This window comes from Lontra canadensis, unplaced genomic scaffold, assembly GCF_010015895.1.
Source record: "Lontra canadensis isolate GAN:19392208 unplaced genomic scaffold, GSC_riverotter_1.0 scaffold8, whole genome shotgun sequence".
Taxonomy (NCBI): domain Eukaryota; kingdom Metazoa; phylum Chordata; class Mammalia; order Carnivora; family Mustelidae; genus Lontra; species Lontra canadensis.
Genome location: NW_022631002.1, coordinates 26,992,254 through 27,063,895, shown reverse-complemented (window position 1 = coordinate 27,063,895; position 71,642 = coordinate 26,992,254). Strand labels below are relative to the sequence as shown.

At 42.0% G+C, this 71,642-nt stretch overlaps 3 protein-coding genes across 3 annotated transcripts in view; 2 read left to right on the top strand and 1 right to left on the bottom strand.

The window, feature by feature from the left end:
- OGFOD1 (2-oxoglutarate and iron dependent oxygenase domain containing 1) overlaps nucleotides 1-21,279 on the top strand; it is a 23,615-nt gene extending 2,336 nt beyond the window's left edge. The window contains exons 2-13 of the mRNA XM_032854436.1: nucleotides 6-151; nucleotides 4,425-4,471; nucleotides 7,795-7,895; nucleotides 11,157-11,273; nucleotides 11,806-11,897; nucleotides 12,104-12,232; nucleotides 12,513-12,626; nucleotides 14,673-14,752; nucleotides 15,043-15,356; nucleotides 19,781-19,903; nucleotides 20,374-20,432; nucleotides 20,919-21,279. Of these exons, the coding sequence (XP_032710327.1) occupies nucleotides 6-151; nucleotides 4,425-4,471; nucleotides 7,795-7,895; nucleotides 11,157-11,273; nucleotides 11,806-11,897; nucleotides 12,104-12,232; nucleotides 12,513-12,626; nucleotides 14,673-14,752; nucleotides 15,043-15,356; nucleotides 19,781-19,903; nucleotides 20,374-20,432; nucleotides 20,919-21,080 (1,484 nt within the window). The 3' untranslated portion in view covers nucleotides 21,081-21,279. The remainder of the gene's footprint in view (nucleotides 1-5; nucleotides 152-4,424; nucleotides 4,472-7,794; nucleotides 7,896-11,156; nucleotides 11,274-11,805; nucleotides 11,898-12,103; nucleotides 12,233-12,512; nucleotides 12,627-14,672; nucleotides 14,753-15,042; nucleotides 15,357-19,780; nucleotides 19,904-20,373; nucleotides 20,433-20,918) is intronic.
- Nucleotides 21,280-26,866: 5,587 nt separating this feature from the next.
- BBS2 (Bardet-Biedl syndrome 2) lies at nucleotides 26,867-55,616 on the bottom strand. The gene is made up of 17 exons (XM_032854435.1): nucleotides 55,430-55,616; nucleotides 50,114-50,341; nucleotides 46,969-47,094; nucleotides 46,644-46,706; nucleotides 45,748-45,825; nucleotides 42,524-42,628; nucleotides 42,354-42,440; nucleotides 39,347-39,482; nucleotides 38,961-39,100; nucleotides 37,656-37,800; nucleotides 37,397-37,568; nucleotides 36,841-36,970; nucleotides 35,407-35,538; nucleotides 34,771-34,908; nucleotides 33,976-34,088; nucleotides 28,117-28,265; nucleotides 26,867-27,332 (listed from the first exon to the last, which is right to left on the bottom strand). Exons 1-17 carry the CDS (start codon nucleotides 55,544-55,546, stop codon nucleotides 27,226-27,228), a joined length of 2,166 nt encoding a protein of 721 aa, XP_032710326.1. The 5' UTR covers nucleotides 55,547-55,616; the 3' UTR covers nucleotides 26,867-27,225.
- Nucleotides 55,617-70,977: 15,361 nt separating this feature from the next.
- Nucleotides 70,978-71,642, top strand: part of MT4 (metallothionein 4) — a 20,316-nt gene continuing 19,651 nt past the window's right edge. Inside the window, exon 1 of the mRNA XM_032854634.1 lies at nucleotides 70,978-71,017. The gene's annotated coding sequence lies outside the window, so the exon portion shown is untranslated. The remainder of the gene's footprint in view (nucleotides 71,018-71,642) is intronic.

Sequence of the window (71,642 nt, the reverse complement as noted above, 5' to 3'; positions counted from 1 at the left end):
AACAGAGGCCATTGTCATGGACATGGATCCCTTTCTTCACTGCGTGATCCCAAACTTCATCCAAAGCCAAAACTTCTTGGAAGGGCTTCAGAAGGAACTTTTGAACTTGGACTTCCACGAAAAGTATAACGATTTATATAAGTTCCAGCAGGTATTTATGTCCCTTTCACATTCACTCTTCCACCTCAGAAATGAGTTATCTACAGAATCATTCGTTACCTTTAGACTAGAGGTTTTAGATTGGGTTTGCCTTGGAAGGTTCTTGCCTTGACATTGCTAAAAGCATCCATTCTTTCACATAAGCTTACTGAATATTTTTTTTTTTTTAAGATTTTATTTATTTATTTGACAGAGAGAGATCACAAGTAGATGGAGAGGCAGGCAGAGAGAGAGAGAGAGGGAAACAGGCTCCCTGCTGAGCAGAGAGCCCGATGTGGGACTCGATCCCAGGACCCTGAGATCATGACCTGAGCCGAAGGCAGCGGCTTAACCCACTGAGCCACCCAGGCGCCCCAAGCTTACTGAATATTAACAGTGTGTTAGGTGCTATAATTATTGCATGGGAGCCTCTGACAGAAGGCTATCAGTTCCTGCCAGTTCCTGCCCTGTAAGGCTTCTAATTTAAACTAAGAGAGGTGCTAGTGATGGGGATGGATAGTCAGGAAATACAGTAAGCCAGTAAGTTAAGCACATTATAAACAAAGGGGATTAAGTACATTTTGGGGATTGGTATGCTGAAGAGAGTTGTATGTTGGAAAATAATACCCATTTACATTTTTGAGTTCATGCCTTTAGGTAGCTTTATATACTGTAGTACACTGTGCATCACAGTCTATGGGAAGTGAGATCTGTTCTTTTTTTGGTGGACAGTTTAATTTGGCAGGAAAGACCATATCAAAATCAAGGCCAGTTTTTCTACTCTCAGAATATAGGGCTCAGTCTGGTTGAAGAAATATAGGTCATTGGCTTCCCCAGTTTGAGGGTAATATATTTTTAGTACATGGTATAGATCACGCTTGGAAATCCTTCATAAAATCTCAAGGATATCAGCCCTTAAAAACCACAGAATAAAATAAAAATGAAAAAGATGAGGATTATTTTGTTTTCTTTGCATTTCTTTCTAAAGAGAAACCACTTGGTTTCTCTTTATCTGGGATAAGGGAGTAAATAACATGATTTCCCTCTCGTGCCTTAGTTCTTTTGCACTAGAGCTGATTGTGTCCTCCCATCCATCGATGTTTGGGCTTTAACACATATAATTGAATTAACCAAGTTAAATACACACTTGATATGACTCTTACTAGGTCAGGAAATCTGATGAAAGTTAAACTTTTATCCTAGTAAAGTAATATACATTAAAAGCCACAACTGTCTGCCTTTGTAATTATATCAACTTCAATAAGACTAGGTTATTCTTGTTGATTTAGGGCTGTATATGTCTCTGATTACTAAAATAGAGAAACCAACCTGGTTTTTACTTGATACAGTCTGGTAGATGAAAATACTTCTGATATCAGTGAGTGGCAAAATAATAAAAAGGGGCTTGGGTAATGAGGAGGGGGGTAAAAGATTACTTTAGATCATATGGATAGTTGGTAAAATTCTACTTTGCTGTTGGGACTGAACTTCTTCATCCCAAAACAGTAGATGTAAAACCTATTTTTAGTCTCCTATCCCTTCAAACTTTGCTTATATCTGCTTTTCTTTGCTTGTGTTATGAATTGCCTTAATAATGGGGTCTATGACATCTTACAACCTCGGGGCACCTGGGTGGCTCAGTGGGTTAAAGCCTCTGCCTTCGGCTCAGGTCATGGTCTCAGAGTCCTGGGGTTGAGCCCTACATCGGGCTCTCTGTTCAGTGGGGAGCCTGCTTCCCCCCGCCCTCTGCCTACTTGTAATCTCTCTCTCTCTCTCTGTCAAATAAATAAATAAAATATTTAAAAATAATAATAATAATAATAATAATAATAATGGGGTCTATGACATCTTACAACCTTCCCAAGCAAGTGTGTCAGCAAGAGTTTCCTGATATTCTGGGTATTTTAAAGCAAGTGTTATCAAGTGTGTGCTTTATGCCATGCTAAGTACTCATAACAGTCCTATGAAGGAAGTACCTTACTATTCCTGTTGTACAGATGAGGGGAATGCATTGGTTTTTTCCTTGTCTTCTGGATCATTCCTTGTGACATGTAAAAGAAAGCTCTTCCTAAGAAAAAAATGCTTTTGACCTGACTTTGCCCTTCACCTCATTCCTCTGCTCTTCTTAACAGTAGAATTCCATATAAGTTGTCTGTGCTTTCTCAAATACTACTCCCATTCTCTGTTAAGCCCACTTTACATCAGGCTTTTACCTACTACTCCACCGAAACTACACTTGTCAAGGTCACTCACAACTTCCACATTAGTAAATACAGGATTCATTTCACTTGACCTTCCAGCCTCATTTGAGCTACTATGTTACTCCTTTCTCTGGGAGACATTTTCTTTACTTTCAGTATACCATGTTCTCTCTGTCTTCCTTCTACCTGGTAAGCGCTTGGTTTCCTCTGGTAAGTCTTCCTTTTGTACCTGACTTCTTAATGATGGAGTACTTTAGGGCTTTGCCCTTGGGCCACTTCCAGGCAGATTTCCAGGGACTCCCAAAGCTTTGCCTCTATTCTTGGATATCTGTTAAGTGTCTCACACTTAAGCCCAAAACTAAACTCCTGTTCTTCTCCCCCTAAATCTTCTCCACCTGCAAAGTTATCCATCCAGTGAACGGCAACTCTATCTTTCCAAGTGGCCCAGGCTAAAAACTTTCTGTTCCTCTCTCACCTCATACCTAGTTTGTCAGGAAATTCTGCAGGTTCTCTCCACAAAACATATCTGGAAAAAAACACTTCTTTCCACTTGCACTACCAACAACCAGTCCAAAGCATCTTATCCTCTCATCAGAATTATTCTATTAGTTTATTAGCCAGTCTCACTGCTTCCATTCTTGCCCACTTATACAATCACAGCCATTGTGTTCTTTTCAAATAACAGTGGACCCAAGAGAATTGAAAATATGTGCACATAAAAACAAGTACACCAATGGCCATAGAAGATTATTCATAATATCTAAAAAAGTGGAAAGAACCCAAATGTCTATCACCTGATGAATGGACAGATGAGTGTGGTCTAGCCACACAATGGAATATTACTCAGCCAAGAATAAGAATGGCAGAGCAATGCTTCAGTGTCATGGAGGAGCCTTGGGAATGTATTAAGAGAAACTAGACATGCAAGGCCACGTGTTGTAGGATTCCACTTATATGTAATGTCCCGACTAGGCAAATCCATATAGAGAGTCAGAAAGTAGATTAGTGGTTGCCTGGACCTTAGGGGAGAAGACTATGTACAGCGATTGCCTAATGGCTCTAGGGTTTCCTTTTGGGGGTGGGGATGATAAATGTTCTGGAATCAGATGGTGGTGGTCCACACAACATCATGAGTATATTAAATCCACTGAATTAAGCACTCAGATGGCTAAAACAGTAAATTTTATCTCAATTTTTAAAAACATAAATGGAAATCTATTACTCCCTTGCTTAAAGCCTCCAAAGGTTCTTCATTTCTCTGACAGAAAGCCAAAATACTTAGAAGAGCTCTAAGGCGTCCCATTGCCTCTTGGGCCTCACCTCCTACTGCTGTCCCCCGCACTCTGTATGCTCCAGCCACAATCTCTTTGGATTTCTTCATGCTCAGGACCTTGAATCCTCTTTTTCTTTTTAATTAATTAATTTAATTTTTAGAGAGAGAGTGCTAGGGGGTGGGAGGAGCAGAGGGAGAGGAAGAGAGAATCTCAATTAGCTTCCGTGCTGAGCAGGTAGCCTGACGTGGGGCTTGATCTCACAACCCTGAGATCACAACCCTGACTGAAATCAAGAGTCAGACACTTAACTGACTGAGCCACCCAGGCGCTCCAGGACCTTGAATCCTCTTTGCCTAGATGTTCCCTTGGCATGTTTCCTAACCTTCTTCAGGGCTTGGCTTCACTCAGTGAAATCTAGCCTGGCCCACCATGTTTGTGCCTGTAGACCTTTTCCCAAACTTCAGCACGCCTAGTCCCTCATATCCTGCTGTTTTTCCCTGTGCCTTTGTCACCTTCTTTCTTACCAACCTTCAGCTTTTTATGTTTATTGTCTCCCTCAAAAAGAAAATAAACACTTCTGTCGATGACTATTTAAGTATTTGCATGAATAAGGTCCAGAGGGATTAAGTAACTTGCCCGGGTCACGGAGCTGCCACATGGAGGGGCCATAGTCAAACACAGGCAGCTTGTCGGTGTCCAGGCTCTTTACCACAATCCTCTACTACTACTAAGGATACGCACTGAACTGCTTTCTTGTGTGTTTCTAATATATAAAGGAAATACCTTTTTTTTTCCTTTTTCTATGATCAAGTCTGATGATTTGAAGAAGAGAAGGGAGCCTCACATCTGTGCTTTAAGGTAAAAAACTAATCATATTTCTTGGGTGTGGAAAATGTTACATCATGTAGCATTAGGTCATTATCCCATTTTGTAGAGGAGAAAACAGACTGAGAAATTACATAACTTTTTCAAGGCTTCCTAGATAAAAACCGAGGGAACTAAGCTACAAACTCAAGTCAATCTGATTCCAGCGCCCACCTTCTCAGTGATAAAATGTTCAGCTTTGTCAGCAATCAAGGAAATACTGCTGAAACCGTTTTTCACATGTTAGGTTGGCATATATTCAAAACAAAACCCCCCAGTGCTGACAGAAGTATAGATCCCTTTCTTAGGTGATGGTTTTGGAAAAATGTATCAAAACTCTTCAAATTATGCTTACCTTTTTATGGTGTCATTCCACTTATAAGAATTTACCCTGAGGGCGCCTGCGTGGCTCAGTGGATTAAGCCATTGCCTTCGGCTCGGGTCATGATCTCCGGGTCCTGGGATAGAGCCCCACATCGGCCTCTCTGCTCAGCAGGGAGCCTGCTTCCCTCTCTCTCTCTCTGCCTGCCTCTCTGTCTACCTGTGATTTCTCTCTGTCAAATAAATAAATAAAATCTTAAAAAAAAAAAAAAAAGGAATTTACCCTGAGAAAATAATTAAGGATGTGCTCAAAAAATTCCTCACAAGATTGCATGTCATAATATTTAGAATAGTAAAAAAAAAATTTTAAAGTTTTATTCGTTTTAGAGAAAGAGAGTGCACGCTCTAATGCTAGTTGGGAGAGGGGAAGGGAGAGGGGGAGAAAGAATCTTCCAAGTAGACTCCCTACTGAGTGTGGAGCCTGATGTAGGGCTTGATCTATCCCATGACCCTGAGATCATGACCTGAGCTAAAATCAAGAGGTGGACACAACCCAGTGAGCTACCCGGGTGCCCCCAAAAAGTGTCTCCCAGAGAAATACAAATTAAATGGCCACTCATTGAGATTTATATAGGTAATAATACAAGCATGAGCAGAAAACTCTACAACCATTGAATAGGACATGTGTGAATTTTAATACATGAGAATGGTTAATTTAAACCCGATTTCACCAATTCTAAGATACATTTTCTTTTTTCACATTTTAGCACTGCTGAGATCCAGTGTCTCAAAATTACTGTTGTGTCATATTTTAATTGGCAACATTTTTTTAAGTGATGGCAAAATAATGATTCTTCTTACAGAGAAAGCATATTAGAGTTGATGCAGTACACTTGTCAAGAGAAAAGATGGGAGCACATTGGTGGCTTAGTTGGTTAAGCGCCTGCCTTTGGCTCAGGTCATGATCCCAAGGTGCTGGGACTAAGCCCCACGTCAGGGTCTCTGCTCAGCAGAGAGCCTGCTTCTCCCTCTCCTTCTGTCTGCCACTTCTCCTGCTTGTGCTCTCTCTCTTTCTGTGTGTGTCCAGTAAATAAAACCCTTAAAAAAAAAAAAGACACTAAAACTGCGCACACAAAATGTGAATGATTTTTTTTTTAAGATTTTATTTATTTATTTGACAGGCAGAGACACAACGAGAGAGGGAATACAATGAGGGGGAATGGGAGAGAAGCAGGCTTTCCACTGAGCAGGGAGCCCATTGCAGGGCTCGATCCCAGGCTCAATCCCAGGACCCTGGGATCATGACCTGAGCCAAAGGCGGACACTTAATGACTGAGCCACCCAGATGCCCCAATGTGAATGATTTTTTAAAAAGAGATATATTTGGCTATCTGTGTACAAAAGAAAAGACAGAAGAATGGAATGTTTAAATCTGGCTTGTAGGATTTCAGATTTTTTTTTTTTTAACAGTTTCTTTTTGCTTATAGAGGGCTTCCCCCCGACCCCCCGGTTTTACTACAAGAAGCACGATGTTACTTTGTAATAACTGTTTTTCATTTATACAGAAGTCATTTTTTTTTCTCATTCTCTTTCATCCTCTGGGACATTTTGATATATGATGGAAGCCTGCACGGATTGTTATTTCTTCCCAATTCTGAAGTGTTGCTCGTGTGTGAATTGCATCTCTACTATTTCATATTTATTTTGACCTTTTGTTGTTCCAAAGAGAGATGATTGCACTAGAAGGCATTATCTCCTTAGTTCACAGCATGCCTCTGGTAAGCCTTTCCTGTAGGACTGAGGTTCCCTTCCCACACGAATGGATCCTGTGATCCATAGGATCACAGCCGGCTGGAGTGAGAGACGGGATTCCTTAGAAGAGAAAAGTGATGTTTATACTTCCCAGTTGGGCTCTGTGATTTCTCCTAAATTCAATTAACAAATGAGAATAATGACAGAAAATAATCCTGTCCTCGTGACACTTTCATAGAGTGACTAAAGGAGGAGCTTTTTATGGAATACATTTGAGGAAGCCAATGTTACCAGTAAAAGACGGATTAAAGCCTTCAATAATAGTTGCTTAAAGCATCAAGACTTTGCAGAAATGTTCGCCGCCCACATCTCAAGCCTGGTTCAGCATTTTGCTCTGCTGGCGCAATGGATATAGTCTGCAACTCTGTTTTTGAAGTTACATGGGCATTTCCAATTGGCCCAACCTCGCACAGTATTTTATAGAACTTTTTGGTTTGGTAATGTGTAGAATAGAAAAGAGACTTGGTATCAAAATCTTAGAAGATCAGCCTGGAGACTTGACATTTAATTATGAACAGCACAGTTGCATTTTCAGTTGTGTACATCTGGACTTAGATGGTCCAAAAAATATTGTCTGTGTGTGCAACATACGAACTGACATAAGTCCTTTCAAAATGTTCTCAACTCATCAAGATTCACATAATTTCAAAGTCGATTGGCTGAGTGAGTTATAAATGGGATTAAAGAGATTCCTCTACAGAGAGCCCTGTTAGCTGGTGAATGGAAATGTTTGGCATCTCTCACTGGTACCATGCTAGCATCAGAATTTCTATGAAAGGTTTTCTGATCCTACACAGTTAGCAAGGTACCCTCATTGCAACTTAAAGTTTTTAATCTGCAACAGTGTCACCCAAGTGGTCATTAAACAGTGGTGTAGTATTGAGTGCCACAAAATGTGTCTAAAACTCTCGGAAAGGAACATCAGTGTGCTGAATTATGATGGAGGGCAGAGTACTACCGTGATGGGGCATGCTATCAACTGAAGAGGAAGAAAGTAAAACGGAATAGCAGAGCAAAACTATATTACAAAGTAGATGGCTTTGTAGTTCTTTCTCTTTATTTCAGGTCAAGTCCTAAACTGTGCAAGTTGAAAGTAAAGAAGCTATGACAGCGTCCAGGAAAAAGTAGCTGTGGCCAAGATCCAAACGCTGTGGCTAACAAGTTACCTTTGTTGACATTTCTAGGAAAGTTCTGTTTGAAGATTTCCGGACTTGGCTTGCTGACATTTCCAAGATTGACCTGGAATCAACTATTGACATGTCCTGTGCTAAATATGAATTCTCTGGTAAGAAAGATAAAGGCCTTGATGTCTGGAGGACTTACAGGCTTTAGCTACATAGTATTGGCGAGATAGCATCAGTGTGCCAGAATCCTAGACTTGGACACACACCCCCCATAGCATTAGGACCTTCTTTTTTTTTTTTTTTTAAGATTTTATTTATTTATTTATTTATTTGACAGAGAGAGAGCGAGCGAGAGAGAGAACACAAGCAGGGGGAGTGAGAGAAGGGAGAGGGAGAAGCAGTCCTCCCGCTGAGCAGGGAGCCTGATGTGGGGCTCGATCCCAGGATCCTGGGATCATGACCCAAGCCAAAGGCAGACGCTTAACAACTGAGCCACCCAGGCACCCCGCATTAGGACCTTCTTAATAGATTTGACCTGGCTCGAATACCAAAACGCCTACCTTATAAGGCAGTAGTTCCCTTTGGTGGAAATATGATGAAAGCTGTTGACCACATTTTCAGAAAAATGCTGACAAGGCAGACACCAGCCAACTCGGTATAGAGCATTAGGAAACTCAGAGGCGATATTGTCAATGCCACGCTTGGGCTTCCTAGGGAGCAAATATCCCTCAGTGCCTCTTTCTTTTCTTTTTTTTTTTTTTTCCTTGTTCTTTTGAAGGTAAGAAAGGACTATATTTTTAAGGAAAAGATCTTCAAACAATATAGAAGGATACAGTATAAACCTTGACGGGCCCTGCACCTTCTTCTTGTCCCCCTTTCCCTTCAGAGGTTTCCATTGTCATCTGTTCCCTTTGTGAGCATAGAAATGTCTTTTTGAAAGCGTGTTTGCTTTTTCACCTGAAAGAGAAAGTGTTTTGATTTGTTTTACTAAGTAAACATTTTTTTAAAAATTTTATTTATTTATTTGACAGACAGAGATCACAAGTTGGCAGAGAAGCAGGCAGAGAGAGAGAAGGGGGGAAACAGGCTCCCCGCTAAGCAGAGAGCCCGATGCGGGGCTTGATTCCAGGACCCTGGGATCATGACCCGAGCCGATGGCAGAGGCTTTAACTCACTGAGCCACCCAGGCGCCCCTGTTTTACTAAGCGGAATTTTGATGTGGGTTTACTCTCATACCATATAGAGTCTAATGAGAGAAGTATACATTGGGAACCACTTTTTGAGGCTAAGTGATACACAGGACAAGTCCTGTCCTACATCCTTTTTAAAAAACTTTTTTCTTTCTAATTGAAAATCATTTCAAACTTACAGGAACGTGGCAAGCATTGTACAAATAGTTTTTTCCCATTTTACTTGAGAGTAGGTTGCCGGCCTGCTCCAGGCCCCCCATGTTCTTCAGTGATTCCTACAACAAGGACATTCTCCTAGATGATGGCAATAAACCATCAAAATCAGGAAATTAAGATCGATACATTATTCCCATCTAATCTGCAGGCTCCATTCAAGTTCCACTCTTTGGTCCTTGACTGCAAAAGGATCCTCTCCAGGCTTGCATAACTGTTGTGCCTGATTTGGTCTCCCTCAGTCTAGAACAGTTCTTCAGTCTTGCCTTGACTTTCATGATCTAAATGCTTCCAAAGGTTTACAGAGGACTCATTTTGTAAATCTGCCCTCAATTTGGATCTGTCTGATGCCTCCTCGTGATTAGATTCAAGCCTTGCATTTTGGGTAGAAATGTTACAGAATCATTTATGTGGGGTTTTTTTGCTGCATCTTATCAAGGGGTATATGGTTTCTACGTGTCATAGGCTAGTGATACTAACTTTGATTATTTAATTGAGGTGGTAACTGATGTCAGGTTTTCCTACTATAAACTTGTTCTTTTTCTTTCTGTAAGTGAATCAGAATTTTGTGGGAGATACTTAAGGATTATGTAAATATCCCATTTCTCCTCCTTTGATTCACTTATTTTAGCACCCTCTGGCATTTCTTGCAAAATTATTACTGTGCAGGTTGCCAAATGGTGATTTTTTTAAAATAAATCATTCCCTTTACATTTATTGGTTGTCATTCTGTAAAGGAAACCTTCCTCTCTTCCCATGTATTTATTCATATATTTATTTACATCAGTGTGGATTTATGGGTCACTATGTAATGGGCAATAATCAGTTGCTCTATCAAAGTGAGGCTCATCTTGTCCCTTATTTGATCAAGGGGAGCCCCTTTAAACTGATTTCTGTGTCCTTTTGATGGGTCCCCATCATTCATAATATATCTTACTTCCTAGCAGAACAAGATTTTCCGGGCTCGTCTTATGTGTCCCTTGCTCTAGACCCAGAGCTAGCCATTTTTCCAAAGAACCCTGATGGCTTTTAGAGACGAATGATGCTTAGAAATCAAGATCTGGCCTCTAAGTGTTTCTGTTGTTGGGGGGTGTCACCGCTCCCAGGCCTTTCAGTAGAGAAGAGGTAGCAAATACACAGATGTGCATATGCACACGTGCATTTACGTGTGTCAGTGTCTAGAAATATGTAGGGTCTAAGTAAATATCTACATGCATAGGAAACTCAATTCACATTGATTCCTACAGTTGCAGTTCAACACCATAGGATTATCCCGGATTTCTCCATTTCTGTATTTGTAATTTCCTTCGTCAGCAGTGAAAGCCATGGCTTCTGTCACCTTCAGGTTGTTTCTTTATCAAAACAATCCCTCATGTGTGAACGATCAGAGTTCACCATAACAAACCCTCCTTCTCCTGCCCTGCAGGGATGCCTCCCTTGCTCAGTCCCACCTGACAGCTTTTAGAAGCTTTAGCTCAAGAAATTAACAGAAACTGCTACCAAGAGATCTATATACAATGATGTTCATTTGTTCACTGAAACATTTTGCTTAATAGATGAGAAATGGAAACAACAAGTAGAAAATTAATTAAAGGAGAAAGAAGGTAATTCATAGTCCATATAATAGCATAACTATAGGCCATTAAAACCATGACAGGTGTGTGTAGTGATGAGAACAGACACTGGGCAGGCAATAAAAAGGCCACAAAACAACCACTGTAGGATACCCATTTTTTTTTAAAAAGCAAACATATGTAGGAAAAATACTGGAAGAACGTAAGAAAAATATTGATAGTGATTACCTCCGGGGTCTGTGCCTATGTGTGCTGTTCAGTGCTTTTAGAGTTCTCCATCTTCCCAGTTTTATGTCTCTGATTATAAAACAGGAGAAATAAGTGTCATTTTACAGCTGGAGGAGCTCACATTGCGGGTGGATATCAGATGGACCGATATCAAAATGCAGGATCGGCTGCTCCTTGTTGGCTCGGGGACATTAAAGCACGTGTTGCACTATTGCAGATGCCCTCCTCTGCCACGACGATGAGCTGGAAGGGCGCCGGATCGCCTTCATTCTTTACCTGGTTCCTCCCTGGGACAGGAGCTTGGGGGGCACCCTGGACCTGTACGATGTTGATGGTAAGACAAGCGCATGCGCGTCAGCACCAATAGCTACTTCTGAGCTCTTAACACACAGTGTGTGTCCTCCTCTGAGGAGGGCGAGCAGACACCAGCCCTGACAGCCGCCTTTCTACATTGGAGTCATTACTCCAGAGGTGGAGTCCATTATTAGCATGAGGACTAGTCATTCCCTACTCGTGAGTACTAACCTGGAAAGGGGGAACATGTGGAAAGCTGCCTGGGGCCATCAGTCTGCCAGGGCCAGTCTGTCTGACAGGAAGTCAGGGTTTCCTAATGACTGACACCAGATGTTGACTCTCGAAAACTTTCCAAACTTACCCTAGCCCTCAGCGATAACAGATGGCATAGCACGAACGGTGGTCAGCTAGCAGAACTGAGTGAAACAGACGGAAGGGGGTGGCGTTCTGCAATCTGCAGGGTACATCTAGTTACCCTTAGAAATCTGAGAATTGTTAAAGCGAAACAAGGTGGCCTGAAAGTGGTTGCTGATAAGGAAACCGCATTCGTGTTGTCTTCTCTCCTGGTGCAGAACACTTTCAGCCGAAGCAGATCGTCAAGTCTCTTATCCCTTCATGGAACACACTGGTTTTCTTTGAAGTGTCTCCAGTATCCTTTCACCAGGTAACAGTTATAAACCACAAATACACAGAGTACTAAGGATCATGCTCTTTAGTCCCCTGTTATCGAAATGTGACAGCTTCCTGTTGGACTTCCGTGGTCAGGTTGTGTGCACATCTGGCCTGACGGATCCGGAAGTGAGCACATCCAGGCTGGCAATCTTCACCCTCAGCGGGTATGTTCATGTGCTGCTGGCCTTGTCCTTTCAGGTGTCTGAAGTCCTATCTGAAGAAAAGTCGCGTTTGTCTATAAGTGGCTGGTTCCACGGTCCTTCACTGACCCGGCCTCCCAACTACTTTGAACCTCTCATACCCCGGAGCCCTCACATCCCACAAGATGTAAGGATAAATGCCTGTTGTCGGGATTCTTATCTTAGAAGCTTTACCATATGGTTTGTTTTCCTGGTAATGAAATTGGACTTTGAGTTTCTTTCGCTTTTCTTGGATAAACTTTTGATAGTGTCTTTTTCTCAGGCAGAGTTTTCCATCACTTTTATGTGTAACAAGGAGAAGATTATAAAGTGAGGCTTTGCATATATTTTACTAGCACGAAGTGATGTAAGAACAAAAGCAATAGGAATTGTTAATTCACGTTTTGCATCTGCTGCTTCTTTGTAAGCATGAAATTTTGTATGATTGGATCAACCCTACTTATCTGGACATGGATTACCAAGTTCAAATTCAAGAAGAGTTTGAAGAAAGGTCTGAAATTCTCCTAAAGGAGTTCCTTAAGGTAAGCCAGCATGTTCTGACCAGTGTATCTTGGGGATATCAGTAGCAGGCCCCAACAAAATCTTACTGTTATAACTTGTGCTTTTGTTTTTCTTGCTTCTTGGGTGGGTAAACAGACCTCACTAAAGGAGTTTTTGTTTAGTTCCTGGTTAGAATGTTTATATCATCTTGTTGATAAAATACACAAGTGATGCTAGTAGCTAACATTGATATCAGTTGTGTGCTTAGTGGGTTAAGAGTCTTTTGGGTATTCCCCAGTTTTCTGGAATCTTAATGGTACACACACACACACTTGAGTGTTCCCCAGTTTTCTGGAATCTTAATGGTACACACACACACACACACACACAGAGTTTTCTGGAATCTTAATGGTACACACACACACACACACACTTGGGTGTTCCCCAGTTTTCTGGAATCTTAATGGTACACACACACACACACACACACACACACACACTTGGGTGTTCCCCAGTTTTCTGGAATCTTAATGGTACACATGCACACACACACACACACACACACACGCATGCATGCATGCTTCGACACTGAGAGGGAGTTGTATGTAGCTTTCTTCCTATTCATTTGGTGAATATGGTTTCCTGTCAGTTTACTATTGCTTTTAGTGAAAGATAGATTATTAACTGAGAACACTTAATGAATGTTTGACAGTGATACATTGCACATTTCAGTGGAGAGGGAACTACATCAGGGGTCAGAAGACTTCATGTTCATGTCCTGGCTCTGTGGTTTTACTAACCTGAGCAAATCACTGAATCCCCCAGAGCTTATAGCTCTTCATCAGTTAAACTGGGGTAAGACATGCCTTGTCCATCTTGAAGAGTTGTTGTGAGGGCCAAAAGAGATCATAGACACTGTGGTGCCTCACAGTTGACTCTGGATCCCATGGAAGCACAGCCCCAAGAGCAGTTCCTCCATGAGAAAAGAGGTTGAGACACCCCCACATACTACCCCCATCTCCCTCCCTCTCCAAATTTTTTTTTTTTTTTTGAGACAGAGAGAGCAAGCACAGCAGGGGGAGCAGCAGGCTCCCCAAACAGGGAGCCCAATGCGGGGCTCAATCCCAGGACCCTGGGATCATGACCTGAGCAGAAGGCAGATGCTTAACAACTGACCCATCCAGGTGTCCCTCCCTCTCAGAATTTTAAAGCTGACATTAGCAAATTAAGGAGCTTGAGAAGTATTTATTATAGTAAATAAATTTGTTTGAACCTATTTTATTCAGCTTACCTAAACCAGGCTTTGGGATCCTCTTTTCTGTTTTATAGCTTATAGGACTGCTGTTTTTGGTTGTTTTTTTTTAAGATTTTATTTATTTATTTGACAGACAGAGATCACAAGTAGGCAGAGAGGCAGGCAGAGAGAGAGGGGGAAGCAGGCTCCCCGCCGAGTAGAGAGCCCGATGTGGGGCTCGATCTCAGGACTCCGGGATCATGACCCGAGCCGAAGGCAGAGGCTTAACCCACTGAGCCACCCAGGCTCCCAAAGACTGCTGTTTTAAGAACACTCCTTGGGAATCCACATTAAACAAGCACATAGAATGCCTCTTGTGGAGCAGATTTCAATAGATTAATCAGCTTTTTGCTCTACACGTGGCTTTCTCTATTTAGAAAGCTAATTATATAAAGGTGAGGCCTAACAATTCTAGTGTGACGACATTGACTGTTAAGCAGTTTCATTCTTTTTCCTCCCATCTTACGAATTGAAGAGACTGTATTATGACCTTCATTTTATAAATGCAGGAGTCTGAGAGGTTTAGTGATTTGACATGAGATACATAACCACTAAAGGAAATAGCCCAGATCGACACTCGGGTCCCTTGGCTAAAGCATACTTGGGATTTATCCAGTGGCTTTGTTCTGGCTGCACTGTAGCAGGCCTGGGGGACCATGGGCGAAAGGAATGAACATCCTTTGGACCTTTTAGGAATTCGCCAACATGACCCTACGGAGCGGCCCCACCCGCAAGGCCAGTGTGAGATCATAAAGAGACTCACTAACTGCTTCTTTCTTTGCTCATTTTCCAGCCTGAGAAATTTGCAGAGGTCTGCGAGGCTTTGGAGAAAGGAGATGTGAAATGGAGCAGCCGAGGTCCCCCTAACAAAAGGTAGAACTGAAACATTTGCCTTTGTGTTCAGCACCTGCCTGTTTGTCTGCAAGGTTCACTTCCAATAATGGGACATTTGCCAGCAATAGGACATTGGCCCTGGTGAGGTTTCATTCCCAGGGACATCCAGTAGCAGGCCCTGGTAGAACCTCACTGTTGTAACAACCTGTGCTTTAGCAGGCCGTGCCAGGACTTAGGGAGCAGGGTTCAAAACTAACAAGCAGCTTTTATCCCATGAGTAATTGTACAGGTGTGGCTTTGTTGACCAGCTTGGCCTCACTGCTTTCCAGGTTTTATGAGAAAGCCGAGGAGAGCAAGCTTCCCGACATTCTGAAGGACTGCATGGAATTATTCCGCTCCGAGGCTCTGTTCTTGCTGCTCTCCAACTTCACAGGCCTGAAACTCCACTTCCTGGCCCCTTCAGACGAAGATGAGGTGGAGAACCAAAAAGAGGGAGAAGGAGCCTCTGCCACCGATAACACTGAAGAAGGGACAAGCCATAGCTCCCCTGAGCCAGAGAACCATCGGACGGCCTTCCGCTACAACAGCCGGCAGAGCAAGGAACAGCAAGACACAGACTCAGAGGAAAACGAAGCAAAGCAAGGTAAGCCATTGATCTGAGTTGTCCTTATTTACCAAGAAGCATTCACTCTTCCATCATCGATTCATCCAGCAACTATTACTCGAGCATCTGTGATCTGCTGGGCCTGTTTTGGGAGCTGGAGGACGGAACAAACAAGGTCTCCGCTCTCCCAGAGTTGATGTTCTAGTGGGAGAGGATGGAGATTAAACATGTACGCCAACCACGAGAAAACGTAAGATAATGAAAGGGGTTTGCAGAAAATCTGAATAAGGATGTGTGCTGAGGAATGACCAAGTGGCCTCTTAGGTGACTGGGCAACCGGAGGAACCAGTCTCGGGAGCTGCCATCCAAGCTCAGACCTGAATACCAAAAAGGATCTGTGGGAAGAACATTCTAGGTAGGAGAAGCAGCTCAGACATTTTATTAGGCTAACAGTATACGAACAGTAGACAGAAATAGGACTGGCTTTGCCCCCAAACTACTCTAAGACATAAGAACATCAGAGGGGAAGGTGAACACAGCTTATTTCTGCCAAGGACCAGTAATAGCCTAAACTTGCTTATAAAAACTTGCTTGAATTTGGGCAGATAGGTAGAAGGAAATTATTAAAAGTACAGAAAGTCTAAGGGCACCTGGCTGGCTCAGACGGAAGAACGTGCAACCCTTGATCTCAGGGTCATGAATTTGAGCCCAACATTGGGTGTGGAGATTAGTTAAAAAAAAAAAAAAAAAAAAATAGGCTTAAAAAAAAAAAAGTAGAGGAAGTCTTTACAGACAAGATCAAACAGAGAAAATAGGAAATTTAAGAGGTAAGGCTTCTGTGGGAATTTTGGCACCTGTAGGTAAGCAGCTACCAACTGAGCATATACAGTTTGGCACCTACTAAATCAGATGAGAAAATCTGCCCGATTCCTCTCCTCTCCTCAGTGGTACTCTCCTTGCTTCCACTCTGACTTCTGGAGAAGACCCCTGCCCTGTTGCAGTTAGAAGAGCAAAGACAAGAGAGGTGGATGTCCACAGACACAAAGCCAACAGTGTGACACAAGAACCATGTAACACAAATTCTGTGGCCTCCCAGACTGACTGACCTGTCGCTTTGGTCACCACGGATTTAGAACAACCAGAGCCAGGTGGCTTTTTCTGTGCTAGTCACTACACAGGATAGCCTTTCTTTAAGATAAAGTTAGCTTTCCTTGATAATTGATACTGATATCTATACCTGGGCCCTAAAAGGAATCAGGTGAAGATCAGTGGGGCCTCACGGGCTTTTTTAAAAAGTATCCCTTGGGGCTCCTGGGTGGCTCATTTGGCTAAGCTCCTGCCTTTGGCTCAAGTCATGATCCCAGGGTCTTGGGATCAATCCTTGCATCAGGCTCCCTGCTCAGTGGGCAGCCTGCTTTTCCCTCTGCCCCTGCTTGTGCTCTCTCACTCTCTGTCAAATAAATAAAACCTTTAAAAAAAAAAAAAAAAAGAAAGAAAGAAAGAAAAAGTATCTATTAACCTCTATTCCTTTTTGGTTTCATTTTCATGGGAACCTGGAACTTGGAAAAAATCTGTTCAGGCAGGCTAAGGATGCTTTATTCTAATTACTGGGCCTCCACTGTATGCAAGGCCCCGGGCCAAAGCAGCTGGGAATACAGAGGTAAATGTAAAAAGTAGCTGTTTGTAAAGTTCATCATCTTAAAGAAAAGGGTGGGGACAAAGCCATAAAGGAGCAGACTTTTCCTATTTTATTAAAGTTAAGCTGGCATAAACTCAACTTTAGGATGTTAAATGTAACCCACCTGGTGCCAAAAAAGAACATAGCTGTAGGGTATACATAGAGGACACTGAGAAAGGCATTTAAACATCTCAATACCAAAAATCAATTAAACACAAAAGACTGTAATGCAGGAAATGAGAGATGAAAAAAGCTACAAGGCATTTAGAAAACAAATAGCAAAATGAACGAATCAAGCCCCTCTTTCCTAGTAATTACATTAAACGTAAATGACAGTCAAAAGACAGGGATTTGGCAGAATAGACAGGAACACAGGATTCAACTATCTGCTGCCTACAAGAGACTCACTTGAGATCCAGAGATGCAAATAGATTGAAAATAAAAGGATGGAGAAAGATGTTCCATACAAACAGTAACCAGAAGAGAGCAGGAGTGGCTCTACTAATATCAAACAAAATAGACTTTGTATTTATTTATTTATTTTTATTTTTTAAAGTAAAGCTCCACATCCGACATGGGGCTCGAACTCTTCATGGCCCTGAGATCAAGAGTTGCTTGCTGGGGCGCCTGGGTGCCTCAGTGTGTTAAAGCCTCTGCCTTTGGCTCAGGTCATGATCTCAGGGTCCTGGGATCGAGCCCCACATCAGGCTCTCTGCTCAGCGGGGAGCCTGCTTCCCCCGCCCCCTCTGCCTGCCTCTCTGCCTACTTGTGATCTCTCTCTCTCTGTCAAATAAATAAATAAAATCTTAAAAAAAAAAAAAAAAGAGTTGCATGCTGTCCCACCTGAGCCAGCCAGGCATCCAAACAAAATAGACCTTAACTCAGGAAAGAAGAGACAAAGAAGGATGTACTATATTTTTAAAAGTTCAGTACAGCAGGAAAATACAACAATTTACAAATCTTTATGTACTTGATGACAAACTGAAAATATATGAAGCAAAAACTGACAGAATTGGAGGGAGAAATGGGATAGTTCTCCAGTTGCAGCTGGGAGAAGTCAGCTCCTAAGAGGACTTAACCCAATAAACCAGCTACACGTAACAAGCATAACACAGAGCAATATACCCCCCAGCAGTGGCATATACATTCTCAAGTGAACATGGGACATTTTTTTTTTTTTTATAATTTTATTGAACATGGGACATTTTCTAGGAAAGACCATAAGTTAGGCCACAAATTTAGTCTCAGTAGATTTTAGAAGATAGGTATCAGTAGCGTATGTGACTCTTGATCTCTGGTTTTAAGTTCAAGCCCCACGTTGGGTGTAGCAATTACTTAAAAATAAAATCTTGGGGCACCTGGGTGGTTCAGTGGGTTAAAGCCTCTGCCTTCGCTCGGGTCATGATCCCAGGGTCTTGGGATCGAGCCCTGAGACGGGCTCTCTGCTCAGCAGGGAGCCTGCTTCCCTTTCTCTCTCTGCCTGCCTGTCTGCCTACCTGTGATCTTTGTCAGTCAAATAAATAAATAAAATCTTTAAATTAAAAAAAAATTAATATCATTATAAATAAATAAATAAATAAAAATAAAATCTTTAGGGACGCCTGGGTGGCTCAGTCGAGTGGCTGCCTTCATCTCAGGTCATGATCCCAGGGTCCAGGGATCGAGTCCTGCATCTGGCTTCTTGCTCAGCAGGGAGCCTGCTTCTCTCTCTGCCTCTGCCTGGCACTCTGCCTGCTGGTGCACTCGCTCTCTCTCGCTCTCTCTCTGACAAATAAAATGTAAAATATTAAAAAAAAAATCTTTAGGAAAATAAAAAATAAATAAATAAATAATTAAAGATAGATAGATCATACAAAGTAGCTTCTCTAACCACAACAGGATGCAGTTAAAAAGAAACGATCAAGCTTGATCTCCATGGAAAGACATGGAGGAACCTTAAGTACATATTGCTGAGTGAAAGCAGCTGGTCTGAAAAGGCTACTTCCTGTATGATTCCAACTCTATGACATTCTGGAAAAGGCAGAACTAAGGAGAGAGTAAAATCAGTGGTTGGAAGAGATTAGAAGGGAGGGAGGGATGAATTAGGTGGAGCACAGGGGTTTTTTAGGTCATTAAAACCAATTCTGTATGATACGGTGATGATGGACTCAACGTTACGCAGTGATCAAGACCCATAGAACGTACAGCACAAGGAGTGGACCCTAATGTCAACTATGGACTTTAATCAATAATAATGTATCAGTATTGGTTTGCCAGTTGTAACAAGTGAATCACACCAAGATAAAACATGAATAATAGGAGATGCCAGCAGGTGGTGAGGGGGAATCTATTTAAAATTATAAATTTATTCATGTTATAATTTTTATATTGGCAGCTAAATGTATATTCCATCTAAAATTTCTTGTAAAGAAAGAAATAGAATGTCAAGTCCCCCTGCCTGCCCTCCCCCCCAAACGGTACACAATACATTTCTGATAGTCACTGTCAGTAAGGCTGGTTTGGTGGAGCAGTAGGTCAGAGGGCTTATGGGAATGGTTTCCCTTTAGTACTGGGTCATTCCTACTTATTTTTTCCCTCCCAAACTAGCAGTTGTATCAAAGTTGCTTATTTTCTTAAGCAGGCTCCCCACCCAGCATGGAACCCAACACAGGGCTTGAACTCATGACCCTGAGATCGACACCTGAGCTGAGATCAAGAGTCGGACACTGAACTGACTGAGCCACCCAGGTGCCCCTGTATCAAAGTTATTTTAAGTTTTTTCTGGCCTTCTGTTGTTTCTTCTTAGACTCAAGTGTTCCTACATGCCAGGGGGAACTGAGGCGTTGGAAGACCGGTCACTACACTTTGATCCATGACAACAGCAAGACGGAATTTGCCCTGGACTTACTTCTCTACTGTGGCTGTGAAGGTAAGAGGCGGGAAGGACAGTAGTGAACTGTTCCCTTGAGAGGGGCAGTCCCCCGGTGACACCCTCCAGCCAACCAATTCAGAAGTGAGGTGCCTTGGCCAGGATCACAGATGACAGAAGCTCCCTGTTGGAGGGGATCTTGGGGGTCATGAACTTCAGTCTCCCAACCCAAAGGATTTATATCTGTGACTAAGGCATGGGGGGATGTGGACCAAACCATGATTTCCCTCCAAGTAACCCCCTTATCTACCTCGTCTATGTAATTGTCCTTCCAGGTGCATTTTATATTCAGTTCTTAGTTTTCAGTTCTTAGTGCGGATTGAATGGAAATTCAAGCTCTTAAGTCTTAGAGTTGGTTACTACTGAGCTCTCAGATCCCTGAGCTGTAAGCAGCATGGGATCAACGATGGAAGCAGAGGATGCATTCTTGGAGTCAGCTTTCTGAATGCCGTTTGTTTTCCCTTTGTAAGGCTGGGAGCCAGAATATGGTGGATTTACCTCCTACATTGCCAAAGGTGAAGATGAAGAGGTAAGTTGCTTCTGACAGCAGCCTGCCCTTTTTAGTTCTTGAGGAATCTTTCATTCTACAGAGATCCAATTTTTATGACCTTTAGCCAGTGTCTTTAGCCGGTAAACCCATGATGGTCTGCCTGGCAGTGGTTCTAATTTATAATAGAAAGTACTCAGCAAGGAATAAAGAAGCCAAAGGATAATCAGGAAGCATTTCTCCTACCCTACTGAGAAATTTCATGTAAGCTAAGAGTTACATAGTGCATTCCTATGTAATCTTTCAGTATAGTAAGAAATAAATGCACTGGGTATGATTTGGAATGGGGCTCGTTGGAAAATGCCTTGACAGCCAGAGGAATAGCTCCGCCTAGTAAAGGACCTTTTAAAAGATCCCCTATCGCCAGTCTAAGTACATGATGTGAAAACCATCTGTTCAGTGGTGAATCATTGAGGAAAAGAGTTGAGAAGTTCTGTGTTCTGATGTCATTGTATTTGCTTATTTCAGCTGCTAACAGTGAATCCAGAAAACAACTCTTTGGCACTGGTCTACAGAGACAGAGAGACTCTGAAATTTGTCAAGCATATTAACCACCGAAGCCTCGAACAAAAGAAAGACTTCCCCGATAGAACCGGTTTCTGGGACTTTTCATTTGTCTATTATGAATGACAGGGCTGGGCAGAGCTAGAGGAAAGAGACCCTTCTTCGGGACTGGGAGGCACGCAGGAGCCACAATGTGACCTGTGTGACGGTGTCCTTAAAATCTGTGGGTGGTAGGACTCATCATCACTGTCCTCAATCTAGACCTTGAGCTTGGAGCCAGATACCTCTCTCTTGATTAAAAAAAAGGCTTTGTCTTTTTTTTTTTTTTTAACATTCATTTTTCCTTTTCCACATGACCTTCTTTAGTGATTTTTTACAAGTTTTTGTGTGTGGTAAAATACACACGACACATAGTGTACCATTTTAACCATTTTTAAATGTACATACAGTTCAGTGACATTCACGACGTTCACATGGTTGTGCGCGCGTCACCACCATCCATCTCCAGAACCTTTCCATCTTCCCAGACAAGCTCTCTCCCCATGAAGAGTAGCACCCCCCTCACCTCGCTCCCCCGGCCCCTGACAGCCCCCATTCCACTTTCCGTCTGTCTGTAGAAGTGGAACAATACAGTATTCGTCCTCTTGTGACTGGCTTATTTCACCAAGCATAAAGTCTTCAAGGTTCATCCATGTTTCCAGTGATTTTTTTTTTAACTTTTTTTTTTAATACTCAAGGCTGATTCTGCCCTTCCTAATCACACTGGTTTAGAACATTACAGAAACTTCTAGCCTCTTCTTGCTAGGCTCATACTTCCTCCCACTGCCTATGGCTTTGTTTCACTGACTCTCCTAGGACAGTGTAGACTTAGAGGATGGTGTGCCTGCCTTGGGAAATGCGGGCCTGGCTCAAAGCAAATGCCCCGCACCTACCCAGGAGACCTCTGGTTGGTAAAGGAGAGGGCTACTTGGGCCCTGTGTAGTGGTTCCTGGAGTCGGGGCTCCTGTAGAACTAAGTGATTCTGGCCTCGAGTGTGTCTTTCCTTTTCCTAAAAACTCTAGGATCAGCTATAAAATTTGCTGCCTTTTTTTCTTTAAAAGAACAAATGCTAAAGGCCCCACCAAAATGCCAAGAGGATGTGCACTTTGTTACACTCTTTTCCCCTGGACTGTCGGGATGACATGAGAAGTACCACCTGTACACGTGGGTGTGCCAAATGGGCATCAGGGTCACTGCATCTTTAGCTGAAAGATGCTATTCTCATTCCATTCTTGTCTTCTCATTTCCTCTCTTCTTTTTACATGTATTACTAGCTATTACCGTAGCTTTTGTTAATCAAGAGAAAAAGCATTGAACTTTTATCTTTGTTAATCTCATAACACTGAGTACTGACTCTATTCTAAAGTTGACCTTAAATGAAAGAATGTGTTTCACTTTCTTTTAGGTTGATGATTTCAAAATCTGTTTAATTTCACACCCCAATCAGTAAAAAATGTGTTAGCATTTATACCCATTATATGGATATCTAGAAATTTTTTACATGCACTAATATTCAGTATTATTACAAAACACTACTTTTTTCTGGGTGAGATGAAAAAGAAGCACCTAGAACTAGTTGTAATGGTGTCTCCCCGCGCCCACACAGTTCTGGCCCAGTGTACATGCATAGTATTTGGAGACCACAAAATTTTCACCATGATGTAATAACACTCACGGATTACAACTACTTTGTAATCAGTCACTTAACATTTCAAAGCTTGCCTTTTCTTTTCAGTTGCTACAGACTGAAAAAGGGTCATCCCTACAAGATGACTTTCATTCACTTGCTTTCTGATGTTTTCATGAACGGGAGAGAGAAGGGTGAGGTTCTAGTGAACCCATCAGTGGCGTAACTGGAAGCAGAAGACGGAGGAGAAAGTGCCAGGCAGGTGAAACTATCACATGTGCCAAGCTGGGAAAATAGAGACTCACGGCTCTAGGTGATAAGTACAAGGAGGGTCCACTTTTCCTGTTCTGAAGCACTTAGTCTAAATCTTAGCATACCACACAAGCATTAAAATGTACTTATTAGTTTCTCCTAATCTCAGTGTGTTTATCATCTGTCAACACGGCAGAACCTTCTATACACTATGGAAAAGGATGGTGGTGCCTGAAGGGAGAGCGAGTCCCTGAGAGCCAGACTCTGATGTTTCTGTCCATTACATCATCTACAGCAGCACCTCTTAGAGGACTGGGTAGCTCGCAGGTCACTTTCCTGCACTGAAGACACTCAGTGACTGAGAAGCAGTTTTTCCCTAGTACTTCATCCTTCAGCTGGACTTTTAGGGCTTAAGCCACTGTCACCAACTGTTTAGTGGCAAAAGAGGAATTAAAACATGGGTGTCTTTTACATACTTGTTTCAGATAAGAGCTATGATGTTCACCTGTGTGATATGTGGCATCTTCTCTCTTAATTCTTAACAGTGAACCTCCAAGTCTTATAATTCCTTTTAGTAAAGGAAGATTCCCCCCCCAAAGAGAACAGCTTTGTATTTTTTCAGATTATATAAATAACACAGGTTCATTGTGAAGAATTAAAACATGGAAAAATACAAAGGCAAAGTCATCTGGAATCCCAGCATCCCGTGACAGCCACTGTGGTGCTCCGTAATGAACTGAGACAGAGAATGTGCCTTCCAGCGGCTGCTTCACCACTTCCTACAGCTGCATGAGGTTGACCCCCCCCCAGAACAAATCCCTTTTATAAATGTTCATAATGATGGAATTAAGAACATTTTCATAAAGTTATTTTGAGAGTATATTAGCATTTCTATTAAGAGGAGGAAAAATAAAATGTTTAAGGAAGAACTCTATTAAATAATCTAACTTCTGTCCCCCATTTTAAAGATCTGGAACATGAAGCCTAGGAAAGAGGCTAGCTCTGAACCTGGCTTTTCTACTGCTCATCGACTGGCTCCGACACTCCACTGAATGTGGTGGTTTCTTTCCCGCAGGATACCAAAGGAAAAAAATCCCTGCTTTGGCTACCTCTCCTAGACCAGTATTTCGTCAGCCAGAAGCTTTAGCTGTCGTCTCTCTTCGGTACCAGTGGAGTACTTCCTTATATGACACTGACACTGAGTGAGAAAATGCAAGCCCCGTTAGAAGGGTCCTTGGGACACCAGCTCTCCAGCCCTAATGAACTGAACATTCCTGCAAAAAAAAAAAAAAAACACTATTTCCTTCTCTGATTGATACAAAATCAGTCCACACAGACAGTTCTGAAAACTACTTGGGAGTCGTCCATGTGGCATCATTTTAGGAAAAGCAGATTTCTGTACCATACAAATAAAAAGATGAGTCAGGAGCTACAGCATTTAGTGTGGGCAGGGGCCAGATGGGAAAGAGGCAAAATGCAAAACACCAAACTGCAAACGGGTGTCTTACTGTACTTCAGTTTCAAAGTGAAAGCGGAGATAATTTGGTTCTGTGATCACAGGCCTTGCACTGGCAGATTTGTAACTGCTAATTATAAACTGAAACATAAATAATGTTGGAAGTCGTTCTTGTAAAACACTTCTAGGGTTGCATAATTGTTGTACAGTCCCTAGTTCTTTGATTTCTGAAGCTCCTGATGGGCTGGCTGAGGACAGGCTATTCCATGGGGAGCAGCAGGTGCTTTTCTGTGCCCAGAGCACTGGCTCCGCACCGCTGGGAGGAGAAAGCCGATTGAGATACAGCCTCTGTTCTCAGTAGAGGATGAACATTGATCTAAACACAGAACGTAATAACAATTAAGGAATAGCCACGGAAGGGGAAGATCCCCGGAGGAGAGATCATTTGAGCCAGGCCTAGATGTGTGTGGCTAGGCAGACATGAGGGAAGTAATAGAAACCATACTCTTTCCAAGACACTGAGTACCTGAATCTGGCAGGGGACGGGGAGGCTTTTTTAAAGGGATGCTTTTAAAATGACTCCAAAGCTTTCTACCAGATACCAGGATCCTCAAGATCAGCTTTCCAAGGAGGGCTGTGTTCACTTAAAGCCTCAACAAAATGCAGCAACAGAATAGAGCTGAAGCTGTGACTTCTGAGAAGGCCTCAGATTCTATCAGGATAGAAAAATAGGGCAACCAAACAGAAGCAACGGATAACCAGAGTTTTCTCCTCCTTCAGCTAAACTAAGAGGAAAAGAGGTGGTAGAAGGTTTTATGAACATTTTCGTCTCATCCAGTCTTTCCAACCAAACAGCAGAAAGGGCCACGGCTAATTGGTTTCAAACCCACACACAGTGACTCACCAAGCTGTGAGACCCTGTAGAAAACACTGTGCCTCTCTGAGCTCAGTGACAAATATCAAGAGGATCAAATTAATGTGAAAATCACCTATTTGTAACCTATAAATCAGGACTATTTAAAGATATATTCTGTTGCAGGCCAATCTCTTCAAGACTTAATGTATTTTTAGGTCTAAGAAGGAAGATTTTGGCTTAAGAACAATAGAATGACCTTTGATGAGATTATTCTATTAGGGTCCATAAAACTGAAAAGTGCCATATAATTTAAAATTAGCACCAATTAGCGATTTTAATCTCAACACTTATAGGTTAGACTATGGTTAAAACAGAAAAAGTCCCTTGGGTACCTGGATGGCTCAGCCAGTTAAGCGGCTGCCTTAGGCTCAGATCATGATCCCAGGGTCCTAGAATCCAGTCCCAAGTTGGGCTCCCTGCTCAGTGCTGGGGGGGGCGCTGCCTCTCCCTCTCCTACTCCCCCTGCTTGTGCTCTCATGCTCTCTCTCCATCAAATAAATAAATCTTTTAAATTAATTAATTAATTTTAAAAAGACAAAAAGACTCAAGAGCGGGACTCGAGTTTTGCCAGTAGCTCTGACTCTGGCAAATAATTAATCCCTGTGCCTCAGTTTCCTCACCTTCAAGGCACATAGAGAAGATGCTTTACTACTTCAGGGATTATGGAAAATAATACAGTATATGTGGGTGTCTTTTGAGCTTACAGGTTGACAATGCTAAACATAGGTATTCTAGGGCATAGTCTCAAAAATTAGGATTCCACAAAGCTCACATTTCAAAAACAGAAGAGGTCATCCTAAATACCTAAATGGAAGAAACTTGTAAGATTAATTTACCACAGGAGGACGGCCTGTCTTCCTCACTACTTAGGAATGCTGTTAAGAAGTGAAAACTGGCACTTGTTTTAGGCATTAGGGAATGTTTTAGTCATTAAACTGTCCTAGAATCTACCTGAAGGCAAAATTTTCACTCTTAGGGAAGGAGCGGCTGGCTGTTGGCACAGATAGCAGCTTTCTCTTCCTCGACGGCACACAGCTGGTGATACTTCCTGGCCTCCCTGTGGTGAGGGGTGGCCATGTTAGCTGACAGAACACAAGAAGAAATGATAATGTGCTATTTCCAGACCACAGCTTTGAGAAAAGCTTTCCCTGTTCTACTGGCTTGGACTTAAATCGCAGCAAGGCCTTCTCACATCGGGTTCCTGGTGCCATCAGGTCGTCATCGTATACAATGAACGTGAAAATAGTCACCCAAATCCATCTTCTGAAATTGCTTTCCATAGAGAACTCTGAAAAAGGCTGCCCTAGAGGATGACATGGCTGCATGATCACAGGAAGCTGGGTCCCTGAATAACTACAGAGACATCCTGATGTAAATGAGAAATAAATGGGTAATTAAGAACTTTGAGATCTATTAGTTTCAGTAGCTAAAATTACCTCCAAAAGACCACCTTCAACCGATTCTCGCTTAAATGAAGATGAGTTGTTTACACCCACCCGTCCATGATAAAAAGGCACACAACTCCAATATCCATGCTTGTGTTTTCCTCTACATCATACAAATGGTTTCTGCAATTCTAGGACGGTGGTGTCTTTACAATTAACATAGAGTGCAACTCCTAATTTTTTTTTTGCAACTCCTAAGTTTTAATGAAAATATTTTTATTACAAATTCAATTACAATTCCAAGGAAGAATATGTATCTACATCAATTTTACATAACATACCTCAAAAATTGGAACTTTGAAGCCCTAACATTTTAAAAGTATTCCCCTCCTCTATACAAACCTGTGATTATTCAGTAACAGTAACTGATTCTAAAAAGAGACAGGGATGTGCTTTTCAGATGAAGTCTGCATTTGTACCACTCACCAAGACTGTTGCCATGCTCAGCACCTGGGTTCACCAGGATGTGATCCAAGCAAACTAGCCTCGATTTTTAGGGAAAAACCCTTTTTAGGAACTTCACTACCTTTTCTTTCCTAAGAAGAAGCTGTTCCCACCCGCATGATTCTGAACAGCGTGTTGATGTTGTTGCTTCGAATCGCATCCCGACAAGCAGTGATCACCTGGTTCTTTGGTTTTCCAACTGCGTGGGATGAAACACCGAGTCAGTACTATACAAAAAATGATTAAAAGTGAGATTACAAATCAGAGGCCAGTTTTAAAACAGCTGAAAACTAGGGTGGAAAAGAGATATCTATGGTGGGCAAATTTATCTTACCACTCCCTAAAAAAAGAACTCTGCAAGGGAATTTATCACAAACCAAACCTAGGAACCATCTCAAACCTAGAAACAAAGTCAGTTTTATAGAAGAGGTTCAAAGCATATATCCACCTAGCAAAGATATTTTTCTTTTTTTCTAAAGATTTTAAGTAATCTCTTCACCCAACATGGGGCTCAAACTTGTGACCCCGAGATCAAGAGTTGCATGACCTTCAGACTCAGCCAGCCAGGCACCCAAGCAAAGATTATTTTTCTAAAAGGAGGTCAAAGAATTGACCCAAACAGCAGATTTCAGGTATAACTGCTTCCTCTGATTTTTTTTATTGTTCTTTTTCTATAATTTCAGTTGGACACTTAGCTAATTAATTTCCAGTTTCCCTTTTAAAAAATAAGTATATTTAAGGCTTTCCCTTCCGGTATATTCACTAGGTCTTTCTTGGAAGGTGCAGCAAGATCTAAGAAAAGGGGCTGAAAGTTTTCTTTCCCTCTGAAGTCTGCAGACTGGCGAAAGCCAAAGTGAAGCCAAGCTGGGTGTGAAAGGTACGCTGCTGTTGGCCTCAGTATGAATTCTAGAAGCTACCGCTAGCCCTAAGGGTTCTCACCTCCAAATTACAAACTACTTACAGTGCTACAAAAAGGGACTTACCCCGCAGACGACCTGCCCTTTGAATGGCCTGATTTACTGCTTTGAGGTTCCCCAGGAGCTCTGTGTGGTTGTTACAGCGAATTTTGTATCCATTTAGCAAGTCTTTATTGAGGTCGTACAGTTCCATGTAGCGGTTCTTCATGGTTTTCCTGTGTAAATCAACAGAAGTGTATTACCATCACTGTACCTCAATATGGCAGGCTGAGACGGAAACACTTGCAAACTTCTTACACACGGAAGACAACACCAAATTTTTAACTTTGAAAGGTTTGCTTTGAAACATTGAGAAGTGTCTATCAAAATATTCCATTTCTTCCAGATAAATGGAAGACAAGTGGCCTTTCTTGGTTATTGATCCATGGAACTGAGAAGTATTAAGTGCCCACTGTGCTGGGGAGGTAAGGAAAAGCAGGCAAGGCAAGAAGATAGCTTCAAAGTTTCTGGTTAATATTCACTGGGCAAAAGAGACCTTTTCTTAACTAATAAATTCAGCTTCTAATTTTATTAGGGTTTTAAAAAACAAAGGCATGAAATTAAAACCACACTGAGACATTACTACACAACAATGAAAATGACTAAAATAAACTGATAAGGACAAATGCCAGCAAGGATGCAGACAGAGCAACTGGAACTCTCCCGCCCTGCGGATGCGCATGCAAAATGGTACAGCTACTTTGTAAAATGACTGCACGGTTTCTTTCAAAGTTAAATATACACTTACTATGCAACCCAGAAATCCCATTACAAGTGTTTACCCAAAATAAGTGAAAACATGTCTGCAAAAAAACTACGCAAATGTTTATCGCAGCTTTATTCGCAATCACTGGAGTTTGGAAACAACCCAATGTCAATCGGTGAGTAGATAAACAAAGTATGGTATATCCGTTCAGTGGAACGGTACTGTAGCCAGCAATAAAAAGGAACCAATTACTGACACAGGCAACAACATAGATGAATCTCAAAGGCATGAGAGTAAACAGAAGCAGCCAGCTCAAAAGGCATATACTATATGATTCCATTTATATGACATTTTGGAAAAGGCAAAACTACTGGGAGAGAAATCAGATCAGTGGGTGCCAAGGACAGGAGGTGAGGGGGCTTGGAGTACCGATGCAGAGAGGCACAAGGGGGATGGAAATAGTCTACATCTTAACTGTGGCAGCAGTAACACGGTTTATATGTTTCTAAAATTTATTGAACTGTAAACCCTGAATTTTCTGCATGTATATAATAGATTATATATCAACTAAGTTGGCTTTTAAAAATAAAAACAGGGGCACCTGGTGGCTCAGCGGGTTAAAACCTCTCTCTTCAGCTCAGGTGATGATCCCAGGGTCCTGGGATCGAGCCCCGCATCGGGCTCTCTGCTCAGTGGGGAGCCTGCTTCCTCCTCTCTCTCTCTCTGCCTGCCTCTCTGCCTACTTGTGATCTCTGTCTGTCAAATATATAAAATCTTAAAAAAAATAAAAAATAAAAGCATACATCTGAATCTCTAAATGAAATATAAATAATTCAGAGGAAAAAAGGGATTTAGAGGTTGGTGGTCACTTTCCTCCAGTTTAGCAATCAAGTGCCTAAACACCAGCTCTCCGACTGAAAAAAGGGAAAAAAAAAAAAAAAAAGCCAAAAAGAGCATAGGAAAGGGGCCCTGGAGATAAAGTTGGCCAGAAAAAGCAAAAACCTCATATACCTCAAAGACAATAATAGGAAGAAAATGAATTGCAAAGTGAGAGGCAAAACAGTCTCAATTTACAAAGGATACAAATTCACATCTGCAAAAACTTAACTATAACATAATTTAGTAAAGAAGTGGATTATAAAATCAATATGCAAAATTCAGCAGTGTTCATACATTCAAAAAAAAAACCAGAAGATGTAACATGGAAGAAAAATCCTATTTACAACTGCAAAAATAAAATACTTGGGTTATTCTATTACCTTGGAGTGTAAGTTTAATTAATAACCAATATGATTATGTAAAAACTCCAAAAAGCTGTTACATGGCAAAAGCAAAAATTAATTTTAAAAAATCTAAGCAAAGGATAGATACAAATGACAAACTGCAAAAAATTGCATCTCATATCATAATTAACATACCAATATAAACACACAAAATAATTAAGTCATTCATACACAAAAAGAAATACAAATGGCCCTTTAAAAAATGAAAAAATCCTCAACACTGCTCACAATAAAACAAATGAAAACCACAATGAGACCATTTCTTACCCATTGAGTTGATAAATATCTAAGAGTGTGCCAACATACTCCATTGGCAAGGCTGAAGAGAAACAGGCACTCTCACTGATGAGAATGCAAAATGGTATCACACCTATGGAGAAGAATTTGGCAATATCTTGCAAAATTCTGTATGCAAGCTATCATTTACTCTGGCAATTCCGTCTCAGGATTTGTTCCCAAAGATATCTCGGCAAAAATATGAAAAAATTATGTAAGAAAGCTATGGGCAGCGGCACTACCTATAACAGCAAAAGAGCAACCCAAGTGTAGGGAACTGGCTGGAAAAGCATGCAGAGAATGAGTACTGTATGGCTGTAAAAAAAACGAGAAGTATCTCCGTGATGTGACTGCAATGTTTTTAAGTGTAAAAAAGCCAGGCAGAGAAGAGTAACGTGCTATGATTTATCTAGCGAGGGAGGAGACGTGAATGTGTGTATACGTGTTTGTATGTGCATATTCAAATCTTGACTGGTTATGTATAGTGAGAGGGAGGAAACAGGATGAAAGTGACAGGAATTATAAGTTAGACTTTTCTGTACATTGTTTTTTAGTGCTGACTTTGGAACCACATAAGGGTTTTAATAAATGTGTAATAAAATTAAACCAAAAAGGAAAAAAATGTCAGTTCCCACAAAACCAAAAGCAAAATGAACCAAATGAAGCTAAATATATATCAGATTTGTGGTAAAACCAAAGAGGGAATTATTTCAAATACAATAATTTGACTAAAAATTCCCACTGGAATATACTTTAAAGACACCAAAAAAAAAAAAATGAGAAAAAAAGCTTTTACTGTTGTCAGCAGTCATACTGTTTATGGTAATATTGGTATTATTCTAGCATATACTCATGTGGATACTGGTTAGAGCCATGATTTCCAATGTCAGAAAGAAGAGATACAGCTCCAAAATCAAAGCTACGAACCTGAATTTATAAAGTTGAAGTGGAAATAATATGAACTCACAATACAGGCTCTCATTAAAAATATACATACATTTCCTGACTATATCCATTGAAAAGTCCTAAAAATAGTAACCAAGCTAGTGGCAATGAGCACCTCTAATGTGCAGACTATGATCTCTAAATACTATTTCCCACTAAAAAGAACCAAGGCTCCTTAGAGAAATGGCTGATTCCTGATTCAGAACAATGTGCCAGATAAGCCTAAAACATCTTGTACAAGAAAACAATGACCTAACAGATATATTCGCTATGTCCAAAGGTAGCTGTAGCCAACCTGAAAAGGCTCCTACTGGCCAACGACAGCACAATTTAGCCATCATACAGAAAAACTGAAATGGAATGAAGCACATTAAATATGTTAAAATACATGAGTCTACAAGGATTTTAAAAATCTCACTGGTGAACACGGAAGATGCTAGAGAACCAACTCAGTATTTTATTATTATTAATACATATTTCTTTTATTTAATGTGGGGCTTGAACCCTGAGACCAAAACCTGAGCTCAGGGGCCCTGGGTGGCTCTGTTAAGTGTCTGCCTTCAGTTCAGGTCACCATCCCAGGGTTCTGGGATCAAGCCCCACATTGGGCTCCCTGCTCAGGGGGAGTCTGCTTCTCCGTCTCCCTCTGCCCCTCTCCCCGGCTCATGCTCTCTCTCTCTCCCTCTCCCTCTCTCTCAAATAAATAAATAAAATCTTTAAAACAAAAACAAACCCTGAGCTCAGATTAAGAGCTGGATGTTCAACCGACTAGGCCACCCAGGCACCCTCCAACTCATTATTTTAAAACTGATAAATAATCTGTCTTTCCTTAAAAACAATACCTCAGGGAACCAAATAATCATTAACTCATAAGGGAATGTTATGCTTTATATAAGTATTTCAACTAAAAAATGAAGACTCCAAAAGAAATAATGGATCTAGGTAATAGTCATCAATGACTGATAACAGAAAGACACAACCAGGCATTACGTGCTCCCTCACAGAAGTACATAGCACTGCTTAAGAAGTATTCTTGCCAAAAAATTGCACTTGAATCTGATCAGGCCTCTACAGCAACCTACCACTCTAAGAGAAATACAAGGGACAAAAGAATACTACTAAACATTACCACAAGGATACAATTAGCAAAATCCAAAATAGGAAACCACAGGAGGAGGAGAGGATTGGGAAAAATAGTAAGCAAACATGTGGATTACAAGAAACTTAATCTTTGGTCTTTGCTTGAAAAAACACAACTTAAAACACACACACGTGAGACAACTGGGGAAATTAAACACTGACTAGGTTATTTTGTGGTATTAAGAAATTTTTTTCGGGGTGCCTGAGTGGTCAGTCAGTTAAGCCTCTGCCTTTGGCTCAGGTTCACGATCTCAGGGTCCTGGGATCGAGCCCTGCATCAGGCTCCCTACTCAGCAGGGAGTCTGCTTCTCCCTCTCCCTCTGCCTGCCCCTCTGCCTACTTGTGCTCTGTCAGATAAATAAAATAAAATAAATAAAATCTAGAAAAAAAAATTTTCTTTTCCCAAGTGTGATAATGTGGTTATTTATTTTTAAAAGACTCACTATCTAGAATATTTGTGGCTGAAAGGACACTATGGAATTTGCTTCCAAATTGCCCAGTACCTGGGAGAGGAAGAAGGTGAGCACAGAGAGACCAGACGGGCCGGTAGATGATGATACAGAAGCCAGGTGGTGGGTATATAGGAAATCACTGTATTACCTAATCTGCTTTTGTAGGTGTTTGAAATTTTCAACAATATGGCAATTTCAAAAATCACTTACTTCTGAGCAACACCGTTTTAACATATGCCAATAATTTAGGCCTTTCAGGAAAAAGGCAGCAGCCCGGGCAAACTCTTGCCTGGGATCTGGACACAGAAACTCCATCGATCACTGGTTACTGATTTTACTGTCTCCACCTCAGTCACTCTGAGAGCCAAGATAAATTCTGCAAGAGGCTATATCTGCACATCTTTAACTGTTTTTACTGTAAAATGTAATACACATTCGGAAAAGTTGACAGAACGGATGTTTGTAAACCAGGCCCAGAAACGGGACACGGCCGCAGCTCCCAGCGGGCTGTGAACACAGTCCCTCCTGCCCTAAGAGAGAATAGTGTCTTAGATGACAATCTCTTCCCTGTACTTCCTTATACACTCTTCATCTAGGTATGCCTCCCAAATGATACACTTTAGTGCTGTGCTTCCCAACTATATAAAAGGAAGCATTTTGTACACATTCTCCCAAGTCTTACTTCTCTCTGTCCCCCTTATGCCTGTAAGATTTGTCCGTGTTGTCACATGTCACTGAGACACGCACCTTCTCATTGCATGTCATAACCCATTGTGCAATTATACCACAGTTTAGCCATTATACTGTTGATGCTGGTTTAGTCTGTTTCTACTTTGGGATTCTCAGGAACGCTCTTGTATAAATTCCCTGGTTTATATGTTGACACAAGTTTCTCTAGATTATAAACCAGGAGTAGAATTGCTGAGTCATAGGGAATGCCCATTTCCAACTTCAGTGACAATGCCAAGATATTCTCCAAAGTCACTGTACCAATTTACAACCCTCCCGGTAGCATTTGAGAGTTGCTATTCCATATTATGGACATTTTTAACCTCGCACCTGGCCTGGCCTGGTAAATACTCACATGTCCCTCATCAGACGAGCATCTTCAGCTCGGACCAGCAAACTTCGGATCAGGTTGGAATTATCAGCCATCTCAGCACTGAGCTTCTGATGCACCGAGTGGTATTCATCCACCTAAAAACCATGAACACGCAGGAATTAAAAAGACCTCATAGACTTGTTGAAACTAGTCAGATTGAGAAGACATTCTCTGCCATATAGAGGCCTTTCTCTTTCCCCTACGCACCGGTACCATCTCGACTGTCCCCCACTGTCTCACCTCCTCATCAATGAAATTAAGTTGTCTATGCTGCCTCCAACATGCAAGATGGCATTCCATCTGGATCTTTCCATGTCTTAACACAGGGAGCCCTAGCCACACACATCATGTTTTAGAGATCTGGGGTAAGAATATGGTGATAATTTGGGGCCAGTCATGATCCTTATTTTTCTTTTTCCTTTTGAATCAGGGTTGTTGGAAAGCACTGAACCAACAGGGCAATGTAACTACAAGAGAAGAGTGAAGGGCTGGCAAAGGAAAAGGTGATTATGACATATATTTTAAAAAGTATCCCCCGAAACCAAACAAAGAAAGCAGGGTGGTCTAGAGCTCAACCATTCGCTTTTATGAAAGAAATCCTTTAACTAGTGAACCCTCTAAAACTAGCTGAAGTTCAACAATTTTCAAGAGTTCTTTAAAACATGACTGTTATTACAACATACACACAGTTGAGGCATCGTTCCTCTCCTAAGAGAAACATTTCAAGTATTATGACACTACCACATTCTCACAAACGCATCCATGGGGTGCCCTCACCTTAACTAGCACCTTTCGTAATTCCTCAAAGTAGACAGGGAAATCTGCTTCTACTTGAAGGTCTTCAATAGCAAAAAATGAGGCCATTGACTGGATGATATCACCAGCCAAGTCAATATCATCAGTATTTATAGTGATCTATCCAGGGAGAAAAAAAGAGACAAGCTTAGTATCCTCAGATGCTAAAGACAAACCCAGCTGAAACAGTACCAGAATTTCCCCCATGTTCAAAATATTTACTGAACCTAAATTTACATGTGGTGGTAAATAAGACAGGGGTTAGCCCTGGAGGAAATTACACACCACATGCCTCACACTTCCAGCAGCAGGCTAAAAGATGAATCGTCCAGCCTTGTAAACTAAACAACAAAATCACTCAAACACTGAAAATGTTTTTGTTCACCTCTGTATCCCCATTCCTTCTTCCCAACTTACACAAGGAAGCGCTGAATGGAAGGATGGAGGAAAACAGAATACCACTGTTCTAGATTACACCTCAGTGTCTAAATAATTAACAATAACAGACTATGTTGAAACACATGGTTTTACGACCTTGAGATTGGTGCTACCCATCTTACCTTGCACTGAATAGAGAACAGTCCATAAGCAATCTATGCCCGTGACAATAAACCTTACCTCTCCACTAAGTTTTATCTTTATATACAGCTGGCCACCATTCCGTAAGGATGTGAAACACACTTGAAATGGAGCATTTTGAATGTTAGTGTCTTCTGGTAACAGGAAGTTCTGGCTGAGCCATATAACAACCTTAAAAATGAATAGGATGAAATGAACTTCCATTTTCATTATTTTTTTAAAAGATTTTATTTATTTATTTGACAAACAAAGATCATAAGTAGGCAGAGAGGCAGGCGGGGGTGGGGGGGAAGCAGGCTCCCTGCTGAGCAGAGAGCCCGATGCGGGGCTCGATCCCAGGACCCTGAGATCATGACCTGAGCCGAAGGCAAAGGCTTAACCCATTAAGTCACCCAGGCACCCCCGAACTTCCACTTTTAAAGGACAGTTGTTCTTAAGAATTATCCTTCTTTCTAGATTTATTGCTTAAGGAAAAAAAAAGCATCATACTTCACACCCCCTCCTACCCACCCTGTACATGATCTTAAGTAACATTCATAATGTCTGGCCCCACAGCATGCATGGCTTTAGAGCATTTTCAGTATAGACGTAATCTCATATGGAATGTAGGAACACTTTGGATAACCGATAAGTCTGTTTATACAGTAACTCTTCTGTGGCTATATCCTGGACAATGTAGTCTGCTTGAAAGTACTCCATTCCATTCCTTTCAACAAAAGTTAAAATGAAGTATGTGTGCAAACACATGAGAGACAGACACAGAGATACACCCGCATGATAAATATAAAGTAAGTTTTAATATTCGTAATAATAATGGTACTTACATAGGCAGCAGCACAGGGTCCACATAAGAATCTACATGAGAATCTACGTGACTACAAAGTCTCCCTGAGATTTCTGAAGTTGAGCCAAGGTTAAAGGCCACTAGTACTAGTCTTTGACCCTGTATAAGGTACTGTGACACCAAGTTTGTAATCTGCAGGGGCCGCCCAGAAGGTGGGATCCTCCTCCCTTACAGATAAGGGCACTGAAGCCAGGACTGGTGAGGGCTGACAACACTAAGAAAATCACAAAGAATCTAATTAGTTAGGGTAGCATCTGAACCCAAAATGTTCCCAGCTCTGACTCCCACTCTCTTTCCATTCTGAAGCAGGTTCCTCCTGGAATGCTGGGTCAGGACAAGTACGCCAAGACCATGACAAAAGAAAGAGAGGAATTAGAAGCTGATAAGAATTTACGTGTAACTAAGGATTGCTCACTCAAGTAAATAAGGTATGTGTTTTTCGAAAGTGAGAGAAGATATTTCAGCAGTATTTTTATCATGGTTATAAGCCAACACCAAACTACCTACCTCTTTTATGTCATAATTACTGCTACCAAATAACTCATTCATGTCATTTCCCCCTTCTATGAAAGAGCATCCAAAAGATGCTAAGGTGCAAAGATATTGAAAGAGAAAAGCCCGACACTCACCCTCTGTGCCCGTTCTGCAATGACAAAGTTGACGTAGCTGAGTGGCTCTCTGGCAGGGTCGGGGCTGGTCAGCGCATACATGGAGAAGCGGGGGAGCTGTCTTGTCAGTTCAAATACATGAAACTGGGTGCTGTAGTCAATGGAGGGAACACAAGAAGAGAAATGGGTTGCGTGGAACATTCTTTCAAAATGCAAGACCCAGAAAATAACTATAAAGTCACTACTGGGTCATCAAGTTGGTTTTACAGGTTTTGCAGAAGGGAAAAACCCAAAAACCTTGACAGTTAAGCACTATTACAGTAATGGGGTTTGGGATTAGTGAGAACGTGAGTCTTATACATACACAAAGACATGCACCAAGGGTTTAAAATGCCCCTTTTTGTTTTTGAAAGATTTCGAATTAGGGAAGTAAAGGTCATGGGAAATCTTGCCTGGGTGCGTAGAACCATCAAATGGCTCCTTTGGCTCCCCCAAATCCATGCCACAATAGACTATCCACCCATCTGCCCTCCTCAAAGCCCTGGCTAGAAATGAACAGTGACTTGCAAAAGGTCACCTGCTTCTGTAACCCACGAAGGTTTTCAAGTGCAGATCCACGGGGACATCCTTGGGAGGCGTAATGGGGATGCGGATGGAGCTGGAAAGGTTGTGAATGCTGGGGTGTACCACGTGGCTTTCACCTAGAAAAATTCCCTCAGCAAAAATCAGTACTGCTCGGATGATGGTATCTGCAGAGAAGAAAAACAATGGCAATTAAAGAAGCACTCCAAGACGGCAGAGGTGTCCACAGACGCCAACCACACATACCTTCTTACCATTAGAGGTGGAGATACACAATTCTGCGTGAGCAGCCTGGGTCTCGTGCCCCAGACTGACAGAGAGGGCGGTATGCAGCTTCGTATTGGCTGGGATGATGCCCCGAGGCCCATCAGCCTCGCTCTGCGGACTGCTCAATTCAGCCTGCAAAACATGCCCCCACTTCCACCTCAGCCACCAAACCAGTGAACTAATGTCAATCTTAAATAACAAGGTTATTCAGCTCCAAAAGGCTGACTCCCGATCATCTGATACTAATCTGATTCTTTAGAATTCAGAGGACTCACCTTGCTATCATTCCCTTTCTCTACCCAGCCTCTTCCCAACGGAAAACGCCCTGTCCCTTTCTGTGGTTACAGTCCATTGTCACCATGCCTTTTATAGTTTTGGGGTGATTCTTTTAAAATAGCAAAATTAATTCACTTAATAATAAATTCAAATACATGGGGTGACTGGGTGGCTCAGTGGGTTAAAGCCTCTGCCATTGGCTTGGGTCATGATCCCAGGGTCCTGGGATCGAGCCCCACATTGGGCTCTCTGCTCAGTGGGGAGCATGTTTCCTCCTCTCTCACTGTCTGCCTCTCTGCCTACTTGTGATCTCTCTCTGTCAAATAATAAATAAAAAATCTTTTAAAAAAATAATAATAAATTCAAATACAAATACCCACGACAAGACAGTTAAAGTCCCATCTCGCAGCTTATCCTCCAGCCAGCTTGGTACCTACATATACACACACACACACACACACACACACACACACATCCTCCAGCCAGCTTGGTACCTACATATACACACACACACACACACACACACACACAGAGGTTTTGTGGTTGTCAACTTTTGTTATTTGTTCTTGAAAAATGTAAGAGATACTCTATACACACTGGCCTTGTGTTTTTTCACTCAGTAAGGCCACAGATATTCTTCCATATCAGTCCAACTACATACACGTCATTCTCCCGAGCTGCTAATATCCCCCAGGACACTCCCTACTACTAATCAACATTCCAGTTGGTTGGAAAACTGTTTACTGCTACAAACAGTGCTACCGTAAATGTCTTTGAACGTGTGTGCAAATATTTCTGTAGTTCAGCTGCATGGAAGTGGGATTTCCAGATTAAAGGATAGGTGCCCTCTCCCCGCTGACCCTAGAAAAAAGGCTGAAACAACCCGTGCTTCTGCCAGTGAGCAGGAGGGGTCCTGCCATGCAGACACTAACACTCAGTCTTCCTTCACATTCGCCAGTCCCACCTCTCCGGTCTCCCATTTCCCGAGGAAAATGTCCATTTCCATGAGGACCTACCTTGGCGTTTTCCTCATAGTTGCGGAGTTCCAGCAACAGATTCTGTTTTTTCTGGCTCAGCTCTCGGATCAGGTCCTGCTCTACACTGGTGTCCATGAGGTTCCCTCTCATCTCCGCTGTGCCTGGCAGGTAGCCCCGGACTGAACAAAAAGAGAAGTCCCTCACCACATTGGAAAAAAAACCCAGCATAGCCAGCTCTACTTTTAAATCCATCAACTGTCAGTGCTTAAAAGCCAAATCCCTAAGTTCTCATCCCCCGACAACAAGGTGACTGTATTAGGATGAGAGGATAGCCATACAAACACTTTATAGTGGAACTGCCTGGTTTTCTGGCCCGATCAAACTGAAAATCTGACTTTTCAAGGATTTCTGCCATCCCAATTTACCTTCCCCGTCCACGGCACAGCAGATGAGCTGTGTGTGACCGTCCATCCGGTAATCCCCCTCCAGCACACCAGCAATTGCAGAAGAAAAGTTGTCTTTAAAGACGACCTCCCCAGTTCGGTCACTTCGAGCATCAACCTAAAAATAAAATAAGAACTTGAAAAGTAGCTTGTTTTTTAAAAACACACACACAAAATTTTAAGGTCAAAAGCAGCTTTAAAGGTCAGCTAGTCTGACCATGGATCCTCCTGGCTTCTCAGGAGATACCTATGACCCCTGGGGCTAACGGGACCATGAAGGGCCACAACCGGTTGTACTTCCTTCTTTTTAAATAAAAGCTGTTTTACATACTGGCCTTTACATAATGTCATTTGGAGAAATGGGTTGCCGGTTCCTATACAGAGAACAGGGCAGGTCCAAGCTGTCTGGGTTCAGATTCCAGACGACATCAGGCATGTTTAGGGTGGTAAGGCCGTAGGCTGGGTTCAGATTCCAGCTCTTCCCCTTACTATCTATGGGATCTTGGGAAAGTCTCTTATCCACTCCGTGCTTGGTCTCGTCATCTGGAGGTCAAGAACAAGAACCTGAGGAAAATAACTATACCAACACTCCACAGGGTTGGAATGAGGCCTAAAGAAATTAACACATTAAAGCACTTACAATAGAGCCTGCCACATAGACATAAACAGGAAATGTGAGTTCTATACAAAAATGTTATCTTTATCATATGTGCACACAAAGTATATTTACACCTAAAGTTTGAAAAACACCAAACACCAAGCTAGTTCACCCTTCCATCACATAACCTTTTATGATAACCCTGTTTAAGAGTCTCTTCCATGTAAAAACTATTAAGATACCCAAAGAGCCCTCCCATCCTCACTGAGTCTTCTCTTCCCAAGAAAGGCAAATAAATGATCAGAAATAAATGCACCTGAAAAACAACAATGAAGGATCACCACTTAAAATGATGACTTTTTTTTCAAGCAAGAACAAGTGTCATCAATAAAAGGGTAGCTACAGAAAAGGGTAGAGCAATCATTTCAATAGCCAGTGCCATTCACCCTTTTTTGTCTGTTCATGAACATCCTTCTGGGCAAAACTTCACAACAACAACAAAAATAAAGTCACTTAGTTCATAGCCTACTACTAGTTCCTACCTCCTGTCTGGAGAATGTCACATTCTAAGTATCCATGCTCTTCATAACAACAACATGTAAGCCTGATAATTATCCATGTTAAAGTTTGTAAAGTAATGCAGGGCTTGTATTTATGAAAGCCCTTAGCACATTAACATAACTCTCGGGGCGTGTGGCTGGCTCCCCGGTGGAGCATGCAACTCTTGACCTCACAGTCCCGAGTTCGAGCCCCAGGTTGAGTGTAGCGATGACTTAAAAATAATCACCCTTTAACTCAGACTGAACTTACTTCTGCATTTACATAATATTTTACAAATAAGAGAGTTCATTTACTAAGAAACAAGCCTAAAAATTAATATTTCTCTCGATATTCTGCTCTTTGCCTTATCCAACATGGAGCTTTTGCCCTGGAGCAGAGAATGGCCCTCCAACTCAACAAATGACCTACTAAGGGCAAAGTTCATCAGTTGCTTGCACTCATTTAGTGTTTCTGCACCTGTATTCACATGCTGGATCTGTGTATTTCCCTTTTGTATGCTATTTCTGTTAAGTGTAGATATCAGGTTTTCTACTTATATAATGAACTGTGTGAATTTTCTTATCTTTTTTTATGTTCTGGAACAGATTATATAATAGATATTTCTTAAAATTTTGAAAGCATTTAACCCTAAAAACATCTAGGTCCAGAGTCATATTTGAAGGTAACTTTTTTTTTAAGGTAACTTTTAATAACTTCTCAAGTCTAGTGGTTTCTAATTCTTGACTCAATCACAATAATTTGCATTTATAATTTATATTCCCCCAGAATATGGTCCATTTTATAATTCTCACATTTCTTACTAAGGAACACAGTCTTCCTTTAGAATTTTTTAATCTTTTTTTTTTTAAGATTTATTTATTTGAGAGAGAAAGAGACTATGCACACAGTGGGAGAGGCAGAGGAGAGGGAGCGAGAGAATCTCAAGCAGACTCCTCACTGAGCACAGAACCTGGACAGGGGGCTCGATCCCATGACCCTGAGATGAAGACCTGAGCTGAAATCAAGAGTCAGATGCTTAACCAACTGAGCCATCCTGGCACCCCAGTCTTCTCTTATCATTTTTAATGCCCATGCCAAAGACAAAACCAGGTAAAGAAACAGGAACCAACACAACAGTTCTATAGAAGCTGTTCTTCACACAACACCAAAGGAAGGTTACAAGGTACTGGTCAAAAGCAAAGGAAAAAAAAAAAAAAAAAAGGCAGGAATTAGCTAATCTCCTTCAGGCAACCCAGCACTGTCACACAAGAAAGCCAGGGCAAATGGTACCCATGGAGACCTAGCAGCTGCTTAGGCAGCTTCTAACAAGACAATCTTCACTTGCCAGAAGTCTGCAGAAAATTCTGATTTGAACTTAAAAAAAGAAAGAGAGCAAAAAGATTTTATTTTGAATTTTATAGCTGGGAAAACAATATGATAACATGATTCTTCCCATTAACTCTAAGTTTTCAGTCAGTCTTAAAGACTTACTAGAGAAGAGCTGCACAAACAGTTCATTATTTGCTTATTAAAATTCCTTTTTTTACACTCCTACGCCTACGATCAACCTGATTAAATTGATTCTCATTCCTTCAAGGAAGAGATTTAGAAAGATCTTCCCAAAGATTTCTCTCAAACTGGGCTCTTAAAATCAAAAGGACACTCACTCACTCATAGTGCTGACACTACAGCAGGAAGAAAACAAGGTGCGAAGATGATGAAGTTAACTTTGAAAGCACAGCCAAGGAAGACAAGTTTATATTCTCATGTTACTGGTTCTGAGTCATGCATCCAGTGTATCTCAAACAACTAGTCCTCTGAATCACACCTGAACTCTGTATTTGAACTTACCTTCCCATTGGACCAACCAGTTATCAGTTCACACACTCCATCAGAATTAAGGTCGAAAGCATGAATGCTCATGGCATGATTTTTAGACTAAAAAAGAATTTCAATAATTAGTCCAGAAGTCTTTCAATAAGTATAAAATCCCTGAATAATGAAGGCTGAATTATACTAACTTTAATTCTCCAGTATCGAGCTGTTTTGTCATAAACTCCAACTGTGCCATTGGAAAGGGCATAACCAAATCGACTGCCATACATAGGGCAAAGAGAGGTGATTATCTGCAAGAAATAACACAACATCTTCCCATTAAGCTCAATTTGATGCAAAGTATGGCTTTATAAAATTGCAAGCCTTTCTACCAAGTGTGTGTTAAAATCAGACTTAAATCTGTTCAAGGGGAATGTACTCCTCTTCTCTATGATCCATGTCATCTATTTCAAGAGTTGGGTAATCAGAATTAAATAAACTCACAAAGTTTGCTGTTTGAGATCAAACTTACGTGGCAATTTGCAACGTGGCAAATTATTAAAAAAAAAATTGAGTGTTTAAGGATGAAATAAAGTGAGTATAAGAAACAGAAAATGTACAACAGACACTGTTATAAAATACTAATTCAAAAATGTTTTAATATCCTACAGTCTAAATTTCAAAGACCTGTAAAACCCAGAACTGAATCTTTTATCTACATGCTTCCTTTCTATGACATAATTTATTGCTTGCTAGAGATGAAAGATGTTTTTTAGAAGGAAACATAATTCTTTGAAAAGTACAAACCTAAGCACATGGACTTGTGTATGTAACAATATACAAAATGTGTATACCATACAGAAATATTTATAGGACTGTATGAGGATTTAACACCTTTAAGAGGATGAAATTTTAGATACTGAACAAAATTATTCTTTATTTAAAGTTAAGACCAGAGCTTAATGATATCTATGTTCCTGCAGATCTACTTTCTAATTCTGACATGAATACAAGAGATATTAAGAAATAAATTGTATAAAGCAGAGAATAGTTATATAATTTCCTCTACACCTACAGCTTTTCTACAAAACCACCCACTTCACTTAACTCTGAATGCAAAGTGCTGTGTAGGATTCCAGAATTATTTAGCTCAAGGCATTCTTTTGGCAATAGTCAGTACTGTTCAACTGCCAAATGAATTAAAATTTTGCTGATCTGCAAAATGACATTTGAGCTAGGAGCAAAATCAAACCAAAATGAGAGGAAAATGGCCCTGAAGTGAACAATTTTGTAAAGTTCAGATTTTCATAAACTTAGCCCCAAATTCTGTAGGTCCCTTAGTCCTTCATTAATTAGTTCTCTAATTAACTAGTTTCTCTCTTTTGTTGGACCAGGGACCAGAGGACCAACAGTCAGCTAAAGTCTCTACCTCTATTTCATGGTCTCCTGTCCTTTTCTAGGATTTAAGAAAAAGATGTTTCAAAGAATGCAGCCTCCTCACATCTAGTATTGACAATAAACAGAAATCCAACAAAACCTGAATAATTCCGACCAAACTGGAAAAGATTTACTACTAATTTGAATGAAAGAAAAACGATAATGCAGGACACAGCACCTACAGACCGGTGATAAGCAAGCTGGTGTTTTTTTGAAGAGGAAGGAGGAAGTAGCAAACCCCTTTAAAAACCTAATGAAAGCTAAGGACACTCTCCAAAAAAAATCATGTTAAGCACAGACACTTAAACAGAACCCCTCAGCCTTCATTAGGGCCATTAATTTTCTCTACCTACAACTATCAGTTTACAATTATAAAATGTATATTTTATAATTGTATATAAATGTATAAAATGTATAAAAAGCATAGTAGAACTAAGTAAAAATGTATAAAATATATAAAAATATATAAATGTGACTGTATAAAAAGCACAGTAGAACTAAGTAAAAATCTATGATCCTCGCTATGGGATAAAGGTAAATTAGCTAAATCAAGGGTAACACTTTGTATATCAATATGCAAGTTTTGCTTTTTGGTCTTTTTTTGTAGTTAGTGGAACAGAAGCCTGACTGCTAGACAGCAGCCTGACTGCTAGACAGCTTCTGTAAGTGGCAAGAAGCAACGACAAGTGGCTAGGACGGGTTCTGAGGCCAGTGCCCTCAAGATTTCTGATCCAGACTCTCGGACGCCACCTGACTACACTTTGCAGGATCCCAGCATTCTGAGGGCTCAGACTCCCTTCTGCTGTGTTTGCTGCCCTTTTAGAATGTTCACGAGCCACTGGTCCTTTATCCTCTTCACCTTTCTTCCTTCAGAATATCCTAATTCAGTTTTCTGTTTCCATTTTGCCCAATCCTGGAGAACCAGCAGCAAATACATATCCTAAGAATGCCAAAACTACAATGCATAAGGGCAATCTGTAGGAAAATAAAGCTTGAACTTCATTTAGGTTCTACTATATGAGTAATTCCAATCACGGAGAAATCAGCTAAGTTCTCTAACATCTGATTTAAAGTTCACCATCAGAAATGTGCCCAAGAAGTACTTAATTTGAATGAAGAAGAAAAGTTATAAAAATCTTGTTTGGGTACTTCATTTAATCTATTTAATACATATGAAGAGGAGGCGACAAGGAAAAGTTCAAATCCTGACCACACAACTTCATAGCCATGATGGTGTGTGAGTAATTTATTTTTTATTTTTTATTTTGTGTGTGTGTGTGTGTATGTGTGTGTGTGTGTAATTTAACAAAGAAACAACACCAGAGGCATCTGGGTGGCTCAGTCAGTTAAGCGTCTGCCTTCAGCCCCGGTCATGATCCCAGGTTATGGTCCTGGGATTGAGCCCCACGTCAGGCTCCCAGCTCACCAGGGAGTCTGCTTCTCCCTCCCTCTTTTCTCTCTGTCTCTCTCAAATAAATGAATAAATAAAATATTTTTTTAAAAAAAGAAAGAAACTTAACACCAGTTTCCTCATCAGTAAAGAGGAATAATAATAATATCTTCCTAATAGGGCTGTTGTAGGATTAAATGAGTTAGTTTATGTAAAGCACTTAGAACAGTATCTGGCATCTATTAGGTGCCCCATAAATGGTTACCATTATTAGTGTTATTATTATTATCAATATGCATTAACTCATTAAAAGAAAGGCCTTTATGTACTCCACAATTTTTCTCTATTTAATCAGTCTGTTCAAAATATATCTTTTTTCCCCTATTCCCAACACCTCCTCCCGACTCTCAGAATGTATCTTGATACAGGATTTTTAAGTGCATCCTGCTCTGTAATGTGCAATTCTGTTTAACCCCCACAGTTTTTACCCCAAAACTGTCTGGATTGTAGAAAGAGGTCCCAGAACTCTCATCTGATGTGACATTTCATGGTGCTGATCAGTCTTGCCCAAGGTTACCACGACTCTGATGTGACACTCCTTACCTCTGTTTCTGTCATTTCTGCCACAATCTCATCTTCTTTAAAAACTCGGATATCAAAATCCTCTGACCCAACGAGAAGCTGAAAGGGAAAAGAATCATGCATAGTTCGTGCAACAAGTGAACACAGCAGAATTTCCATAAATAAAACAAAAAAACTGCACGACACTTTATATACTGCTACTGCTACCTCAGAGCTTCAATCTCCTGAGAATCTGGTACTCGGGAAGGTTCTCCCATTGGGAAAGTCCCCGGGTTCAGACGTTAGTGAAGAAAAAGTGGCCACTACAGATTTTATCTGCACATCGGGATGCACATTGTGCCAGAACATGTCCTTCCACCAAGAAGCTGAAACACGCCCTGGCTCCGTGCCCTTCTCTGCCTGCAGACAGAAGCCCTGTTTCAAATGCCAGAGACCAGTAGCCCCGGACAAGAGACAGGTAAGTCAATGCCTGACACAACACTTGGGGGGCCGCTCAAGAAACTGACTCCTAGAGGAACCATCAGAATAATTTCAAAGGCTAAGAGCCCATTTCTCTCAAACTTTTAGATTCATGAAAATGTTAGCCACAACTGAAAACTACTTACTAATATGGTCTCAAAGCATCAGAAGTGAGTTGTAAGATTGTGAATATGGCTGTGGTTGCATCAACTGTTCTGCCCCCTCTCCCTGTCCTGTGTCTTTGAAACATCATGGCCTTGATCTTTGTATTAGATGAACATAAGTGATGTATTGTTCAAAAGAGGAGAAAGATAAATGAGGCCAGTTAGCTTGTCATTTAGGCAAGAGAGCACCAAAATCAACCAAGAGAAGCTAAAGCTTCTCTTAACACTAATGTCATTGTCATGGGAAAATTATTCAGCTGAACACACAAGATAAGTATCTCCTCCTCCACATACCTCTTTCTTACCATCACCGTCAAAGTCACATAAGGCCAAGGAATGAACATTATCTCCAGTAACCTGAAAATAAAACCAAAGCTCATTAATATGCCATCTTTTTTTCATTTACTCCAAATACATTAGCTAGATGAAAGAGGATTATACAAACCACCAATGGGTATTATTCAAATTACAAATCTTTTTTTAATGTACAGAATTATAAATAAGATTCTATTTCATTTTTCTTATTCATTATAGTCAATGGTAAAAAACAAACAAAGCATAAAGAGCATTAAAAGTAAAAATGTTTAAGAAGATTAAGAGAATGTTTTGTTCTTCATACCGTCCAAAAGAGATCATTTCCTTCATGATCAAAACCCTGCAGAGCACAATTTCCACCAATAATGGCAAGAGGGGGGGAAATGTCTCCCAATGTTCCCACCACAATTGCATTGGCCCCATCTGCAACCTGAGGAGGACAAAAAAGACATAAAAATCTCAGATTCAGTGATGCACAGGCACAGAGGAAGTAACGTATATCCTTATTTTTATTTGGATACTCAAATCTCTCTGTCATCATTTGTGAGAAGCCACACAGTCTCCTGAGAAGCAGGACAGGGCTGCGCACTGAGGACAGTCACTGTGGCTTATGTGCGCTTCTACAAGGATGAGCAGAGATCCAGGATCGACTCGGGCTGCTGGCCTCTCATACTAATCTGCCACCAATAAACTGCTACAGAATCTGAGGCTCTCTAGAACTGTTCTAGAGGCCAAATGCTTGACAGAATCAAACTTATGCCTTTAAAACACCCAAGCTTTTACTTACATCCAACCATGTTGGATGGAAATCTTTTTAATACTTATTACCTAGTTCTCTTGCTACTACTCTTTTTAATTGTAAAGTTGCTGAGAAGTACAAAGAATAATAAAATACCTACATCCCCACCGTCTAGAATTAATGTATGTTCTAGACTTCTTGAATAAAGCATATAAGCATAATTTAATTTATTTTTTAAAAATTCAAAGATATCTTTGGAAATACAAATTGTTTATTATACATGAAAATAGTCCTTATTTATATAATCTGCATATAGGAAAACTACTAAAAAAAAAGATTGGCCATAAAGGAGAGAAAAATTCATTAGAAATTAAAACTGCTAAATGGCCAATCAAAAGATAAAAAGGTAAACAATAAACTGGAAAAATGCCTATAATATCTAAGACAACTAATTTTTTTGTTAATAAAATAAAAGAGGTAATAGAAAGCAAATAAATAAGAAAAGGATAAATACCCGAGCCAAAAAAAGAACAGGAAATTCACAAGAAATATGTATCACCAATGAACATGAAAATCTTCATTCTCACAATGTATCATTTTTAATTTTCAGATTTGAAAGATGAAAAATAATATTATCCACTGTTGGGGTACCTGGGTGGCTCAGTGGGTTAAAGCCTCTGCCTTTGGCTCGGGTCATGGTCTCGGGATCCTGGGATTGAGCCCCACATCGGGCTCTCTGCTCGGTGGGGAACCTGCTTCCTCCCCTCTCTCTCTCTCTGCCTGCCTCTCTACCTACCTGTGATCTCTGTCTGTCAAATGAATAAATAAAATCTTAAAAAAAAAATATTATCCACTGTTGGCCGGGGTGTGATAAAACAGGCACTCTCATATTCTGTGGGGAAGGTGGGTAATAGTCTCTGTAGAGAGCAATTTAGCAATACTTATCAAAAATCTCATTTTAAAAAGGCGTTTATGGGGTGCCTGGGTGGCTCAGTTGGTTAATCAACTGCCTTCAGCTCAGGTCATAATCCCACAGTCCCAGGATCAAGTCCCACATCAGGCTCCCAGCTCCACGAGGAGTCTGCTTCTGCCTCTGACCTTCTCCCTTCTCATGCTCTCTCTCATTGTCTCTCTCAAATAAATAAGTAAAATCTTTAAAAATAAAAATAAAAAAATTAAAAAGGCCTTTATGCAATCTGAAGAGAAACCAGAGTAAAAAAGGCCTTTACCTCAGCAGTTGCAGAGGTCTTAACGCCATTAATTATGTGTCAACTTGGCTAGACCATGGTACCCAGATATTGAATCAAGTATTATTCTAGGAGTTTCTATGAAGGTATCTTTTTAATGAGATTAACATTTAAATCAGCAGACTCTGAGCAAAGCAGATTGCCCTCGACAATATGGGTGGGCTGCACCCAATCAGTTGAAGGCTTTAATAGAAAAAAAGACTGACCTCCCTGGAGGAAGGATTCTGCCACCAGACTGTCCTTGGACTCCAGTTTCAACATCATCTCTTCCTTGGATGATGCCTAATCTGCAAATTTTGGACTTGCCAGCTTCCACAACTGGGTGAGCCAATTCCTTAAAATAAACCATGCAATCTCTCTCTCTTCCTATATGTACATATACACATCCTACACTCAATTTCAGTCTTCTACAAAAATACACAAGGAATATCTTTGTGATCTTGAAATAGACAAAGACTTCTCAGGATGGAAAGAACACTATTAAAGAAAAAAACCAAACAGCTAGACTTCCAACAAAACCAGAAACTTTTGCTCATCAAAAGACACCTACTTATTGGAATGAGCCACGTACTGGGAGAAGATATTTGTTATATATATTGTTATTTGCTGTACATATTGTAAATGTTGATATATGCATACATATATATATGAATTTGTATTCAATATACCCAAAGAACATCTACAAATTAATAATACACTCAAAGTATCAATAAAAAAACAGGCAAAAGACTTATTTATTAGACACTTTATAAAAGAAGTCAAATAAGTGGGAACTAAGCACAAGAAAAGGTGTACTTTTTCTTTACAAAACAACTGGATTGTATCTTTTAAGTGGGTGAATTGTATGGCACGTGAATTATATCTTAATATATGTTAACATAAGTTGTAGAGAAAAAGGCTACATGTATATAGTATGATCCTGTTTTATAAAAAATTTCACTTAGTAAAATCAGTTTAAGAGTTGTATTATTTCTAGATGGAGAATTATAAGTTCTTTTTTTTGCTTCCCTATCTTTTCCACAATAAAAATGAATAACTTGGGTAAAAAGCTGCAGTAGCCTGTAGATGGCAGAGCACAGTACGTGCTTTTCCTATAAACTACTATACTAAACTTAAATGCAAAGCTACCAGGAGGTCTGATCACTGACTTCCTGACTCCTGGCTGAGCTCTCACTACATCTTGACAATAGATGTAGTAGCACAGATAGACAATAGTAGCACAGATGTGCCTCACAGGGGACAAGCTGGAGTGGTAACCGTGGTTACCAACCATGAGGAAACAAGGAAGTGTCAGGCAGAATGCAGATGGAAATGGAAAAATCTCTGAGTTCTTTACATTACAAGAGCCATACAGTACGCAAACCAAAATACCATCTCTCACCGTCTCATCTCTTTCAAGCGTAACATACCAATGGCCATTCATGAGTAATGGGAATGTTATAGTTGTGAAGGGGTATACTTACCTCTCTGTAGAACAAGTCTGAATTATTGTAGACATCATAAGCCAGAAGATTAGTCTGTGTCCCCACTAAAAGAGCATCATACCCAAGTTCTGGGTTCAGTGCTCCTGCAGTCAGACAGCTGACTGCCTGGTTAATGTTGAGAAGTGAAACATCAGATTCCAGGGGGCTCTGGAAGACCCTGGAGGCACTGAAATGCTGGCTCCTGGTATGAGGATTGTGAATAAAAACCTAAAACAGAAACAATTACATTCCTTTAAGATACCAAAAAAGGGGCACCTGGGTGGCTCAGTGGGTTGAAGTGTCTGCCTTTGGCTCGGGTCGTGGTCCCGGGGTCCTGGGATCATGCCCCACATGGCTTTCTGCTCAGCGGGGAGCCTGCTTCCCCCTCTCTCTGCCTGCCTCTCTGCCTACTTGCGATCTCTGTCTGTCAGATAAATGAGTAAAATCTCTAAAAAAAAAAAAAAAAAAAAAAAAAGTTTGAGATACCAAAAAAGTAAAATTAACATACATGTTCTAAGAGACCCAGGGTATTAATAGCCCCCTCCTGGTCAACCTTCGGGAAGTGCTACCAGATACAATGTGATTGCTTCACACTAAGATGATCACATAACATACTTCCTGTAGCATCTGTCATCCAAGCACCTAATACATTCACTTCCTAACGCTTAAAATTGGTTTCAGGGGTGCCTGGCTGGCTCATTTGAAAGAGCATGTGACTCTTGTTCTTGGGGTTTTAAATTCAAGCCCCATATTGGGTATAGAGATTACTTAAATAAATAAAAAAAAAAAACAACTGGCTATTTTAAGGGTTAAAGCTGATAGTTTCAGGGGCACCTGGGTGGCTCAGTGGGTTAAAGCCTCTGCCTTTGGCTCAGGTTGTGATCCCAGGGTTCTGGGATCGAGCCCCTCAGTGGGGAGCCTGCTTCCCTTCCTCTTTCTCTGCCTGCCTCTCTGCCTACTTGTAATCTCTGTCTGTCAAATAAATAAATAAAATCTTAAAAAAAAAAAAACTTTAAGTTTTAGTTTAAGTTTTAAAGTCTGGTTGTCCATAGATCTGTTTTACAAACTTAAACTGAGTCATGCGGTCAAGCTTTTTCAAGGTTTCATGGTATGTATAGTAAGACAGAATTAAATAATTAGTCCAAAGTTAACTAACTTAGCAGTTTCAACTCTCATAGATATAATCACCCCAAGAAGGGTCACTCTTAGTGGGGTAAGAGGATGTTAGATATTAAAATGGCTTGTGGCCATCCAAAAGGACACAGTACGAAACAGCCATGTGGCATATCTGTAGTATTAAAATTTCATTAGGGAAATCCTCCCTGTCTAAAAAATGCAAAGTAAAAAAGGGTAGGAAACACTGTACTAGAGATCTCTTAAACCTCTTCCAGTTTTAAAATTCACTCATTTTTGGGGGCGCCTAGGTGGCTCAGTGGTTAAGCCTCTGCCTTCAGCTCAGGTCATGATCCCAGCGTCCTGGGATCGAGCCCCATATCGGACTCTGCTCGGCAGGGAGACTGCTTCCTCCCCCACCCCACCCCCTGCCTCTCTGCCTGCCTCTCTGCCTACTTGTGATCTCTGTCTGTTAAATAAATAAATAAAATCTTTAAAAAAAAATTTTTAACTGATATTTAAATATGTATTTCATCCCTTCAATAGAAATCCAAAGATTAATTTTATTATTATCAAACAAGACAGCCTGCTCAACAACAAATAATTTTCAAAGGAATTGATCAGAAATATACAGAAAAGGTACATAGCTATGGAATATTGTGTTGATGTCCTCATTTGTGTAATACCTTACAACCGGCTTTTATAAACGTTACTGCATTATTGATCCTCACAACAAGCCCTGGTTTACAGATGAGGTCAGAAGGGTCAAGGCCGTTGCCCAAGGTCTGATGACTGGTAAGTGATAGGGCTAAGACCTGATGCCTGGCATCTGGTTCCTGAACCTACACTCCAGCCACCATGTCTTACTTCCTTTACAAACAGTTCGGAACAAAAGAATTCTTTCAGAGTCTTCCAGTAATTAGACAAGCTGAGGGAGAACAGGAGCGGAAATCACTTATGGACTTCATGTTCACTGCTATTGGAACAGAAAGAGTTTGGAGTTTGTGGCCAAGAGCAGCAAGACTCCCAGGAGCAGACTTCTCCCTAATTCCCCTCCTGCTGTTCTCCGAGTCTCCAGGAGACCTACCTGTCTCTCGGGCATGGAAAAAGCCAAGCTCAATCACACAGCAAATGGATCACTCCCATGTCTTCAGCCAAAGGACTGGCTGAAGTTCATGGAACATCTGTTCTAGCTGAGGGGATGCTGCTGACAGCAGAAATTCAAAAGCTCCCCTCAGCCCCATGGTGAGAGGAAAAAATGTCCCCAGAGGAAAACAAAATGTTCATCTTGCAAAAAAAACTCCTTTTTAAAATATTGCTCAAAACAAAAATAAAATCCTTGCTCAGGCTCAGAGACCAGATCCCACCCAGTAAGGCAGAGTCATGTTCTCAACAAAATCCCATTTATAATAACAAAATCCTGTTTCTAGAGATGTGGGCTCCAATGGTCAAGGAGGGCATTAGCCTTACCTGGAATGTTTGTTATTATTGTCTTGTTGTTGCTTAATTATTTTTTAAAAGAGAGTATATTCCTGTATTATCTGAATCATAAAATGTCACCATTTTTTTAAAGTCTCAATATAGGGGCGCCTGGGTGGCTCAGTGGGTTAAGCCGCTGCCTTCGGCTCGGGTCGTGATCTCAGGGTCCTGGGATCGGGTCCCGCATCGGGCTCTCTGCTCAGCAGGGAGCCTGCTTCCCTCTCTCTCTCTGCCTGCCTCTCTACTTGTGATCTCTCTCTCTGTCAAATAAATAAATAAATAAAAATCTTTAAAATAAAAAAAAAAAAGTCTCAATATAAAATATCAGGTCATAACTTTTGAGACTTGTTTAAAGTTCTAAACAAAATATCCAATTACACAGGTCACACAGGACTTTATCTTTCTTTCTCTCCTCTCTCTATTTTTTTTTAAGATTTTATTTATTTATTTGATAGATCACAAGCAGGCTCCCTGCTGAGCAGAGAGCCCGATGCGGGGCTCGATCCCAGGACTCCGAGATCATGACCTGAGCCGAAGGCAGCGGCTTAACCCACTGAGCCACCCAGGCGCCCCTCTCTCTATTTTTTTTAACTCCAGAAACAGACCTAGACTCCAGTGTCCCTGCCTTCCACTCTCAGTCACATTCTAATGAAAGGGCTTCCCTAGACACCTGGGCCTGACCTTCCTGCTTCTCCATTTACACTCACCTCTCTGCATCTCTGCTGCAGTACCAGCCAGAGTTATGCCTTATCTTAAAATATTAATCAAATCCCACCACCCAAAAACAATGGTCTTTACACAGCCTACCTGCCCTATATGACCCGGCCCCTGACTACCTCACTGCTTCCTTCATTCCATCCCAGCCCCACAGCCTCGTGTTCCTGGAACACACCAAGCATATTTCCACCTCAAGGCCTTTGCACTTGCTGATCCCTCTGCTGGGAAGGCACCTACCCCACAGACCTTCAGGGCTTCTGTCTTCCCTTTCTTCAAATCTCTGATCTACAGTTATCTTATCAGAGGCCTATAAATCACCCTATCTAAAATAGCGATCTCCGATCTCCATCATTCCCATCCCCTTACTATTTTTCCCCTAGGGAGACATTATCTGTGTGTTATTTATATGTAAATATAAATACCTGTTAACACATAAATAAAATATATAAATATAAAATATTTAATTTTTTTCTCCTCCTGGTGTCTAGCTCCCCCTTTCAAACGTAAACTCCAAATGGGTGAGACTTGCCAATTTCAACCTTGCAACTACGCAGCTAAGAACGGTGCTCAGTAGTAGTAAGCCCTTATCAAATAAGGGGCAGAGCCAATATCCACAGCACATTTTCAGCCCATTTATTTAGCTGCTATGCACCCAAGGAACCAATATGACTTTTTTTTTTTTTTTACATTTGCAGTACTTCTTAACAATAACTAACATTATCACATGCCAGGCCCTATGCCAGGGCATTCTTCTTCATTACAGTACTTAATGAAAAGGAATCATTACTTCCTACTATGTATCCTAAGGCATATCATCTAACATACAGCATAGGTGGAAATGTCTTGAAAGCTATAAAACATTATAGAAATGTTAGCTTATTAAATCTACACTGGGTCAAGAACAGGTGCCTTACCTTTCATTTCCACCACTTTCTAGTTGCAGGACCTCATGCATTACTTTGAACCTCTCCGAATCCCTATTCTAGTCAGTGAAGTGGGAGTCACAACAACAAAATAACAACTAACAATGAATGACTTACATGCCTACATTTCCCACACCCCAAGCGCTTTACATGTATTAACTTACTTAGTCCTCTTAACAACCCTATGTGGTAGATACTATTATTAAGTACTTTGCCCAAGGTCATGAAATTAGTAGGTACTGGAGCTAGGATCACACCTGTGCTATGCTGCTGCCCTTGGCACTGTAGCAGGATGCCGAGATAATTCGTGTAATGAAGCTCTGTACCTGTTAAACGCTATTACGCTTGGTGTCACTGTATTCCACGTATTTTGGTCATGCCTCCATCAGTACAGAGTGCCTCGATATGCCTTGTCTGCTGGGTTTTAAGCTTTGCGAAGCAGGGATTTCAGCTTTATCTCTGAACCCCCAACATCTAACACAAAGGAGGTGTTCAGTAAGTCTCCTGAATGTTAAATGGCCATTTCATTTCTGTGACTTCCACACCTTGGACAGCACCCAGCACACAGTAAGCAGCCAACAAGTACTTAGTGAATAACTTATAGGAAAAAACGTAAATGTACATGGATAAAGATCAAGTGAAATTTGAATCATTGAATTTTCGGGTCTTTGTATGTTTTTCCGTAAAGTTGTTTGGCTCGAGAGGCAATATAAAATAGTGGAAGGAGCTCCCGAGTGACAGGCGGAGGCCCTGGGCTCCGCTACCGCTTTTAACCCTGACAAAACCCCTTCCCTCCTGGGGACTTTTCTTCCCTAAGCTCCCTATCTGCACAGGGGCTCCAACACTCTCTGAGTCTAAGTGCCTGTAGACAAGTAAAGTTAACTACTCGGAAAAGCCCTTCAGGCGAGACCCCATTATTTTTCATTATTCTGCGCTGGACCGGGAGCTAGAGACTGCAGGCCGGTTGCCGGGCAACCGTGGCTGGGGGCGGGGTCGCAGGATAAAGGGCGGGTTCGCAGGGGCGCGGCCGGCGGAGATCCTGGGGACTCGAGGGACCCGGACTCCGTTTGGTGGGAGCGGTTACCTTGCCCGCTTGGGTGGCGGCTGCCAGGCACGGGTGAGTCCCGTCGTAGCGCCCTATGGCCACCATGCGGGGGCTGATTTTGTGGCGCAGTTTCAGGGTGAACACGGGCAGCAGCATGATGGCGGCGGATCAGGGAAAGAGGGCCCGCGGCCCTAGGCTTGCGCTGCGGAGCCGGCCTCACCCGCGGCGGTGCGGGGCTCCGGGACCGGAGTAGCTTGTCTCCAGCTGCTTTAAGCCGGGCGCAAAACAGCGCGGGATCGGGATGGCCCCCTAAGACCTTCCGCTCTTTCTGCGGCTGCGCAGGCCCATCTCGCCTCTTCTGCGGCTGCGCAGACTCCTCCCGGGTCCGTCTACGGCTGTGTGGTCGGGCCTCGCGCGGAGCTGAGGCGTAGGTCGTTTCTCTCTTCGCTGCTGTAAGTTTACCTCATTCCAGTTCACTGTACAAACGTGTCTGAGTCGTTGCACCCACGGAACTTCTCCCGGCACCACAACCAAGCTGCACGCCTGCGGATTCCACACACAAGTACCCCACGCTCCCAAAGGACCTTAGTTCAGGAAAGGTGTCTTGAATGCCTTCTCTCCCTCTTGATTTAGTTGTTAGTGGGGGCAAACCACAGTAGTTACCTGCGCCAGGTATACCCATCCTTTCCAAATAAATAAAAATCGTGCTTTAGACTCTCATATTTAAGTAGTCCAGCCCCCCCCTTGTAAAATTCCCTATATATTTTTATTTAAATGAAAATATACAAAATAGAAAAGTCACAAAACTTCCCGACATTCATTCAAATACACTATGTGTTAGATACTGTTCTAGAGGATAGAAGTTTAGCCGTAAACGTACTAGTTTACTGCTCTACTGGAGCTCTTCTGGCACTGACTAGTCAGCAGAGACAAGCACAAAACAAGAAATACATGTAGTAGGTCATTTGATGATGAGAAACATAAAGTAAAAGGGGGGAAGAGAGATAGAGATCTCAAGTGATATTTAGGTAAGGAAAGTGAGGGAGCCAACCTCGAGGAAGAGTGTTTCAGCAGGTGCAAAGGCCCTGAGCACTCCCTTTGGCTGCCTTCTAGAAACAGACATTTAGAAGTGAGGGATGAGGAACACCTGGGTGGCTCAGTTGGTTAAGCAGCTTGCCTTCGGCTGGGGTCATGTTCCCAGGGCCCTGGGTTCAAGTCCTACATCTGGAACCTTGCTCACAGGGAGCCTGCTTCTCTCTCTGTCTCTGCCTGCCACGCTGCCTACGTGTGCTTTCTCTCTCTCTGAGAAATAAATAAAGTCTTTAAAAAAAAAAAAAAGTGAGGGATGAGATGAGTAGGAACCAACAGAGGAGACTGAGAAGGAGCAGCCATTGAGGAAGTAGGACCAGGACAATATAGTGCTCTGGAAGCTGAGGGAAGACAGAAGAAAAACAACTGTGTCAGATGCTGAAAGATGAGTTCTAGAATATTCTTGTTACTTGGATTCTGCAATCACAGCTGTACAAATGAGCATCTTTCTTAAAGCCTACTGTTCCATCTGTGAGCTGGTGTATCCTCCTTGGGAGATCATGTCAAAAGACGGAATTTGAGGGCCTTGTTGAAATGTAAGACCTGAGACAATGGCCCTCTGCAGCCCTTCTGATGGTCCTTGACTCTGAGTTCCCCCAGGCCCTTTCTGCCCCATCACCTCCTGTCACCCATCGAGACATCACAGTTCGTAGCAGTTCCCCAACCAGCCTCAGAGTAGAAATTGCCTTGGCTTGTCCCCCTGTCCTCATCCATCAGAACTTAATTTGCTCTGTGAAGTATCCTTTCCCTTCGCCCCCATAATCTACCTCCACAAAGTTGTTAGCAAACTGAATCCACTTTGCTAATATCTAATCTTTTCCATGAACAGCTTGAAGGGAATGGATCTCTAACAGAGATCACTTCAGGCAGTAAGTTTTCAGACAGTCTCCATATGCCAGGCTGTGTTCAAGGATCTATGAAAACAGCGGTGGATGAGAAAGAAGTAATCAGTGTCCCTGTGGAGTTTACAACCTGGAGGAGGTAAGGATCAACAAACATTACACATGAAAGACAATAAGATCGTTTTGTCTGGTCATAAGACTGATGTGCTGGATGGGGGAAAGGCTCTTGGAAGAAATTTGAACTAAGATCTTGATGACAAGAAAGCAGCAGCCATTAGAAGATGTGGGGGAAGGGCTTTCCAGACAGAGGCAACAATAAAGGGAAAGGCCCAGGTTGGGTATGTTCCAAGATCAGAAAGAAGACAACATGGCTGGAACCTAGTGAGTGAGAAAGAGGTCATATCACCTCAGGCTGTGAGCCACACCAAGGAGCTTGTGTTTTACTCTTTAGCAGGCAGACAAGTCCATGGCTTACTGGATTTCCTGTAAGGCTGGCCTTGGCCTCCATCCACCCAGTGAAGCCTCACTCACTCGCTCTATGGATTGCCTTGGTGGCCTTCACCTTTATAGTTTCTCTTCCTCACAGGACATTACAATCAGCAGTAGCATCACTAACATTTATATCGCTAACATTTCATTTTCTATGTGCCACCATTTCTAAGTACTTCATGGGGATCCGCTCACTTAATCCTACAATAACCCTGTGAGGCAGGTGCTATTGTTAGCCCATTCTACAGATGACAAAACTTTTCCTCTGTCAGCTCCTCCCTTCGTAACTCTTCATTGGTGCCCCAGTTTCAACCAAAGAAACTTCAAACATTCTGACAGCTTATAGAGATCAAATTCTGACCATTACTGGCCTCTGCAAGCCTCCTTTTCTGCCACCTCTTGCCTCAAACCCGATCCCTTCTTAGATGCTGTCTCTAGCTTCCCCACCTTTGCTCACATTGGCCCTCTGCCTAGAATGTCCTTCCCTTTCACGGGTCCCCTGGCAATCACATCATTTGCCATATTGGAGCTATTCGAGTCTTTGGATCACAATCCTAGTTAGGATCAGCAAGGATCCCCAAAAGGGTAGATAATCCCCATCCTCCTTGACAAACACTGATCAGAACAGGGGACTTGGGGAGGCTGTCCTCCAAGGAAAAAGGAAAAACAGCCAGGAGAGACTGTCCCAGAAATGACTCTTCCTCTACCAACAGTCCCAGTCTTCTCTACCTCTGATGATACCCTCCCCCACCCCACCAAGAATCACTGGTTCTTCAGAGGGGACAATTGTCATCTTCACATCAGTGAAACCTGGAGCTCCTGAGGACCCAGGACTTGTGGGGAGTTGCTGGTGGGCTTTAGGTTGACAGCACTACCTAGTGGGTAAGCCCACAAGTCTCGAAGTATGAAGACCCGAATTCAGATTTCTCCTCCATCAGTGAGGCTCAGGCCCGTCATTTAATGCTAACACTAATATGTACTGAATGCCTTCTCCATGCCAGGCACTTGACATACACACACTTACTAGCTTAATCCTCACAGCCACCCTCTGAGGCAGATTCTCTCATCATCCCCATTTTACAAGAATGGAAACTGAGTCACGGGAGGTTGGATCACCCCAACCCAAGGTAGCACAGCTGGTAAGTGGCAGAGCCAGGATGGCACACCCAGGTGGTCTGGCTCCAGGCCTTGAGCTATGAACCACAGAACATATCGTAGTGTCTCCCACAGTGAACTTCCTGAGCTCCAGTGTCCTCTTCTAGAAAAGAGAAATATCTGGAGTACTACTTCTGGGGAGTGTTGTGATAATTATACAAATTAATATGAGTAAAACAATGCCCTGCCTTAATAAGGGCTCCCATAAATGGTTATTATGATTATTATGAGTTTTTTATGATTTCCCCCTTGGTGAGAAGGCTGCCTTTGACTTGTTAGGGTCGTTATTGTAATACGTTTGGTGTCTTTTTTTTGTCTTTTTTTTTCCTCTCTCTCTCTTTTTTTTTTTAGCAAGTAGCATTGTTTCCAGTTCTGTCTCAGCCCCCCGCCCCCCAGGAGAAAACTCACCTAGCTGGACAAGGTTTGGTGGGAACTAGGTGAGACCAGGGTTGGAAAGCTCACTTCCCTGGGCCACACCTGCCCCACCCCCACCCTCCACATGCTCACCTTGCTATGTGAGGCAGCCCCACTAGAGGGTGTGCAGGTGTAAAGAACGGAGGTTAGCGCACCTCAGGACTCTGGATTACAGGCCTGGAGGCAGGCCTCATGAGAGGGGCCCCTGGACAGAAGGTCTCCAACTGTCAGTCACGGGGTTTACTTCTGAAGAGAGGACTGGGACAGGGGGCCAGCTAGAAGAGGACTTTTGACTTTTCTTTTGTGCACTGTGGTGTTTGCTGTTCTCACGGCAAGGTTGTACTTTTGTAATAAACACACACACACTTTTGTTTTATTAACATATAATGTATTATTTGCTTCAGGGGTACAGTCTGTGAATCATCAGTCTTGCACAATTCACAGCACTCACCATAGCACATACCCTCCCCAATGTCCATCACCCAACCACCCTATCCCTCCCCGGCTACCCTCCAGCAACCCTCGGTTTATTTCCTGAGATTAAGAATCTCTTACGGTATATCTCCCTCTGGATCCCATCTTGTTTCATTTTTTCCCTCCCTAGCCCCCACAACCCCCACCCTGCCTCTCAAATTCCTCATATCAGAGAGATCATATGATAATTGTCTTTCTCTGATTGACTTATTTCGCTAAGCATAATACCCTATAGTTCCATCCACATCGTTGCAAATGGCAAGATTTCATTTTCTTCAATGCTGCATAGTATTCTATTGTATGTATATACCACATCTTCTTTATCCTTTCATCTGTTGATGGACATCTAGGTTCTTTCCATAGTTTGGCTATTGTGGACATTGCTGCTATAAATATTCGGGTGCACGTGCCCCTTCGGATCACTACATTTGTATCTTTAGGGTAAATACCCAGTAGTGCGATTGTTGGGTCATAGGGTAGCTCCATTTTCAACTTTTTGAGGAACCTCCATACTGTTTTCCAGAGTGGCTGCACCAGATTGCATTCCCACCAGCAGTGTAGGAGGGTTCCCCTTTCTCCACATCCTCTCCAATGTCTGTAGTTTCCTGACTTATTAATTCTAGCCATTCTGAATGGTATGGATGGTATCTTACTGTCGTTTTGATTTGTATTTCCCTGATACCGAGAGATGTTGAGCACTTTTTCATGTGTCTGTTGGCTGTTTGGATCGCTTCTTTGCAGAAATGTCTGTTCCTGTCTTCTGCCCATTTCTTGATTGGATTATTTGTTCTTTGGATGTTGAGCTTGTTAAGGTCTTTATAGATTTTGGATACTAGCCCTTTATCTGATATGTCATTTGCAAATATCTTCTCCCATTCTGTCAGTTGTCTTTTGGTTTTGTTGAGTGTTTCCTTTGCTGTGCAAAAGCTTTTGATCTTGATGAAGCCCCAATAGTTCATTTTTGCCCTTGCTTCCTTCCCTTGCCTTTGGCGATATTTCTAGGAAGAAGTTGCTATGGCTGAGGTGGAAGAGGTTGCTGCCTGTGTTCTCCTCAAGGGTTTGGATGGATTCCTGCCTCACATTGAGGTCTTTCATTCACTCTGAGTCTATTTTTGTGTGTGGTGTAAGGAAATGGCCCAGTTTCATTCTTCTGCATGTGGCTGTCCAATTTTCCCAACACCATTAGTTGAAGAGACTTTTTTCCCCGTTGGACATTCTTTCCTGCTTTGTCGAAGATGAGTTGACCATAGAGTTGAGGGTCCATTTCTGGGCTCTTTATTCTGTTCCACTGACCTATGTGTCTGTTTTTGTGCCAGTACCATACTGTCTTGATGATGACAGCTGTGTAAGGGAGCTTAAAGTCTCGAATTGTGATGCCGCCAACTTTGGTTTTCTTTTTCAACATTCCTCTGGGTATTCTGGGTCTTTTCTGGTTCCATATAAATTTTAGGGTTGTTTGTTCCATTTCTTTGGGAAAAAAAATTGATGGTATTTTGATAGGGATTGCATTAAATCACACACACACACACTTTAAAATAAAGTAGTGTGAGGGGCGCCTGGGTGGCTCAGTCATTTGGGCGTCTGCCTTCTGCTCAGGTCATGATCTCAGGGTCCTGGGATCAAGCCCCAGGTCAGGCTTCCTGCTCAGCAGGGGGTCTGTTTCTCCCTCTCCCTCTTCCCTTCCCCCTTCCCCGACTTGTGCTCACATTCTCTATCTCAAATAAACAAATAAAATCTTCTAAAAATATAAAATAAAATAAAGTAGTGTGCAAGTGGAGGATGTATGTGAATTTCAGAGATCCAGACCCACAGCCCCTCCCCACGCCATTGCCCAGAACCTGCCTATAAAGGACCCCAGTCTTGAATTTCCCCCTAATTAAGGGGAGTGGCGATGAGGATCTCTCCCCAGCTCCCAGAGGGGCAGGGGTCAGAGACCACTGGAGCAGAGGAGGCAGCACAGGGTCCAGCTCTGTGAGAACACTCCACGAGCAACCTTTCCAGGGGTCCCCTCCTTCAACCCTTCATCACCTGACCCCCATCAGCTGACCCTGGGATGGGTCTGCCACGGGCCATAGGGGTGAGGCTATCTGTCTGGGTGTCCTGTTAGCCCATTTCACACATGTGAGTGGTGAGAAAGTGAAGAATCATAGTCCAGGCCACTTACTTAGCAGCATGTCCCATATAAAAAAGAGCAGAAACTGCTCCTTCTGGAAGGTAGACAAGAGAAAATGTACCACTACTACTACCCATAATTTATAGTAGAAGCTAACACCTGTTGAGCGCCTACTAGGTACCAGACTGCTAAATTCCTTACTTGTATTATTATGTCTCTTAATCCTCACAGTAATGCCATGGGATAGGTAATATTATCCCCATTTTAGAGATGCAGAAACTAATTTCAACTCCAATTTTCTTCTGCACTGCCCCCCACCACCCACACATGTCACCAAAATGGTAGGAAATGTGGTAAACACCATCTTAACCAGGTAATCAAGATAGATAATGAGGTAAAGTCACGTTATCATGCAAAGCATTTCACCTCTGTTGTACTTTCCCCTAAAACCTGAAAGCCCTGTCTGATCACAAGAAAACAAGAGATAAACCCAAAATTAAGATAATCTGTAAAATACCTGACCATATGCCTCAAAACTGCCCAGATGATGAAAAGCAAAGAAAAACTAAAAAACTGTCATGGAATGGACAAGATTCAGGACACGCGATTAGGAAACAATCCTGGAGGAGAAAAAGAACATCAGTGAGAAAACTGGGGGAGTCTGACTAGAGTTTATAATTTGGGTTGTAATACTGTACCAATGTCAATGTCGGGCTTTTGACAGATGTCCTATGATTATGTAAGTTGGTACCGTGGCGGGGTTGGGGGGCAGGAAGTCTCGAATAGTGCTGCGGATCAGGATGGTCCTGGGAGGTAGGATAAGGAACATAAGGGAACTTTTTGGGTGAGAAGAATGTTACATATTTTGATTGTGGTGGTAGTTACATAGATGTATATATCTATCAAAACTCAAAAACTCATCAAACTACATTTTAAATAATTTTGTTGTATGTAAATTATGCCTCCAAGAAGTAGTTTTTTTGTTTTGTTTTGTTTTAAGTTTTTGTTTAAATTCTGGTTAGTTAACATCCAGTGTCATATTAGTTTCAGGTACATAATATAGTGATTGAACACTTTCATACAACACCCAGAGCTCATCACAAGTGCTCTCCTTAATCCTCATCACCTATTCAACCCAACCTCCCACCCACTTCCCCTCTGGTAACCATCAGTTGGTTTGCTAGAGTTAAGGATCTGTTTCTCGATTTGTCTCTTTTTTCCCTTTTGTTTTGTTTCTTAAATTCCATATGAATGACATCACATGGCATTTGTGTTTCTCCGACTTATTTCACTCAGCACAATACTCTCACTTCATCCATGTTATTGCAAAGAGCAAGATTTCATTCTTTTTATGGATGAGTAATATTCCATCGTGTAAACACCACCTCTTCTTTATCCATTCATCAATTGATGGACACTTGGTCTATTTCCATAATTTGGTTATTGTCGATAATGCTGCTCTAAAGTTCAGGGCACATGTGTCCTGTTGAATTAGTATTTTTGTATTCTTTGGGTAAACACCTAGTAGTACAATTGCTGGATCGTAAGGTAGTTCTATTTTTTTTTTTTAAGATTTTATTTATTTATTTGACACAGAGAAAGAGAGATCACAAGTAGACAGGCAGGCGGAGAGAGAGGGGGAGGACAGAGGCTTAACCCACAGAGCCGCCCAGGCGCCCCTAGGTAGTTCTATTTTTAACTTTTTGATAAACTTCCATACTCTTTTCCAGAGCGGCTGCATCAGTTTAAATTCCCACCATCTTTTCATGTGTCTGTTGTCCATCTGCACATATTCTTTGGAGAAATGTCCGGTCATGTCTTCTGCCCTTTTTGCTTTTTTTGGGGGGGGGAGCGGGGTGCCCATTTTTAACTGGATTATTTGGTTTTGGGGTGTGGAGTTTGAAAAGTTCTTTATGTATTTTCCGTACTAACTCTTTATCGGATATGTCATTTGCAAATATCTCCTCCCATTCAATAGGTCACCTTTTAGTTTTGTTGATTGTTCCCTTTGCTGTGCAGAAGGTTTCTAGTCCCAATAGTTTATTTTTGCTTTTGTTTCCCTTGGCTCAGGAGACATATCTAGAAGGAAGTTGCTATGGCCAAAATCAAAAAGGTAACTGCCTGTGTTCTCCTTTAGGACTTTTAGGGTTCAGGTCTCACATTTAGGTCTTTAATCAATTTTGAATTTGTTTTTGTGTATGGTGTAAGAAGGTGGTCCGGTTTCATTCTTTTGCATGTTGCTGTCCAGTTTTCCCAACACCAGTTGTTGAAGACACTATCTTTATCCCATTGTATTCTTTCCTGTAACATTATAAGAAGGCAGGTATACAAAACAGCACCATCCCTTTTTCCAAAGGTCTAGAATGAAAAATGCCAAAGCTTCTTCTCAATGTGCTCTTCTCTCTGAACCCCAGACTGGCCTAGCTTAGCCTTCCAAGAGTGGAGGCATTGCCCAAGGAAAAGATGCCTGGAAGCTCTACCTTAACCCACAAGTTTCATTGGGACTTCTTGGGCTGACCTGAGACCAGAAGTAGGTTTTTCTAATTGTTTAAATCTAAATTTAATTTGAAATCTTAAAAATTTTTGCATCAATTTTTAAGTCACTCCCATACATAAAATCCTTCAATGGCTTCCCATTATACAGTAAATAAAATCCAAAATCTTAACTTGGCCTATACAGCTCTGGTGTCTGTGAACCAGCACAGTACACCAAATGTGACCTTGCTTCAGGACATTTGCACCTAGAGCTCCCTCCACCTGGAATCCTCTGCCCCCCAGATCTTGTCAAGTCTGGCTCCCACAAATCAGTTAGGTCTCAAATCAATACCTCTCTCCTCCAAGAGGCCTACCCCACGGCCCAGCTCTCTCTCCCTAGCTGCTTAATTTTCTTCAAAGTGTTTATCTCTTTCTGAGAATATCTTATTTACTTATTTCTTTACTTGTTTTTTGTCTGGCTCTCCACATACAAATGCAAGCTTTGCGAGGGTCTTGGCCACTTAGGATAGGGAAACCCAATAACTAGCAACTCCACCCCCAGGCCCACCTAAAGAGAGAGGGGGGGTGTAGAAGTCAGGCAGGGGAACGCAGAAGTATGACTTTATCCCTGTAAGAACTGATCATGGGGAATGTGACTTCTCTTTGCCAAAAAAAGGAACTTCCTCACCCTGAATGCCTGAATCAAAGAGATTTGTCCATCCCTGGAGAACCACAGGCCAAGTCCTGGGTCAGGCCCCTTTTATCACACATCAAGGAGTAAAGCAGGCCGGCTCTGTAGAGGAAGCTGAGATGCTAGCCGGGGAATAAGAGGGGCGAAAGACATGGGGACTGTTGTGCAACATTCTCGCTCTTCCACAAGAAACATCCCAGCCTAACATCATCCAAGCACCTTCACCGGTTTCTGGCACATAGTGGGAGTTCTTCAAATATCTGGTGAATGAATGATAGTCTAATTCAAATAAATCAATATCACATTGTATATACCTACTACACCACCTTAGAGTCTTTTCCACCTGGAATGTTCCCTCCCTCCCCCCTCCCATCTTGTCCAGCCTGGATCCCATGTGTCAGTCAGATGTCAGCTCAGTGGCCCCCTCCTCAGAGAGGCATACCTTGAGCCCCCAGGCTGTCTCTCCCTCATTACCCTGCTTTGTCTCTCCCCACTGACACATTCTAAAGAGATTGTATGGTTTTGTACTAATAAGCATGAGAAGGGGTGCATCTTTTTTTCTTGTTTTGCACCATGACACACACAAGACCATGTCTGAGATTCTGGGCTTGATTCTGAATATGATTCTGGATGAGCCGGAGTTTCCCAAAGAGAAGGGAAGCTATGGGGAATTGATCACCATTTGCACACAAATGAGGACCAACCAGGGCTTCATTTTTATTTTTTTAATAGACAACAATAAAGGAATGCTGTGCATCACACCTTCAGTTATATAAAGACCTATTCAGTAAGTTACTTTTCAAGACTCTTTAGGAAGATAAAAGATTCGGTCCAGCAGGATTCAAATATAATAGCCTTGCCAAACAATTTACTCAAAGAAACACATTTCAGTTAATTTTTGTTGATGTTCTTTCCAACATTCTCTGGCTTGAAGGATAAGCTTCGGATTCTGAAATACCTATATAACTGACATAAATTGTGTTGTTGTTGTTTTTTAATCTACAAATCTACTCATGACTGATGAATAACTCCTCCTGCTTTCATCATCGTTTGCCAAGCCCACGGTGGTAAATGGTACCCATCAGAAGGCATGAGCAGAGGTGTGCTGACAGTGACAAGCCAGCTCTGCCAGGGCAATGAGGACTGGGAACCTTCAAATGATTTTGAAATTAGAGAAGGCCAAGGCACCCAAGCGGTAACCCAAGAGGTAAGCCCAGCACCCAAGGAGAGGAGGAACAGGCTCTTGGCCCAGCCTGCTCCCAGGGTGCAGATCAAAGCTGATAGCTGGAATCTGTTCCAGTTTCCAAGGAGTGTGCTCTTTATAGCCCCCTGGAGCCATACCTGGGTTGGGCAGCATCAGACGCTGGCTGAGGCTTGACTCAGCTTTAGTAATTAACCATTTGGGTAGGAAGCCAACGGCTGGGGCACCTGTTCTGGAAGGCTGAGTTTTTCTATCTTGGTATAAATGCTTGTAGCTGAAAGTACTGCGCAGCTTTGCAGATCCAAACCCCGTATCTTCAGGGGGCAGAGCAGGCTAAAGAAATTCCAAATCCCATGTCTGTGACCATGGCTTTTCCCAGTAGGAAAGGGGAGAGATCACCAGCTTCAGCTTCTGACCAGGAAGCCCATTTGAACAATTCCCATGACTGGGATGCCTACAATTCACACGATTCTCAGAAATCTCTTATTTTATTTTATATTATTTACATAAATCTGTTTATTGACTATATATATGATATACATATATATATATCATATATAGAGACTTACATAAATAATCTCTTACTCATGATACTGTGCTGAGCCACATCAGTCTCTCTGTAGAAATAGGCAGATTGACTTCATGACTCATCCTGTGTTGGCTCTTTGGGTATTTGAAGATGTATCCCCATCCCTCCATGGCTTCTTTGTGCCGAACACCCCCAGATGGACCCTTCAAGTCTTCCTTGGAGTGTATGGGCACACCTTACCATGACTTCTTGCTCGAGAAGACGGCAGATGGAATATCTTTTAAACGCCCCCTCCCGCCCAGCCCACACACACAAGTCCTTCCCCTCACCTGCCGAATTCTCCAGAAGCAACACCAGGAAACAAAAATCAGGGCTTTTTTTTTTTTTTTTTTAAGAAAAGACAGAAGCGAACTGTCTAAGATGCTAAGGCTTGACGGGTCCCTGCGAGACACAGAGGCACGTTCTCAACCAGGATGTGAGAAACTGAACCAAGGGACCATTTACAGAGGTGTGGGCAGGACTAGAGAAACCCACACAGGGTCAGGAGGCAGCAGGGGAAGCTGTGACCACCCGGCATGGACTGAATTGTGTCCCTCCTCCGTAGCTTTTGTTCCCTCCATAGATGGTAGCCCACTAGACACACAGTTTTATATTTTGCTTCTTACCTTTAACAATATGCTTTGCAGAGCAGCCTCATTTTTCCTTTAAGGCCCCAGAGCGGTACTCTTGTACAAAGCCTTTCACACAGAAAGTGTCAGACTAACATTTGAAATCAACAGTTGCATTTTAATAAGGTAGAATACCTGAACTCCAAAGAATGAACTGGGAACGGTAGCATTTCAGAAAACCTGCCAAGTGGGTGCATTTGTGAGGACGGGGTGGGGGATACAGTCTTTTTTTTTTTTTTTTTTAAAGATTTTATTTATTTATTTGACAGACAGAGATCACAAGTAGGCAGAGGCAGGCAGAGAGAGAGGGGGAAGCAGGCTCCCTGCTGAGCAGAGAGCCCGATGCGGGGCTTGATCCCAGGACCCTGGAACCATGACCTGAGCCGAAGGCAGAGGCTTTAACCCACTGAGCCACCCAGGCGCCCCTGGGGGATACAGTCTTATCAGTTCAGCCTAACAAACACGAATGGAGGCCACGTTAGGAGAAAGGGCCTTTGCTGGATGCTGGTCTAACAATAGCCAACAACTATAAAGCCCTTACCATGTGGCTGCTACTATTCTATGCACATTAACTTATTTAATCTTTGCAACAAGCTTTTGATGTTGTCACTGTTATTAATTATATTCCCCTTTTACAGGTCAGGACTCCCAGGCATGAAGAGGTAAGTAGCTCGTCTAAGGATCCCATAGCTAATGAACGACAGGACTGGGGCTGCACCCACAGAGTGGGGCTCTAGGGCCCTTCGCCCTTGTACAGTGGTGGTATGACCTCTCAGGCATGCACACATTTACTGATTTTCACACCGGACCCCAGGTTTCCTACCAGGAGAGGTGTAAGGATGTCTTACACACAAGCCCATGCTCAATGACTTAACAGCTACAAAAGGGGCACAATTCACCCTAAAACCATGGCAGAGAACAGACGGATCTGGGTTAAAAGAGGATCATATGGAATGTTCTGGGGGTTAGAAGAAAGTTGACGAGGAATGCCCTATAGGGGAAGTGACTTCTGAGCATGAAGGGGACCAACATTTATGGAACAGTTGCCCCACACCAGCTGCTTCATATGATGAGTCCTCCTGACAACCATATTATCACCGCCATTTCTCCAGACAAAAAACTGAGGCTCCCAGACATGGCATTAAAGCGGGGAAGCTGAAATCTTCTCCCAGGATCAGCTATCACTCAGAGGAGGGGGCGCCTCTCCACAGTGAGGTGCCAGCAAGGTGTTCCCAAGGCCGGTGACATCAGCCCAGCCCGGTTGGGCTTGTGTGGGATCTTTAGTCATCTTAATGTGAATCGTGGCCAATTAACAAGCCAAAAGCACTTTGAAGATGACATTGTGCCTATAAAGGGCCTGTTCCCACAGTTGGAGGCAGTGAGGCAGGACAGGACTGTTTAGGGTGAGGATTGTGGTGGTGACAGTGTCTCAGCAGGGCAGGAATTCCTGGGGCAGAGGAGCCCTGAGCCAGAGGAGGTTGAGCTCATCCATCAGGCTGGGCTCCAGGAGAAACCTGGCTGTTTCCAGAAGGATCAAAAGAAGCCTTCTAAGGGCGCCTGGGTGGCTCAGTCAGTTAAGCATCTGTCTTTGGCTCAGGTCATGATCCCAGAGTCCTGGAATAGAGCCCCGCATCAGGCTCCCTGTTCAGTGGGGAGTTTTATTCTCCTCTCTTATGTGCACTGTGCACTTGCTCTCTTTCAAATAAATAAGTAAAATCTTTAAAAAAATCTTTAAAAAAAAAAAAAAAAGGATCCTCTTGAAAGATCCTGGGAAACTGTAGGCCTCTGGCCATCCTCCTAAAACAATGATGTAAGTGGGGACCCCTCCACATGCTGCTCATTGAGATGGTCACCATAGACTGGCCTCACTGGCTCTCATCAGATGTGTATATAAAATATCAGCAGAAAAAGAGACACAAAACCAGGGAAGAGCTGTTGTCACAGTAAAGGAGAACTGCAGGGCTGGCTTGGGGGAGGGAGACAGACTTTTGCTGCTTCCCCTTTTGTTCCCTTTGAATTTTGAACCATCTGACTATCTTATCTCTTCAAAAACAAATAAAACAGGGGCCCCTGGCAGAGGGTTGGGCCTCTGCCTTCAGGTCAGGTCGTGATCTCAGGGTCTTGGGATCGAGCCCCACATCGGGCTCTCTGCTCAGCGGGGAGCCTGCTTCCTCCTCCCTCTCTGCCTGCCTCTCTGCCTGCTTGTGATCTCTGTCTGTCAAATAAATAAATAAAATCTTAAAAAAAAAACAAACAAAACAAATTTTAAAACAAAGACCGTCACAGCATATCACTAGGGAGGGACAAAGGTTACAAAGTAGCTAGTTGAATGTAATTTCTGTGTTTTAAAAAAATGCGTGTGTGACACCAAAAATGGGACACAGTGACGTCACTAACATGCTGATCGGATGCACTGAGGACCCAGGATCACATCCGCGGGGTTACTGTCCAAACCGCCAAGCCTGAATCTACATCGTCAGGCATCAGGCAAACTCTGAGGGGCGTTCTGCAAAATGACCGGTTGGTACTCCTCCAACATGTCAAGGTCATAAAAGAAAAAGAGGCAGAGGACCTGTTTTAGATGAAAGGAAGATAAAAACCCCTGGTGGCTAAATGTGATAGTGTGGATCTGGAGCAGATTCTGGAGCAGAAGGAAAAATTGCAATCAAGGACATGAGTGAGACAATTGATGCAGACTAGATAATAGGACTGTATCAACGTGAAACTTCCTGACTGTGCTGATTATAATGACTGTGTAAATTAATATCCTTGTGTTCCGGAAATACGTAATGAAGTTTTTAGCAGTAAAGGGGCAACCTACTCTCAAGTTATTAATATTATGTAGAGAGAGAGATAAATGTGACTGCATGCACATCTGAGTAAAAGATATGTGTGAGTTCTTTGTATTATTCTTGTCAATTTTCTTTAACTTTGAAATTAATTCAAAAACAATAGAAAGATGTAAGCCAAAATCTTTTTTTTTTAATTTTTTTTTAAGATTTTATTTATTTATTTGACAGACAGATCACAAGTAGGCAAAGAGGCAAGCAGAGAGAGAGGAGGAAGCAGGCTCCCTGCTGAGCAGAGAGCCCAATGCGGGGCTTGATCCCAGGACCCTGGGATCATGACCTGAGCCAAAGGCAGAGGCTTTAACCCACTGAGCCACCCAGGTGCCCAAGCCAAAGTCTTATTAGCGTGGTGGGATTGCCACTGAACCCTTTTTTCTTTTGCCTATCTACGCTTTCTTTGTTTCTTCCTTTCCTCCCTCCCTCCATCCCTCACTTTGTCCTGCCCTCTTCCTCCCTCCCTTTCTTCTTTCCTTCCTTCCTTTCCTTTTGAAAAAGTAATATGGTAAAAGTAATTCACCCTTGTTCTTTGTTTTTTTTTTTTTAATAGTAATCTCTACACCTGACGTGGGACTCGGACTCACAACCCTGAGATCAAGACATGCATGTTCCACAAACTGAGGCAGCCAGGCACCCCTAAGGTAAAATTAATTCAAATGCTATAGACAAGCCTCCAGTGTAAGTCTGCCTCCCGGCTGAGCGGACCCTTAGCTGCCCAGCACCCCCTCAGAGATAACCACGACAATTAGGTGTTTCCTGAGTCTCTTTGCAGATGTATCCTGTCCATATACAAACGTGCATGTCTCAGTGGCCTCTTCCCACTTTCCCACCACAAATGGTGGCATTCTGTACCTTGCTGTGCTCACCATTGTGCACCTTGCTTTTCCTCAGTTAACACTGTATATCTTCATGATGCTTCTGTATGGGGACAATAGGGGGTGACCTCATAATTTTAAGGGCTGCCTAGAATTCCATTGCACTGATGTGTCACAATTTCTTGAACCAATCTCCATTGTTACGCAGTTAGTCCTTTTCCAATCTTTTATAAGCAAAAGTACAATGAATTGCACCCACTTCTTCGGCCACAATGTGTAAATAGATTATCTAGGATAATTTCCCACAAGTGGAGGTGCTCCGTGGAAGTCCACAAGCCTTCCCCATCGTGGATGCTGCTGCGGGGGGCCCGTAGGCTGCGCACGCCTAGCTCCTCACTGCCTCTGCACTCGCACACTTCACATTTTCGGATCTCTGCCAATCAGATTTTTA

Excerpts from the sequence above, each read along its gene's own strand:
- BBS2 (XM_032854435.1), bottom strand. The coding sequence starts at position 55,546 with ATGCTGCTGCCCGTGTTCACCCTGAAACTGCGCCACAAAATCAGCCCC. Across the intron at positions 39,483-42,353 it reads CTGGTTGGTCCAATGGGAAG|GTTGATGCTCGAAGTGACCG; the intron begins GTAAGTTCAAAT and ends TTTTATTTTTAG. Across the intron at positions 39,101-39,346 it reads CTGTGCCGTGGACGGGGAAG|TCCGGGGCTACCTGCCAGGC; the intron begins GTAAATTGGGAT and ends CTTTTTGTTCAG.